The following is a 70,955-nucleotide window of genomic DNA, read 5'->3' as shown; positions in this document are numbered from 1 at the left end:
GACCTTGCTCTGGGCACATGGGATAAAAGAGTGAACAGAGCAGACAATCTCCATGCCCTTGTGGAGCTGTCATTGTACCAAGGGAGATAGACAAGCACCAATGAATACTTCATACAACGTGTGGTGGTAAGGGTGAGGAGGGAAGAATTAAGCATAGCTGGGAGAACCAGAAGGCCAGAGAGAGTGGTCTTCATGTTGGGCAAGAGTTGAAGGAAGATGTCTCTCAGGAAGTGATGCCAAGCAAAGATTCGAAGGCAGTAAGGGTGGGAGTGGGGGCATGTGAATATTTAGGGAAAGAGTTTCAGGTAAGGGGAATAGCAAGTGCAAAGGTCCTGAGGCAGGAATATGGTTGGCATAATCAAGGAACAGCAAAGAAACCAGTGTAGCTGGAGTAGAGTAGATGAGGTAGGATAAGGTCATTGAGGGGAGGGGGTGGGCTGATCAAGCAGACCACAATAAGGATTTGGCTTTTGTTCGACAGGTGGGAGCCCCTGAGGAGGGTCCGGAGCAGAGGGACAATGGAGGTGGTGAGACATGGTCAGATTCTAGATAGGTTTGGCGGGGGGATTGCCCTATCTTAGTTATGAACTGTGGTGAGGACTAGGGAGAAAGGTGCCAAAATAATCTCATATTGGAGTCAGGACCTCAATCCTCTAGGCAGATAGGCAGGACCCCCTTACCTCACCTCTACCCTGACAAGAGGCTCAATCTTTGGGCCAGCACCCCACCCACTGAGTGAATGAAGGCTTCCAAGTTCAGGCCTGAATCTGTGTCGGGTAGGGAACAACTTTTCACTAGCTAGCCTTTCCCCATGGAGGGCTTCTAGGTGGAGGGGAAGACTTCTCTTCTTCTCTTTCACAACCAGCAGGCTAGCCAGGGCCTTGGTCAGGCCTGGGAGGGGGCCACGCAGTGGGGAGCGGTGAAGCAGAAGCCAGCTGTGAGGGGGAGAAGCAGGCTGTGACCAGCCCAGCACCCACCCTTCACATAGACTTAGTGTCTCATCCCTCTGGCCATGGTCCCCCACCCCCAGCACGATTAGGCCCATGGGATCCTGTTCAGAGCCTCAGCCAGTGACTCAGCAGGAATCACCCCAGACAGGAGCCAGTGCCCCAGCGCCCAGACCAGAAACCACCCCTGACCTGTCCGGCTGGACAGGAACAGAGACCAAGTGGGTGGAAAAGCCCACGGACGAGGATAGCTGGAGGGAGGTGGCATAAGAAGGACCCTCCCCCCCCCAGTCCAGGTGCAGCCCTTAGACACCTGCTGATGGGGCCCACTGGGACCTGGGTCATAGTTTTAGGTGGGGGTTCTGCCAGGAGGGAACCTGGGGCTTCCACCAGGTTCCACTGAGGCCTTGAGGCTTGTCCCGGCTTCGCTGGGCCATGTTGGGTTGCCATGGCATATCATGTCCATTCCATGGATTTGTGCCTGTTCTATCGTGTGTTCTGGTCTGTTTTAGAGCTTTCCACTCCTTTCTATGCTCTTGTGTTTCTTTATGGATGCATTCAGCAGATATTTATTGAGAACCTACTATGTGCCAGGCAGTGTTCTAGGTGCTGAAGTTACAACATTGTCTAAAGCAAGACTCCTGCTTTCAGGAGTTCACAGGGAGACTAGCAACAAATAAAAGAAGAATGTCAGGAGGCCATGAGAGCTGTGGAGAGCAGTGGGCAGAAGACAGACCATAGACTAGAGCTTTGTGGGGTGGGGTGGGCTACTTTCAGCCATGGGGTAGGGTGGGGTCAGGAGTAGCCTCATGGAGAACGTGACATTTGAGCAGAGACAGGAAGCAGGAGTTATTCCCTCTGGGAAAGGAAATAACACCCAGTTCCAACACTAGCAATATACACTGACAGCCTGTCCCCTTTCCAGAGTCTTTTCAGGACTAGCTCGTTCCTCCTCAACACAACTGTTATGTTGCCCATGGCACAGATGGGGAAACGGAGCCAAGCAGTTATCTGAGGATCAGGAAGGGCATTCCAGGCAGAGGGAACAGCAAGTGCAAAGGCCCTGAGGCAGGACTGTGCCTGATGTGTTCAAAGGACAACCAGGAGGCCAGGGAGTGCTGGAGCAGATACTAAGGGGGACAGTAGAAGACATGGGGTGGGGAGCAAGTCTTCAGAGCACTGTAAGCAATTGAAGGATTTCCAAGAATGTCTTTGCCTTTGCACCGCGTAGAGCAGCAAACCTCACCACCTGAAATGAATCTGCAGGCATTTTGACCCAAGCCTTGCCCATTTAGGACCTGATCTTGCACAAGTCTTCCCTCTGCCCTCTGGACTGAGGCCAGCTGTAGCAAGGCCAAGGACCGGTTCATTCTTTCCTTCCTTCTTTCATTCATGGATTCATTCATTCCACCAGCATCTACTCAGCTGCAACAACGAGGAGGCAGACACGGTCGCTGTCCCCGGGGAGCTGGAAGTCCAACAGGGGAAGCCCAAATGGAGGATCCCAGAAACCTGGCCAGCAAACTGGAAACGCCAGCTGCCTCTGGGGAGGGAATTAACACCTGCTCCTAGAATGATGAGGACTGAGCTGTACTGGACCAGCTCACTCATTCTTACATCTGTGACTGCCTCCATTTCACAGATGGGAAAGCTGAGGCACAGGGAAGTAAGCGGCAGGATGGGCAGAGCCAGGCTTTATTCCTGGGTGGTTTGTTCAGGCCCCGCCCACTGGATGTACCTGGGGCCACTCACTGTGCGTGGAGCTAAGGGACTTAGGGACAGGTTTATGCTGTTGTTAGGTAGGAAACGATTTTTTTTTTTTATTGATAAATCGCAAGCCCAGCCTGAATAGCCACGGCTGGCGGAGCTGGGAGCAGGGAGGGATGTGAGTGATCTCAGGTGGGCAGGCTGGTCATCGTTCAAGTTCACGGTGTCGCGGCGCAAGCCAGCTGGAGCAGCTTCGACTGGCAGGTCCGCGTGGAACGTGTGTCTGTGTGTGGTGTTCGTGTCTCTCTGTGTCCATGTGTGTCCGTCTGTGCGTGTGTGCTATGTGTCTGATTTGGAGCTGGGTGTGCTTCCGTGTTTGTCAGTGCCTGTGGGTGTGTGCTGTGAGTATGTGTGTGCGTGTGTGTGTTGTGTGTCTGGGATTTCGCATGATTGCATATGTGTACGTCAATGTGTGTCCTAGGTCCGGTGTTTGTGTCAGGGGCCTGGAGACGTGCGCTGAGTGTTATTGTGTGTGTTGTGAGTGTTGTGTGTGTCTGCTGTGTGCTTGGGGGTGTGTATGCGCGTGTGAAAGTTGTAGGAGTGTCTGTGTTCCTCTGATTGTGATGTGGTCCCCTGGGTGGGAGGGCAGGGGAGGACTCTTCCTGCAGACACACCCAGACCGGTGGCGATGGCTTCCCATTGCAGAAGACAGATCTGGGGGGCAGAGGTGAGTGATGTGCACCCCTCACGCTTGATAGCAACGATGAAATGAGATGAGCGAGAATTGTACTAGGAGCCACATTCTCTGTGTGTTGGGGGAGTCAGCACATGGCCCCAGGAACCGGGAGCCCAGTGTTCAAATCTTCCTTCGGTGCTTCCTGGCCAGGGGCTCTGGGCCTTAGGCTCCACCTCTCTGGTCCTTGGTCTCCTTGCCCTTTGGGACGTGTCACGCACTTGGCTTTACATCAAAGAGTAAAGCCCTCTTCCTCCTCTCTGGCACCAGCCCTAGGTTCATTTGACAGATAAGAAAACGGGCCCCCCCCCCAAAAAAAAAAAAAAAAAAGAAGAAAACGGGGCCTAGAGAGGGTAGGCCCTTGCCCAGGACCACCCAGCCAGGAAATGAAAGAGCCAAGATTTGAAGCCACCAAGTTTTCTGTGCCCACAGACACACACCCCTCTCTAAAATGTGCAAACTGAGCTCACAAACCCACTTGGAAGAAGCCCCAGGCTCTGCACACACTCACACATGGGGGCCCTGGCTAGAGAAAGGCCCTGGGCTCAGCAGTGCCTGGAAAGATCAGAGGGCTGTTCTTTCCCAGCAGGGGTTGCAAATTCTGGTGCCTCCAGGGACTGCTTTGGGGAGCCCAAACCCTTCCTCCCCTGACCACTGCCTGAAATGTCATACTTGGTCTTCTTTCCCTCGTGGGGCGGATGGATGACTCCACTTGCCTACAGATGCCAGGCACGTACTTCAGTGAGCAGACACCGGGCTATAGGGTTTGGTGGGGACTGTGGTGGGCAGGGATTCACTGTCTTATAGGAAAGGGGGCCCATTGCCCTGGGAACACGGGAAGTCTGGATTTTGATGGAAAACTGTTGGCAAGGAATTCCAGTTGCTTTAAATGCTGTGGGGGCCAAAATGACTCCTCTGTCCTTCTCTGGGTGTGGCTGGGTCCAAAGGTCCCCAGTTTGTGGCCTCAGCCTGCTGGCTGCGGCCAGAAGCGGGATGCTTGCTCCATGCCCTAGAGAAGTCCCAGGACTCCTTGCATTCAATTTTCCTGTGACCTGGGCTGGGGGAGGACCCACACGGTAGAGACCTCGGACTCTGGGGAAGAGCCAGACCTGGACACAGAGAGAGAAGGCTCTGTCCTGCCTGCAAAAGTCATTTCTCACCCTACTTCCATTCCGCCCGTCTCCTGGCGTCTGCCGGGATCTTAATGGATAAAACATCCTGCCAGTGCCTAAGTTTCCGCCTCCATCCAGAGATGGGCGCCAGCTCAGGGGAGTGGCTCTGGGCGCCCGGATGGAGGGAGTCAGTGTCAGTCCAGTCAGCCTACAGAGGCCCAGAGTTCCCAAAGGGCAGGGTCATTACGGAAGGCTTCCTGGAGGAGAGGGTGGGGCTAGAAGCAGTTCTGTGGCTGCTGGCCTGGGAGGCAGGAGGTTTGGGCTCCACCCAGACCCCCCACAAGAGCAATGACTATATCATCTTGGTCTCTCTGTGTCCATAGCTCCCAGGTTAGAGTCTGGTACACAGCAGGCACTTGATAAGTTTTTGTACAATGAAAGAACAGAAAAGAATACCTTTAGAGAACAATTTCCCTATGCTAAGAACCCTGTGAGGTAGTGTCGTTTTTACCTCCCATTTTATACATGACGAAATAGGCACAGAGAGGTTAAGTGATTTGCCGGAGGTCACACAGCTAGCAAGTGACAACCCAGATTCAGACCTGTCTGCAAAGCTTGGTGCATATCACTTCTTGAATGTTTCTGTGTCTGTCTCTACCCAAGGCTATGAAGGTCATAAAAGCTGAGTGTGTCTGTTTTGATTCCTGCTCATCTGCTTCCGCCTGGCACATAGTAGGTGCTCAGTAAATCTTCACTGAGTAAATTACAAACGCCCTTACCCATCTCAGAGTCCTCAGACAAGTCACTTCTCTCTGAGCCTGTTTCCTCATCTGTGCAAGGGGCATACTCTGAGAAATGACCTCGTGAGTCGTTTTGACAATGAAGTGATCTGCTCAGTAAATCCCTACCTGCTAAATATGTGTTTTCAGTGAATTCGGGCCTGATTAAATGCCTGGCACACAGTAGGTTTTCGGCAAAGGTTATAGTGACATTGATGGCCCAAAGAGGGAAAAGTTGAAGGAATAGGAAACACACTCAGGTACTGGTTCTGCCTGCTGTGTGACCTAGGCAAGTGCCTTGCCCTCTCTGTCCCCAGGCCTCTATCACTTCAGCTACATTAGGGGATGGCCACAGCGACAGCCTCCAGGGTTGCTGGGAAGCCTAGTAAATTCTGTAAAAACCGGAACCAGTCCACCCCCAGCAGGTGCCCCCATGCTCCCCTCCCCCAGCCCCTGGGCTGGAGGTTCCCCAGCTGGCTGGGGTGAGTGGGAAGGCCACAGCCAATGGTGTCTATGAAGAAGGATGAAGACCCCGGCCTGCTGCTGCCCCCCCACCCCAAGCCCAAGCAGGTTGCACCTGCCCCAGGTCATAGAGCACAGGCAGGGAGCCGAGGGGGTGGGGAGTAGGCATCCTGGGGGTCTCTGAGGACAAACTGTCTATTGTGGCCTTGTGAGTGGTGGGGGCCCCTCAGGGCCTGAATGAGGGTGAGGAGGCAGGGGCAGGTGTGGGAGCAGGTGTCCACTGTCATCCCACAGCATTACCCAGCAGGAGGGAGGGGTAGGGCAGGGAGTACCCCCCAAACATGCCCTGGAACCGGCCTGGCTGGTCAGACACCTGTCCCCGGCTGCTGCTTGTCAGGACCCATCACAGGCCTGAGCCGGGCCCTGGGTGAGGGGGGTGGAGGGACCCTCCTGGGGTGGAATTCCAGTCCTACCCCTTCAGGCTGGGGACACTGGGCAAGTCACTTCATTTCTCTGAACCTGTTTCCTTATCAACAAATTGGGGCTGCAACTCCCTTCTGTGAATTTTCAAGGCACACTTGAGGCATGGGGCTTGGCGGGGGTTCTCTGAGAAATGTTTTGGGGGCTCAGCTACTAACAGATCCCCCCCGACAAAGATTGTGTCATTCTTCCATTTCATTGTTTCTCTCAAGAAACATTTACTGGGCACCTACTATGTGCCAGAATCATGCCAGGCCCTGGGGAGCAGCAAGGCTCCTGTTGCAGGAAGAAGGCAGACAACCCATGGGAAAGGGAGTGAGCCCGAAAATTCCAGACAGTGGTACAGGCGATGAAGAATTAAACAAAGGTGCTAGAGGGGAACAAGGGCAGGAGGTCAGGGAGACATCTTTGCGGAGGTGACACAGAGCAACCTGGAGGCGGGGCCGCAGCAGCCGGGAAGAGTTGGGGAGTGGGCTCCCAGCAGCTGCCACCGCCAGGCAGACCTTCCTCCTTCCCCTGGGGCCGAGCTGGCTCTGCATTTACAGAGGAGCTGCAAGGAGGCCCCTCCGTGAGGGCGTCTGGCCTGGGGGGACCCTCCTGCCCTGTTCCCAGGGGCTGAGGCCAGGGGGCAGGGCAAGGGCCAGGCTGGAGGAAATGGGGCCAAGCCCCTGGGGCAGCAGACTCTCCCGGGACGGCTAATATCGCGAGTGCCGGTGACGAGACCCAGTCCCGGGTGGCAGGGGCCGGGGGCCTGGGCCTCCATAAACAGCCACGGCTCGTAAAGCAGATCAAAGCTGCCTGTCCGAGCCCTGGCCACTTCCTGCAGGGCCCAGAGCCCCCAGCTCGTGGGAAGGGGCCTCTCGGACTCGCTCTGGTGGCAGCTCCCTGAGCCTGCCCAAGCCCCCTTTTCCCCACCTACCTCACAAGGGGGCTTAGTGGAACCTGTGGACAGGTCCTTTCGTCCTCCAGCTTTGACAAGAGTTTAGCTTCTGGAACCGCAGGTCTGGGAGTTCCAATCCCAGTGCCGCCACTGGGTGACCTCAAACAGTGACCCCCCACCCCATCCCACCAGACTGTCCTCGGCCCTCAAATGGGGCTCATGACGGTATCTGCTGTGGAGTTATATCACCTAATTTACAATTTGTCATTAGAGTTGATTGCTTATCTAATGATAATTCGGTATCCGCAGGCAGCAGGACTGACAGAGGTCCGGGAGCAGAAAGTCCCAGTCCAGGCACCTCAGCGGCTCTTCTGCACAGGTCTGGGCAAGGAGATGCCCTGGAGGTGAGGATTTCCAGGCCAGGTGGAGGTTGGTCCAGCCCAAAGCCTGAAGTCCAAGACCCTGGAGGGAAGCAGCCCTTCCCAGGCCTCAGGGCCCTGGGGTGGGGGGGCTCCAGGACCAGAGGGCCAACACGGCCTCCCTCTGCCCTGCGCAGCCCTCCCCATCACAGCCCTCCCCATCACACTCTCAGCAGGGGCCACACCGCATAAAACTGCTCTATACTCCCCGTCCCACGGACAGGACTAGGACTGCTTTTCTCGGGTCTTAACATGCGCTGTATAAAATGCAGACGGACCCTGTCTGTCTCCCCCACAATTATCAGCTTCCTAAGGGCCGGGCTGTTATTGTTTTTTTTTTGTTTTTTGTTTTTTTCTGTTTTGTTCCTAGCTGCACCCCACCCACCCCCGGGGGTTCCTAAAACAGTAGGTGCTTAATAAGTATTTGTGGAATGCTTGAATGAGTGTTCACCCAGCTCCGGGAAGTACGCTCTATTGTTATGTCAATATACGAAGGAGGAAAGTGAAATCCAGCAAGGCAGTAAATTGGTGAGTTGCCCAAGATCTCAGACAGCTGGGGAGTGGGAAAGTCAGGGCTGTGGTAACAGCAGTATTGGCAGCTAAGGCGCATTGAGCACCTACTATGTGCCAGGCACTGTAATGGGTGTTGGAATAGAAGTGGAAGAAAAAAGCCAGGCACATAGGAAGTGCTTTCTAGGGGCTACTCTCGGAATCCTCAGTGGGATTGTCCGTAGAGGAAGGGCCCGGTACACCCATTTCACAGATGAGGAAACTGAGGCTGAGAGGGATTAAATAACTAATCTATTCCAAACAACAAGCCTGGTTTGCTGGGCTGTGTTCTGGACCCTGGCTTTACATTCAGCATCTCTCAACTTTACCACGTCTTCGATTATACTTTCCAACGAAGAAACCGCACTCTGAGAAGCAGTTTAGTGTCTGTGGTAAGATGGCATGAGGGAGCTTGAGCTCATTTCCAGGCTCTGTTCCAGGACCTGTCTGCACTGGGAGGCAAGCAGGCCCAAACAGAGAGGCCCATTGCACACTTGATGCCTCAAAGCCAGAGCACCCTCCCTGGTACTTTAGTTCCCCCAAGTCTCTATAGGGTCAGGGGCTCCCCCGACCCCAGCATAGAATGGGCAGGTGGCTTCTTTCCCATTCATACTTGGGTCTCCCATGGTCTCCCGGCAGGGAAGTGGGGGGGAGGCTGAAAAAGTAGTGGCAACTGTGCTGTGTGACCTCAGGCAAGCTGCTGTTTCTCTCGGAACTACCAGTGTCTATTAAATCCATGGAGTCTCAGCTTGCTGAGAAGGCTCTGGGCTGGGGTCTGGAGCCAGGCTCTGAGGATTACTCATAGGCTTGGCACCTGAAAGCACCGGCTCTCTGCCTGGAAGGACCAGGGAGAGATGACACTCCCCTTCACCCCTGCCCTCGGCCTGTTTCTCCCTGTTCCCTGTTAGTGCTCTGCAAACCCTCAAGAGACGGGGCCCAGTCCTGTCCACTGGTCCCAGCTAACCTCTTCTGGCCTGCCCTTCATCACTAGGAAAGAAAAGTGAAGCACAAGGAGACCCCGAGTCTTTAGCCGTACCTGTCCTGAATCTTCTTTACTCCCCCTTCTTCCACAGCTGCTTACCCTGTGATCCTTTCTGTCATTCTATGCCTGCAATGTCCAGGTCCCAGTGTCCCAGCTCTTAGAGAGTGGGAAAGTGAGGTGCAGAGAGGTACCTGGACTGGTCCTGAGTCCAAGGAAGCCAGGACATCCTTCCCAGAGTGCCGCCTGGGGATCTCTCTGAAGGCCAGCCTTCCCCGTCATGCCCCTGCCTAGGGTAATAATGCTCCTGTTGAGGGAGCAGGCACAGTGTGCACTGTCCCCCCATTTTATAGGAGAGGGGGCTGGGCTTCAGAGGAGGACAGCTACATCCCTGAGGTCACATGGCCAGGAGATGGCAGAGCCTCTGACTACAGAGGGAGAGGGTCTTGTCCAAGGCCATGCAGGCCCCTGTAGGGCCTAGATTCCCACCGAGGCTGGTCTGGTGCTGAAGAGCCTTCCCATGGCCCCAGTGGGGTGGTGGGGGGGGCACCGCCTGGCAGTTCGTATTGGTTTGGGCAGAACTTGGGCAAGACCTGAGTGAGAAGCTGTGGGGAGACTTCCCATGGCCCCTCCTCGCTCTCAGGCAATAACCTGGACTGAGGGGCCAAGCCCTCACCTTCCGCCAGCATGCAGTTGGGGGGCAGAGGCTGGAGGTTAATGTCCTGGTTTCCAGGTCTTTCTCCCTCATTGTCTGTCCTTGCCCCTGTCCCCCCACCCTGCCCCAAAGTACCTGCATCCTTGGGAGTCTCCTTCTTCTTCTTCTTTTTTAAGATTTTATTTATTTGAGAGAGAGAGAGAGAGAGTGCACTTGTGGGAGGGAGGAGCGGAGGGAGAGGGAGAAGCAGACTCCTCACTGAGCAAGAAGCCTGATGTGGGACTTGATCCCAGCACCCTGGGATCATGACCTGAGCTGAAGGCAGACACTCAACCAACTGAGCCACCCAGACACCCCCAAGTGTCCCTTTCTTACCATCCAATGAGTAGACTCGGCCAAAGTCCGGGCTCACAGAGAGCACAAGGTCATGACCTTGGAGAATCACTTCCCCCTTCTGAGCCTCAGTTGCCTCTTCTGTCAAGTGGAGTCATTGCAAGGGTAGAATCGGGAATGCCCGCTCAGCGCTTTGGGAACGCCACTGCCCCGAGGGAGCGAGTCATCAAGGTCCTGACACTGACCTGATTCGGTTTCCCAGATGGGGAGCTGAGGCAGTAGAGGTCAGGAGACCCACACAAGGACACAGCCAGCGGAGGGCTCCCCCCTGCCATTTCCTAAGAAGTGGCTGTGCAATGTCCGGAAGGCATGTGATAGTGTCGGACACCCTGAGTTCAAATCCTGGCCCCGCCACTCACTGTGTGGCCTCAGGCAGGTTACCCTTCCTCTCTGAGGCTCAGTTTTCTCTTCTGCAAAATGGGAGAAAACTAACCTGGCCGCAGGACTTTTGAGCTAATTCAGCATGTAAACCCCTAATGACAGAGCCTGGCTCCCAGTAGACCTTCAGTTCGTGCTAGGTCTTCCCAGAGGAGAGGCTGTGCTGGGCCTTCTTGGCTCCATGGCTGGAGAGGGTCAGGAGTCCGGCTAGTGTGGCTGGTCACTGACCTTCTGCTCTATGTAAACAGAATCCAGCCCTTCTGCCTCTCCTCCTCCCTGGTGCTGGTGAGCTGACCGCAGCCACTGCCCTTTCTTACGCTTTCGGGTACTTGGCCCTGCTGGCCTTTCCTGCCACACCCAACTACGCTCGCTCACTAGCGCTGTTCTCCAACCTGGCCCCTTTTGCTCCTCTGTTCTCCCAGCTCACTCCAGCCTCAGGGCCTTTGCACCTACAGGTCTCTCTCCCTGAATTCTTTTTTCCCCACATTTCCCTTCTTTTTTTTTTTTTTTAAGATTTTTTATTTATTCATCTTACTGACAGAGATCACAAGTAGGCAGAGAGAGAGGAAGGGAAGCAGGCTCCCTGCTGAGCAGAGAGCCCGATGACATGGAGCTCTATCCCAGTACCCCAAGATCATGACCCGAGCCGAAGGAAGAGGCTTTAACCCACTGAGCCACCCAGGTGCCCCCATATTTCCCCTTCTTTTTTTTTTTTTTTTAAAGATTTTATTTATTCATTTGACACAGAGAGAGAGAGAGAGAGAGAGATCACAAGCAGGCGGAGAGAGAGGGAGAAACAGGCTCCCTGTCGAGCAGAGAGCCCAATGCAGGGCTCAATCCCAAGACCCTGAGACCATGACCTGAGCCAAAGGCAGAGGCCTAACTCTCTGAGCCACCCAGGCGCCCCTACATCCCCTTCTTTAACAGAGATTTTATTTTTAAGTTCTATCATTAGAATCTAAAATAGGACCTAAACTACTTTAGACATTTAATAGATATTTGTCCCATAAATAAATGAATGAATTTTAATTTCTGATCCAATGTACAGTCTATGTTTTCTAATAGAGCCATTCAACCCGTTTTTTATTTACGTGGATATGTTTGGTCTCCTTTCTTCCTCTATTCTGTTTCCTGTTGACTGGCTGACTGACAGACCGACAGACTGACAGACTGAATGAATGAAGCCGAATCCTGTGATTGCTGAGACAGGCTGGAGACGGGGACTTCTCCAAGCTGCCCTGGGCAATCTAAGGCAGGAAGAACATGGGACTGACCTGGGAGACCCTACCTTCTTTTTTTTTTTCTTCTTTTTTAAGATTTTATTTATTTATTTAAGTAATCTTTTTGCCCAACGTGGGGCTGGAACCTACAACTCCAGGGTCAAGAGTCGCGTGCTCTACCGACCGAGCCAGCCAGGCGCCCCAGGTACCCCTCATTCTCACAAGTATTTATTCCACAGCTCTCTGTCCCCCAGATAAGGGCTTATCTTTGTCTCAACTAGAGTCCCTCACCCCTTCCCTCCCACCGCCACCCCCACTTCCCTGCAGGAAGTGCCAAGCTTATGAGTCTGGATTCTGGAGCCAGACCTGCCTTCTCGTCCCAGGTGCCCTGTTCCCCGGTGGTGGGGTCCGACTTGCCCCCCACGTGTCAGGTGGCGGCGATGGTATTCACTTCCTGCCGTGACGGCGTTGAGAGGACCGAAGGGCACGATGTAGGACCGAAGGGCACGATGCAGGGCCGAGGGCTTCGCACGGCGCCTGGCTCAGAGTGCGTGCTGGGTAAGCGTCAGAGGTGACTGCACCATTGTGTTCTCGTACCTCAGTTTCCTTCCATTGTACAGGAGGCCGCTTGTCACTTCCTGGTGGGCACCTCAGGGTCCCGCCTCAAAGTCTGGAGCTAGAGGACTGTTTGGTCCTCCGTCCCCGTCCTTCTGCCCCAGCCCCAGAGAGGGTCGTTTTCCAGGACTCGGGGTTTTCCCCAGAGGCCTGTCCGACCAAGGGAAGGTGGGGTGAGGAATCAACACTAATGTGTGGAAAGCAGTTCGTTCCCAACCCATGGTCACACCAGTGTCATCCCCATCACACAGATGGAGAAACTGAGACCTGCCGGCTCCGTAAATCCCCAGACACTGCCTGTGCTCCTACTGTGCGCGGGCTGTGCTGGGCCCTTGCCCACAGGGCTCACGGCCCAGTGGGGAGGATGGAGGAAGGAAAAAGCAACCCACCCTGCAGGATTTAAATCAATGGTCTTGCCCTGCTCCTAAAAGTCTCCCAGAGAACCTTCCAGCATTCCTGAAGGGGTGGGGGGCACCAGTCCCTTTGCACAAAGGAGAAAGTGAGGCCAGAGAGAAGCCTTCCCAGGCAGAACCGCCAGCCAGCCAGCCTCCCCGGGGTGGGGCAGCCTTCCTGCCTTTGCACCAGCTGGTGGCCCGAGGGAATGTTCTTCCTGCTCAGGCGCCACTTCCTCAGGGACCCTTCCAGGCTGGGAGGTCGAGGTCAGGCCCTGACACTCTTGCTCAGGGGCCCAAGGCTTTCCTCTCCTATAACCCCTTCCCTGCCCACTCCCACTGCTCTCCCGGCTTTACCTGGCAACGAGTAGGTGCGCCATCCACACGTGAACCAGCCCCTGCCGGGCCCGCGTCAGGGAGACACTACCCCCCCCACGACCCTCCCCCGCCGCTGCAGGTGCACCTTGCCGGGAACCTGTCTCCTCCTCGTCCACAGCTGCACTTCTGCATTTCGTTTGAGCGATGACTGCATTGCTGACGAGCATCGTCTTCTCTAGAACACGAGCTTCCCAAGGATGGGGAACTCTGCCCGTGTCCCGCGCAGTGTGCACCTGCACCCAGCACAGGACCTGGCCACAGCAGGGGTTAATCACTCTCTGCGGAAAGAAGGAAGGGAGGGAGGAAAGAAGGAAGGGAGGGAGGAAAGAAGATAGGGAGGGGTTGCAGTTTCCTTATCCAGCTTTTCATTCGTTTATTCAGCAAATGCTTACCGGGCTCTGATTGCAGGCTGGTTTGGGGACAGAGCATGACCCAACACAGACACAATTCCTGCCCTGGGGACCCTGACTTTCTGGTGGCTGCAAACAATTGTGATGTTGGTGGTGGAAAGCGCTATGGGGAAAGGGAGAGCGGGAAGGGCCGCAGACAGGGTGTCTGGGCTCCCGGGAGGGGGCTTCTGGGAGGAGGCGGCAACTGGCGGAGGCAGGGGCAGGTCCCGGGTTCCCGGCCCCCAGCTGGCAGATGCGGGGCTGTCGTAACTGTGGGCAGCCCGGGTTGCCAAATGCCACCACAGCTGCGTCACTGAGAGCCGGGAGGGCTGGGGGGAGCGGGGGCGGGGACTAGGTGGGGAGGGAGGCGGGGGCGGGGACTAGGTGGGCGGGGCCCCCACACGGAGCCAGCTTCAGGCCCAAGTCACGCAGAGGCGGGGCAAAGCCCGCCGGATGTCCACTGTTAGTCACTCTGCGTAATGCGGCTGCATGGACCATTGTCAACATACCTGAGTGTCGCGTTCCCGCTCCGAGAAAGAAAACGTGGCAGAAACCACGGAAGACCCTGTGCGTGCCCTGCCCCCCTTCCAGAGCTGACTTCATCCCGAATTTGGCGTGCCTGACCTTGTGTGTGATTTCATCATGTTACTTTCCTGGGTTTGCTCGGCATGTCCCTGGGCAAGGCACTTACCCTCTCTGGGCCTGGAGTTGCCCCTCCCTGTGATGGGAGCAACCACACGCCGCCCTCAGAGGGCCCGTGAGAATCCAACCCGCTCCTCCGTGTCAAGTGATCAGATGAGAGCCTGGCACATCGGAACTCATTCTTGTGGCGGAACACCCAGGACGGGGGGATGCAGACAAGAATGTACCCTTTAAACAAGCTCTCTTGTGGGGGTGCCCGCTGCTGGCTGCGGTGGTGGTGTGGGGTGCCGAGGCTCTCATTCTGGTTCGTTCTGTTCCACTCCCTGTGGGGTCCGCCTCCCCCATCCGCCTGGAAAACCCAGGGTGCAAGCCTGCCTTGTTCTCTTCTGTCACCCCAGCTCCCAGCCCAAAGTCTGGAGACTCCCAGGATTGGTTTGTGGAGTGAATGAAGGGGAGTCAGGTTCCTCATCTGTAGAATGGGTCTTCTCATTGGCACAAGAAAGTGCCTGATGCACAGTAGGTGCTTTGTAAACTCTTTATTTCCTCCTTTCCCAACTGTACCCCCCCTGGGGCTAGTGCTGGAGCCCACTGCCCTTGGGGCAGCCATGATGCCAACTGATCCAGGCTTTCCCCTAACTTGGTCATTCATGCATTCATTTCGGCATGCAGGCATACAATTGTGTGTGTGTGTGTGTGTGTGTGTGTGTGTATGTGCACCTGTTGTGCTCCAGACCCTGCTTTAGGATCTGGGGATTCAGAAATGAATCAAACAGGTAAAAATCTTCATCTTCCTGGAGGTGACATTCTGTCAGGGGACATAGCCATTGGACAAGAGCGTGACCCAAGCTAAGATTCGCTGGGGCTGGGCAGGGAGAACCAGGGGGAGGCTCCTGCTTAACCCGGTCTGGAGGTCTGGGGAAGGTGGTGAGCTCAGACCAGAAGGGTGAGAAGTTAGCCAGATGAATGGTACAGAGGCTGTTCCCGATGGACGGACTGTGCAGAGGGTGAGGTGGGCCTGGCGATTTGGGGATCTGTCTGTGGCTTGGCCTGGATGGAGGGGAGGGGGGCGGGGGTGGGACCTTATCCTGACAGGTGGGTGGTGATCTGGGAGAGGGCTGGCTGGATGTAGGCTTCGCAAGTTTTGCTCTGGCTGCAGCATGGGGCCTGGCCTGGAGAGGGGAGGCTGGAGGTGGGAAGATGAGAAGGGAGGCCGGAGTTCTGTCCACCCATGAGAGGAGAGGAGGCAGGCAGGCTCAGATGTGCTGGCCTGGATCCGAGTTTCCCTGGAAACAGGCCTGGAAACAGGCTGCTGATGAGGCTTCCCCTGTCCTCCCAGGGGACCGGATCAGGCGTCAGCACACCTCTACCACGAGGACTGTTGGACAATGGCCCTTGGGCCTCCGAAGCTAACCCCCATGACTGGCCAGGCCTTTTGGGGAAAGGACACCAACCCCCAACCCCATAAGCATGACGTCCCACCAGCCCAAGATGGAAACAACCCAAGGATGCATCACCTAAGGCCTCATCAGATTCACCAGGATCCATCCTGACAGAATATTCTGGAGCCCTGGGAGAGGCAAAATGGTACAGAGGTTTGGAGCATAGACCGGGAGCCTGACAGCCTGGGCCTAAATCCTAGCTCTTCCAGTCACGGCTGTGGTACTAGGCAGGTGCCTTGCTGCTCTGTGCCTCCATTTCCCCACTCACAAAATAGGGACAATGAGAAGAACAGAGCCTCTTAATAAGATCATTTCAGCCTTATGGCTGATTAATTAATCCACGTGACGCATTTGGAATTGTGCCCGGGTCATAGGAGGTCAGAGGTACAGAAACCTTTGGTGCCATTATTATTAACATGATGATTAGCGGCAGTCATGTTAGAAATACGGATAAATCCGGGACGCCTGGGTGGCTCAGTTGGTTGGGCGGCTGCCTTCGGCTCAGGTCATGATCCCAGCGTCCTGGGATTGAGTCCTGCATCGGGCTCCTTGCTCTGCAGGGAGCCTGCTTCTCCCTCTGCCTCTGCCTGCCACTCTGTCTGCCTGTGCTTGCTCTCTCGCCCTCTCTCTCTGATACATAAATAAATAAAATCTAAAAAAAAAAAAAAGAAATACGGATAAATCCAAGGGAGAGAAAAGGAAGGGGCAGGACAGAACATAAAGTGGGCTGCTACTTGTACAAAAAGGCAAGAAGAGTAAGTAGATGGAGTGTGTGCAAACACTTGCACCATTGCAGGAGACCCAAGACACTGGCCACATTGAATTCTCTGGTTAGAGGGAGTAGAGACCTGGGAGGAGGGGGTTAGGGACCCGGACTTTTCACTCCACACCTTTCTACCCTCTGTGCGGGGTGTGTATGTGTGTGTGTGTGTGTGTGTGTGTGCGTGCGTGCGCGCACGCGCGTTTCCCCTGTGTGCTTGGATGTATATTCAAAACCAAACACCAGAAAGCAATTCTGCAAGAGGTTTCCTTCAGGAAGGCCCCAATCCCCCCACCCCCACCCTCCCCAGCCCGCCCCCGCATCCTGGCCTGTGTGTGGCCCAGTCTCGACGCTGCTGGTTTTCAGAGCTCTAGGCCTTGGAGCAGGTCCGAGCTGGAGTGCCCTGCAAGAAAAGGGGCTCCTTGGAGACCCCCAGAGCAGCCTCGGCTCCGGGTGGCGCGGGGTGTGGGGGCTGGGGGGGTCCCGACCGACTGATGAGAACTCCAAATGCTCCCCAGCCCGGGCTGCTAATCACTTCCAGATTGGCCGGGTCAGGGCCAGGGCCGCCGCCGCCTGGCTCCATAAACAGCCCGTTGCTCCAGATGGTGGCTGGCTCCAGCCTGGCGAGCAGGTTCACGGGGGACTGGGAGGGGGGGTGGCAGCAGGTGGAGGACCCCCACCCCGTCTCGGTGGGGCAGGGAGGCTCCAAGCAGCCGGCCTCGGCAGCCGCCATCCATGCTGCTCTGAGTCAGGGACGCAGGACGGGAAGGGGCTGCAGAGCTTCAACCCATTGCTCAGAGGAGAGAAACTGAAGTCCAGAAGGGTCAAGGGATGGTTCAAGGTTGGCGGTAGACAGAGGGAGGGGCTCCTGAGGTTGACGCTGGGTTTGCTTTGTCTCTGTGAAGCCGGCATACCGGCATACCACAGGGGCATGGTAAAGACCCAAGGGGGGAAGGGAGGGCGGGAGGGAGGGAAGGAGATGAGGAGGCATGTTGCTTCCTACGTTCAAATTCTGGCTCTGAATATTACTCCCTGAGCAAATAAACTATTTTTGTTCTCTGGGCCTTAGTTTCTTCATCTGTAGAATGGGGATGGCTGGATTTCAGACTTCAGCAGATTGTTGGAAGGGTCAGGGACGTGGCTCCTGCGAACCGCCAGGCTTTGTGCGGGCTGCAGATGTTGCTCAGTCCCCCTCCCCTTCTCCCTGATAGGCCTTTGATTCCTGCTTCTGAGAGCACAGTGGCCTCCTCCAGGAAGCTGCCCGGACTTCCCCTCAGACATCTCCCTTTGTGCCAAGCACTGTGCCCTTCCCACGGCCGCTGTCATGGAATCTCCCCGCAGGGAGCCCTGCTCTGACCCCTCCGCAGACGAGGGTTTGGAGGGTCAGGAGCTCCCTATGTCGTTGTCTCCACCTTCTCACCCTGTCAGTGAGGACACAGGGCATCACGGAGGCAGCGGGACACGGCAAGGGCCTCACTGGCGGGAAGAGAAGAGGTCGGTGTGCGCTAGAGCTGTTTCTCTGGGTCACAGGGCGCCCATCCCAAGTCAGGAGACCCGGCTGCTTCTCCCAGCCCCTGCCCACTGAACCGAGAGCCCACATCGTGGACAGGAGGTGAGGACCCAGGCTGGCTGTTGCCTTGGTTGGTTCTGGGTTGAGATCCCCCAGAGAAGAGGAGGAACCCTGGCCTGACCCCGTGTCCGCACACCAGCCTGGAGCCCTGGCTGGGCAGTAGCCTCGTCCCAGGGGAGCAGGCTGCAGGACAAGCTCGGGGGATGACCCCCTGGTGATCACGCCTCCCTGCTCCATGGAGCAAGGACTCAGATCCCAATCACTGAGCGCCTGTCTCTCACGCTCTTAACCTATGCTCGGCCCAGGACATTCTCTGTGTGGCTTGGTTGAGCGAGTGACCAAGCAGTCATACTTTACGGGCCCGGCACGCTTGGGAACAATGAACTTCCGGTAACTTTAGAACTCACATAAGCCACTGCAGGAGGGCCTCCTATTACGCCCATTTTACAGATGCGGAAATGAGGCTCAGAGAGGTAGAGAGCCTTGCTCAGGATCACACAGCTGAGCTGTCCTTCGAACCCAGGCCTTCCAGCTCCAGAGCACACTCTCTTAACCACAAGTCCCCACTCCCAGGGGAGAAGGGGGCCTGCTGCGAGCTGGGCCTCTGGCAGGTAGTAGGTGCTTTTCCTTGCCTCTCCTCCCCCTCCCGCCCCATCGCCTAGCGCCTGGATTCAGATTTCAGCCCAGCCTCGAGGTCAGCAGCCTGTTCTGCCCTGAACAGGGAGGAATGTTCGTGGTGGCCTCGGCCCGGGTCCGAGAAGAAAGGCAGCCTTGTGGGCGAAAGGTGAGCCGCTGGGTGGGCGCGGGCGTGTTTACCCAGGGCCGGGCGTGCGGCTCAGGGTGGCGTCACTGTCAGCCGCGCCGGCTGCCCCGGGCCTGTGCTGGCCTCCAGATGTGGGCTGGCTCCAGCCGGCCGGGCCCCCCCACCCCATGCACAGAGGGGCTTTATCAAAAGCGGCTGTGAGGAGGCCCGGGAGGCCGCCTGTCTCCAGCCTGCTGGCTCCGAGCCCCAGGCCTGCAGAAGTCAGGCCAGCCGCACGCAGGCTTTTGTGCCCGGGGTCTCTGTCCATGCCACTGCCCAGCCGATCTGCCATCCTTGGCCCCGGGGGGAGCCCAGGCCATGCAGCCCCCTTTCCCAGGAAACCAAAGCTCCGGGAAGAATCCAGAGGGATGGCGGTTCAAGAACACTTCTTTTCCATGCATTTTTCTGCATCCCTAAGGGGAAAGGTAACCCACACAGAGTAAAAAAGTGCAAAACTCAGGAAAACTTGAGGGGCGCTCAGGGAGCAGCCAAGGGGAAGGCACTCGTGGGAAGGCTAAACTACAGAGTGGGATGGTGGTTCCCTTAGCGGGGGGTGAGTCACGGGGATGGCTCTGTTCTCCCCCGTGGTATTTCCTTTCTCGGGGTGGGAGTGGGGCTGTCATTCTTCATGCTTTCTTTGGTGGCCGGAACTACTTTGCATTAACAAATAACAATAAATGGAGAACACATTGGACAAACAAAGACCCTTTACTTGTAGCTGTCTTCTGATACCTTCTAGAGCTTGCCCAAGAGCCCACAAACAGATCCACGCACATTCCCTTTCTGATTTCATTTTCGTTTTCCTAGTAGTTTTCCAATAGGCACTGCCAGGTGCCTGGTGCTTGCACTTAACAGTCTGTCCAAGGCTTCCCACAGCCTCGGGCCTTTTCCCAGCCGTGTAGTATTCCACTGGGGTTGGGCTTGCGGTCATTCCCAGGGACCACGCCGTGGTGAATCCCCCCCAACCTTGCACCTGTGTTTGGGGGCTAGGGAGTGTGTTCTGGAAGCTCAACTCTTAGGAGGAGAGCTAGAGGGTAAATGCATTCAGTGTTCTGAGAGCTATGGCTGACTGGTCCTCTATGGTCTCACCAGCAGTGCAGCCCCACACAAGGAAACTGAGGCACAGAGAGTCAGCTCTTCTTAAGGGCAGGCAGAAATAGCTTCCTGTGAGTCTCTCCCAAAAAACACACCAAAACACCCCTCTCTTGGTTTTGTTTCTTCCTGATTGCACAAGAGAAGCATGCCCTTTGCAGAAACTTCAGGAAGTACAGAAAAATCACAGCTAGAAAATAAGGCTCCGGCCCTCCCCGCCGCCCACCACCGTCCTCTCTGGTGGGACTATCACAGTCCCCTCCCCTCCCCGACCCCCTTCTCCCGCTTCCAGCCTGGTTCCCCCTCTCTCCCTTATGGGCTAATAGGGAGGTTTTGTATCCCTTCACCGGGGGACATATGGCAAGGTTGGGGACATTATGGGTTGTCACCCAGGCAGAGGGGCATGCTACTGGAATCTGGTGGGGGAGGCCACCACTAAACCCCGTCCAGTGCCCAGGCTGGCCCCGGGACAGACAAGCATCCAGCTCCAATGTCAACAGTGCCAGGCCAAGAATCCCGAGTCCCGTGCCGTCTGTCCCTTGCGCAGATCTTCCACGGCTCCCACCTCGTACAGAGGACAGCCGAGTCCTCCCAGCGGCCACGAGGCCCTGCAGCTCGTGCCCCATCGCATCCCCGCCCTCCATCTCTGGGCTCCGGGACAAGCTCCTCCTGCGGAACCTCCATGCCCCCCACCCCAGTCTCTGTCAAGTGTCACTTCCTCTGGGAGGCCTCCCTGACCTCCCTATTTAATATCTGCCCCTCCCTGATCCTTTCCGCCTTCTTGTTCCCTGGCACTAGGCTGTGATGTCTTATGGACTTGTCGGCCAGGCTCCCCACCCAGAAGACCAGCTCCAGGAGGGAAGGAGGGAGAGGGCTGGTCTGAAGCAGAGTGGCCCCCGGGCACCCCAGGGGACTCAGCAGAGGCTCATGGATAGGACAGCGGACCCTGCAAAGTCCTGATGTCTGGGCAGCAGCTGGGGACAGAGGATACGGATGCTGAAAGTTGGCCACTGGGGTGGAGGCCCAGAGGGACGTGGAGGCCCAGAGGGACGTGCAGTCCCCCAAGGCCAAGGCTAGTGTTTCTTCCACCTGGCAGCCCACCTGAGTCCCTTCCAGCAGCTGTGCCCTTGGTCCTCCAGGCCCACCTCACCCAGGTCCTGCCCTCATTACACCAAAGCTTCTCTCACCAGGGACAACAGGAAAGACAGAGGGGACTCCAACATTAATGGAGCACCAACTGTATGCCCCACTTGGACTAGGCAGCAAGGGGATTGTATCTCAGTGATTTCCTGGAGGCCGGGGGTGGTGACTTAACCATCTCCCTGTCCTCAGGGCCTAGCACTATGACATTTATGGAGCACCTACTGTGTACCAGCGACTATACCGAATGTACCTTCCTGCAGGAGAGAGAAATACTGGACCGCGGATTTAGGGAAGGAGAAAGCCAGTGCACTTTTCTATGGCTGCTTCTAGTTAAATTTTCTTTTTTAACAGAAAGCAATCTTTTTCTAAATAAATAAAGAAATCCCAAGTAAAAAAAAGACAACCCTACCACCTACTGATGCTGGGAGGAAATTCAGGAGGCCTTGGAGCCCAGAGGGGCTGCCTGGGGAGGCAGGGAGAGTCCTCCATGAGGAAATGAGTTGTAGCAGAGGCCCCAGGAGGTGTGGGCAGGAAGAAACCTGTGGGAGGCTGCTGCCCAGAACTCGGGGAGGCAGCCAGGCGGCTGGGGTGCTGGTGGTCCGGCCCCTTGCTGTGTGTCCCTGAGTCCAGTGTTTCTTGGTGGAGCTCACCGCAGCCTCGTTCCTGCGATTGGATTTCTGTCCCTCCGGGGCACTCCTGCACTGGGATTCTGTGAGGGCAGAGCCCACTCTGTCTCACCCACCTGTTTGTCCCTAGGGCCCAGAGCTCACAGCAGGCACAAAACACACGTCCTTCCAGAAGCTCAGAATGTGGTTTTTTTTGGAAATCAGTCTTTGCAGGTGTTGTAAGTTTAAGGACCTTGAGACAAGATCCTATTGGATCGGGGGGTGGGGGGCTACCTCAGTGACTGGGGTCCTAACGAGGACCGGGGAGGACACACAGACACACAGAAGGTCATGTAGAGATGAGGGCAGAGACCGGAGGGCTGTGTCTATGAGCCAAGGGATCGCGGGAGCCCCCAGGAGCTGGGACAGGCAAGGCTTCTGTCCTGGAGCCCCCGAGCACGCACGGCTCTGCTAACCTGGGTTTCTCTTGTTTTAAGGCACCAAGTTTGGGGGACCTGGTTACGGCTGCCTCCGGACACTCGCGAAGTTTGCTCACACAGACGAACAGGTGAGTGAAGGAACACTCCAAAAGCAGCTTGGGTGGTTGCTCCCGGCCAGCTGTGTGTGGTGAGGTGACTGTCCTCGTCCCCGGTGAGTTCCTGGGGTGCCCGCTCAGGCTGTGGGGCTAGGGAGCTGGAGGTGGCCCAGCGAGGGAGGGCGTGAGCATGGGGAGCTATGGAGGTGACAAGGAAATCAGGTCGTGTAGACATCACCTCTCCCCCCGTCCCCAGAAGCCCACGTACACACCCTGTGTGGACCCCCAACTTCTGAGGGCCTCACCCCTCCTGGTGCCTTTCAGATTTGCTACAGCAGGTGCTTATTCTCAAATGCGGACGCTCTTCAGAATGTGCACCCAAGTCACTCTCCTCAACTCCAGGTGGAGCCCAGAGCCAGGCTGTCAGGAGGGAATTTCTCCACCTGCCCACCCCTGGTCCTTCTGCTGTGCCTCTGAAGGTGAGGTGACTTGTGCAGAGACAAAGCTGGTCCTGGGCTGGCGGGGCACCCGGCCCGTAGGTGCTGACTAAGACAGTGGGTCCGGCGTCCTCCTCTCCCAGAACCCAGCCCTAAATCCTAAAGGGAGTTAGCCCTTCCCGGCTTCGGACCCCTTTAGAGCCCCAGTCCCTGGCCTGTGGCCTGTCCAGGGGCCCCACATAGCCACTCCACTCCCAAGGAGCTCAATATCTTTAGGAGGACCAAGGCTTGGATTTCATGCCCATAAAATGCCTGAAATCAAAGCAGGGCTGCAGACATGGAGGGTTTTGAAGTTGGTTCAGGGCAGGAGGGGCTGAGGAGCCCCTAGCGTTCTTGGCCCCTCTCTGGGAACTGGGGTAAAGAGGGACCCCTGGCAGGAAAATGGTGGCCAAGTATAAGGGGGCATCTGTCATTTTAGCAATCATCTGAATTCCAGCAAAGATTTATCGTACCAAGTTTTAGAGAAGACAATGGGGAAAACTCAACTGGAAATTGACCCTATTCTGGTGTTGGAGGCAGGGAGGGAGCCAGCGGTTGGGCTGGGAAGCAAGGATCTTCATCCCTCCCCTGCCACTTACTTGCTGTGTGACATCAGGCAATTTGCCTAATCTTTCTGTGCCTCAATTTCCTCACCTGCCAAGTGGGAGATCATCATGTCTCTCTCAAAAGGGTGTGGTGGTGGTGGTGGGGAACCTTACTGATTCTGTGTGACCTGCTGGCCCAGCCCTGGGTATGGTTGGTGCTTGGGCATGGACACGGTCACAGTCATTTGTCCTAATGACACAAACATCCGCTTCTCCTGAACCGAGGGCCTCCTACACGCTGGGCCTTTGGTAGGCATCGTCCAACCGAACCCTCCCAGGGTCGCAGGGGTGGGCGGAGGCATCGTATGCACCCCCTGGCCGCTGCTGGGGACCAGAGAGGAAGGACTCTTGCCCGGGGCACGCAGCAGGTGGGGCTCCGGGCTGCGACCTCGAGCCCTGTCCTCTGGCGGCACTGCAGGTCACTTCCCTTCAGGAAATCTGGGGAGCTAACGGAAGCAGAGAAAAGCCCCTCATGTTCCCACGGGCTGGGGCAGGGCCTCTCCACCTTGCACTCTGGACATTCCGAGCTGGGTCATCCCCTGTTGTGGGGCTGCCCACGAGGGGTCTTCAGCAGCGGCCCCTGGGTTCTGCCCACCGGAGGCCGGCAGCTCCCAGGAGTTGTGACTGCGGCCACAGGTCCCAGGGAGGGGGCAGCCCCTGGCTGGCAGCAGGCCAGGAGTAAGGGTGTTAAATGTCGGAGTGTTTCCTCCCTGTCTCCACGCACACACACACACGCACGCCCACAGACACACTCAAAGTAGATGAGCTTTCAGCCAAGTCCTACATTTTCCCATAAAAATACAGCTGGGTGACAATCATGCATGCGTTTGGCTTTGGCAAATCTATCTTCTTGTTGGGGGGGTTAAACATGGAGAGTGGGATGGTGCGTGAAGGTTGGGGTGACTCTGGCGCCCAGGAGCACGAGCAGGGTGGGGGGTGGTGCCCATCCACTGGCCTGGGTCGTGGGCCTCTTGCTGTTCAAAATCTCGGCTTTCAACCCACATGCTCTTATATCCCCTGCGAGGTGCGGCCAAGAGCCGAGTGGATTCTGGGGTGGAGGGATGGTGGGGGGCGGGGTTGTGGGGGGCTTTTGCAGCCTCTCACTGGGACCTCTCTCAGGGGCCACTGTGACCACACCTGGTGGGGGGATGCTCTTCTCCCTGACCCTACATCCCACTGTGGGGTTTTCAGGAACTTGGGCCAGCAGGTGCCACATGGAACCAAGTGCCCAGTCGGCAGAGCCCGCTCTGTGATTTATCTGAGCAGAGCTTTGGCAGGGGGTGCTGAGACCCCTTCCCCCCGACAGCCCACAAGATTTGTCCCCGGCTGGAGGCTGGGGTTGGACTCTCTCTTTTGTCAACCGGAGTGTCAGGGGCCTCAGCCCAGTGGATCTGGTCCCAGGCTGGGGATGACCAGGGGCTTGGCGTTTCTCTCCTAGGGCTGAACTCCCGGAGGTGACGGGGGCCACTCAGAGCTCCCAGTCACAGTCTGCGGCCAGGCTGGGGCACCAAGGCTCAGGGACGAGCAAACTGCTCAAGGTCACCCAGCATGCTGGCCTCTCTCAGCACCTCGGGGCCCCGGGGGGAGGCTGGGGTCCAAGGGGCACCAGGAGCGGCAGGAGCCAGCGGACTTCCTCTGACAATCATGAAGGTCTCGATTTCTCCTTCCATACAATGGGTTTGGTAAACAGTCCCTGCCTTAGGGCTGGGGGAAGAGAGTTTTATGATGTGCCCAGCACGCAGAAGATGCTTGTCAGGATCTGACTGTTATCCTTAGTCCCTGGGTCACCTGAGCACCGCCCTGGACTCTGTCCCCTCAGGCACCCAGAGGGAAAAGCTCTGGATGAAGCCAGTTTGGGTTCAGATCCCAGGTCTGGGGGGCCGCCCCATACTAGCAACTTCACTTCTCTGTCTCAAGGCCCTCGTCTGTAAAATGGGGACACCAACAGCATCATAGCACAGTGGAAAAGAAAAGGGATACTGAGGGTTGGGGGTGGGGTGTATTTAGTCCATGCTGAATAAACGGACCTGGCCAAGCGTCCTGGTGGGGTAGGGGGGGTAGGCAGTTAAGGCCATGGGTCAGGTTGGAGGCCAACCTGGTCAGAGTGACTCTCACTTTGTGGCTCAGAGCTGTGTGATGTTTTTAGTCACTCAGCCTCTCGGGGCCTTGGTTTCATCCTGTTAACATAGAAGACCCCAGGGCCATGCAGCAGAGGGCCGAGGGGGCCTGGTCTTGTCCCAGCTATGCCGCGCCTGGTGCTGGGCTGTACCCATAAGGAGAGGTGCGGGACGCCAGTGGCTCTGGGCACCCCCACCCCGGAAGGCTTATGCCTGCAGGAAGGGGACCTGTGCCTAGTTTAAAAGCACGAGCAACTTTCCATCCAAGCTGCTCCTGGGAAGCTCACACTTGGGCCTTAGACTCCATTTCTGTGCTGCCCACTGTGGCCTCTGTCCCCTGCCCCAGCTCCGTCTCTACCCCAGGTCTTCACTCAGCTTTGGACACACCAGCCTCCTTGATCTCCCTCTGTCTGGAGTCGCAGGCCGTGTAGCACACCCAGTGCTGAATGGCCTCCCCCTGCGTCCCCAGACTGACTCCTCTGAGTGCCGCCCCCCCCTGCCCTGCTCCCCCAGGACAGGAAAAGGCAACTCCGGCTTCCTGGGCTGGGCCCAGGACTGGGGGTCTCTGCTCCCCTCCCCTCCCCTCCGTACCCACACCGTGGGCTCACTGTCTGATCACTCTGCTTTCCTTGAGTCTAAAAGGCCATGGAAAAAGACTGGAGAGATGAACAATGTGAAAAGATGTGCGCCCTGGAGTCCGGGACGTGTGGCGTCCAGCATCCAAGCACTCCTGACCCAGTCCCCTGGGACTGCCTGTGGCAGCCCCATGCTCTCTGCCACCCTCCTCACCCCGGTCCATCTCCAACACCTCCCTGTCCCCCGCTTTCCAAGCTCACCTTCCACGGTCTGCCCTCCGCACACAGCTAGAGGGACTCCGTGAAAACCCGAGTCACATCCTGTTCCTCCTTTGCAGTTTCTGGCTCCTTCAGAGAAAAAGGCAAATCTTGACAAGGTCCTGCATGACGTGTCCCTTGTCACCAGACCTCATCCTCTCCCTGATCCCCCCACCTCCCTCTGCTCCAGCCACACCAGCCTCCTGGCTGTTTCTCTAACAAATCAGGCATGCTCCTGCCTCAGGGCCCTTGCACTGGCTGCCTCCTCTTCCCAGCATTTTCTTCCCCCAGGTGTCCACATGATGCGCTCTCTCATCTTCTTCAGGTCTTTGTCCAAACGCCACCTTCTCAAAGAGCAGGTCTTTCCTGCCCCTGCCAATCGCCCCCATCCACCTACCCTGCTTAATGTTCCTCCACAGCACTTATCACCAACCAGTATTCTCCATAATTGAATTTTTACTTGTTTCTTCCTACCCGGTTCCATGGTCCCCGCCCCCAGAATGTCAGTTTCACGAAGACAAGTGTTTCCAGCCTGTTTTGTTCTCTGCTACATTCCCTGGGCCGGGGCAGAGCCTGCCACACTGTAGGTTTTCATTAAATACTTGTTGAATGAATGAATTTGGAGGACACGTCCCTGGGTTATCTGGGAAGCTTTAGGGAGATCTGCAATTGGGAATCCCCCTGAAAACTGTGGAGGGCAATATTCCCCAGACACTACGGCTGGGTCAGCATGTTCTCAGCTGGGGTTTGTAGGAAGGGGGCAGCTCAGGGTCCTGGTGTTTAAAGTCAGATTCCCAGAGATGGGCCCCGATCAGGGGCCAAGGCAAGAAAGGGAGACAAGGGGACTCCTGGGTCTGGCTTTAGGCCTCTGACCACAGTGTCAAGTTTGTGGAGAGAAAGATCAGGAAGGCAGTGGGTTCAGCGTGGCAGGAAGTGGCCGGCCCAGTCTTCTGGCCTGAATTATCTGGGAAGAAAAATAATCACATTCCAAGGAACCCATGGCTTGGGCGCCGGAGCCACTTGTGGGGGTGGGGTGAGGAGGCGAGGGGTAGGGCTGGCCTGGGTAGGTGGTGGCCCTGCCTGAGGCTCAGAGAGGTCAAAGAGTCAGGTCAGGGTGACCCCAGATGGTTAGGATTTGGACTAGGCCAGGAGAGGTGCCCCCAGATTGTGAATGGCTGGGACATGGCAGCCAGGGGGAGGGGGTGACCAACTGCTGTAGGCTGGGGTGCAGCTGGGGGACCCTGCAGCAGGCTAAGCTGCCACTCCACTCCAGGCAGTGTCCACTCCCATCCCCCGGACCCTGGTGGGAGCCACCGGGCCCATAGAGGGGGCTACTGCCCTTACAAGCCACCAATAGGGCCTGAAAAACCTGATGGCCCTTCCTAGGATGGTCCCAAGGCCTGGACCCAGGGAGAATGCCTGAAGGTGGTAATAATAGTAATGATAAGAGCCTGTGTTGTCTCATTTTACCTTCTCATCACCTCATGAGCAGGTCACCCCGTTGCCATCGCAGGTCCCTAAGGACCTGTGGGGTCTGCCTCCATCTCATTCCTACCGCCCAGATCCTCACACACTCTCTTCCAGCCACTCTGGGCTCCTTGCTGTTCTGTCGTCCCATCAGACTCATGCCAGCCCCAGGATCTTTGCACCGGCTGCTCCCTCTGCCAGTTCTTTCTCTAATCAGCACTCAGCTCAGGTGTCACCTCCTTAGCGGTCTTCTCTGACCACACATCTAAAGCAGTTCCCTGTCCTGCCTCCTGTCACATGAGCTCACTGTACTATTTTTATTGCCCCAATTCAGTTGTTAGATTATCTTATATATTCATTATTTCCTTACTCTGTGTCTCCCATTTCCAGAATGACAGCAGTGTGAGGGCAAAGGACTTTTCTGGCCTCTTCTCCTCTTCTGCCCAGCCGGTGTCTGCTGGAGAAGCAGCCCTGCCGGTATGTGCGGAACGAACAAGTGGACAGACGTGGCTGCTCTCTGTGCGTCACTCATGACCGGGCGCGCCAATGAACCTACCTTTTTTTACGAAAAGCTCCATTTCACCCAGGCTAGATTCCAGTGAGGATGGGTGGGGAGTGCTTCTGTGGCCCCCAAATCACCGCCTTTCTCTGAGGACAGGGCTGATGTTCCTGGAGCCTCCTGCGCACTCTGGCCCAGGGAAGTCCGGTGTCAGCTCAGCTGCTTCTCCCTACCCCTTGACAAGTCCACGTGGACTCTGAGCCAGTCTGTGGAGCCTAGAAAAGGGGGCTCAGGCTATTGATGGGAGGATGTCTGGGGCTGTGGAGGGAGCCTGACAGCCAGAGGGAGAACTGGAATATCATTCCCAGCTGGGCCAGGGCATGTGTGGGAGAGGCCTGGGATGGAGCTGATGAAACCAGAGCAGGAGCCGCTGAACTGGCTCTGCTCATTCATTCCTTCATTCTTCATCGGGCATCGCCTCCCTATGCCCAGCACAGGGCCTGCCACGGCACATCCATGTCTACTTCTCCATCCGTTCAGGCACTGTGGACTTTTAAGGTGATGATGTGACATACATCTTCCTACCCCAGGGCCTTTGCTGTGGCTGTTTCTTTCACCTGGAACTGTCTGCCCTTCCAGGTTCTGGGCATGCCAGGCCCTTCACATTCTTGGGAGTCATTTCCTCAGAGAGGCCCTTTCTGCCCAGTGCTGCTGCCCTTCTGTCCCCTCCATTTACTTGGGTATGTACTTAATGCTTCAAAAATGACATTGTCTGTTTTCCGTCTCCCCCAGTCAAACATCAGCTCCACGAAGGCGGGGGATCTTTGTTTTGCTCCCTGCTGTGTCCCCAGCAGAGTGGTCAGCACAGACAAAGCACTTAGTAAATGCTTGTTGGATGAATGAATGAATGAAAGCTCTTCTGGAAAAGCTCAGGGATGGGGGTGGTTCCTAACCCAGAGGACTGGGGTGACCTGCAAACTGGAGCCTGGAGGGAGCCTGGGGGGCAGGTGTGGAAACAGAGGGACATGGTGTTATCTTAAAATGCCTTCTTCCAAGGCAGCATTAAAAGTTAGCTCAGAGGTGGCAACTGGTGATTAAAAGTACAAAGTGGGGGGGCACCTGGGTGGCTCAGTGGGTTAAAGCCTCTGCCTTTGGCCCAGGTCATGGTCCCAGGGTCCAGGGATCAAGCCCCACATCGGGCTCTCTGCTCCACAGGGAGCCTGCTTCCTCCTCTCTCTCTCTCTCCTTGCCTGTGTCTCTGCCTACTTGTGATCTCTGTCTGTCAAATAACTAAATAAAGAAAGAAATCTTTATTAAAAAAAAAAAAAAGTAAAAAGGGGGGGGAATAAAGCCTTTAATCCATTGCCATCACAGAAATTGAGATATTTTACTAAATCTGGATGTCTGGGTTCTCTCTTGAAAAATCAAAAGATGTGGCCATCCTGAGCCCACACTCCAGGGGCAAATAGGTCAGGTTTCCAGCTCACAGCAGCCCCTGACGGGCCCTTGAGGCTTTTGGGTTTGTGACGCCTACAGCCAGAGGCTACAGGAGTGTAGCTAGCGTGCACTAGGGGTAGAGTTCCTCCAGGTACAGGGGAGGAGGTTGCACACCCTCTCCCCGGGTTTCCCGCAGAGCCCCTTCTGCTAAATGCACAGAGCCCAGCTCAGAAGTGGTTCCTCCCTGCCACATCTGTCCCTGGGGCTGGGCGGGGACCAGAGGTGTGGCCCGCAGAGCTCGGGGCGGCGGCCCACGGCGCACGGGCGCTCTCTGCTGGCCACATCAGGAGTACAGGTCTGAGCCAGAATGGGGCACCAAGGGCCTGGAGACCTGGGAAATTTCTGTTCTGCTCAGTGTTCAGTAGCTAACTCACATTTCCTGGGGGCTTGCTGTGTGCTGAGGACAGTGAGAATCCCACTACACATAAAACTTCTGGTAAGCCTGTGGGGCGGATACAGAGAGGTTAAGGAGCCAGCCGAGGGCCACACAGCGGGCAGACAGATGAGCTGGGGCTGGCCCACCTGACTCCTGGCCCGGGCCCTGCACTGGGGTCCAGTGAAGTAGATAACATGAAGATCTCACTTCTACCCCCTCATTTCCACCTGTTCACCATTTACAAGCTTCATCTGAAGCTACCAAACTCAGCCGAGCCCTCCACCCACTCAGCCACCCGCCCTGCTGCCCAAATGTCACTTAGTGAGTTCATGGCAGAGGCGGCTGGAGGCGTCACAGGCCACGAGACACACAACGCCCCCTTCCCTGACCCATTGTCAGTGGCCTGGAGAGGAAGGCCCAGCTCTGGGGAGTCATTCATATGCTGACTTAATGTGCTCTAACTTCAGTGAGGGAAAGAGGAATAACCATCAAATCAGATGGTTAGAGATTAGTGACTGCCAAGAACAAAACACAGTCAGGTGATGTGGACGGAGAGGGATAGGGGCTGGGAAGGCCTCTCTGGAGAGGACACACAGGAGCTGCTGGCCCGGGCTGGGGAGCCAGCCACACGGAGAAGAGGGGAGGGCACTCTAGGCTGGGTTTCTGTGTGGAGACAGGGGCACAGCTGAGAGCCCAGGATGCTGGCAGTGGTTTGGGCTGGGAAGGTAGTGGTGCATGTGAGAACTGGCTTCTGGAAGGAAGTTTCTTAGTGCACCCACTCCCTGGCATGCGCTCTGTGCTTCTCCGAGCACCGCCAGGGGACAGAGCACATCAGAACCCACATAGCCCACCCACCCCCAGGCCCACGCAGCCAGCCCCGGGTGGGGTCAGGAAGCTGGGCCACTGGCCATGTGCCTGTCTTCATCCCTATTCACTTACAGGATGGGTGCACAGGCCTTGAGCAGGGACTGAAAAGGTCCCCAGCTGACCACAAGAGAAGGGTTTCCAATTTGACCTCCTCATACCACAGGGCCCTTGATGGCTGGTGAAGGGTCCACCCATCAGCCAACCTGCCAAGTCCGCCAGACCCGCTGGCTTGTGCTTCAGATGGCCGTGTTGGACAGTGAGGACTCCTTTATATGTAAGACACTCTCAGAAATCAGTCGGAAAAAGGAACAGAGAGGACACGGGGGCGGGGTAGGAAAAAACAGGACTTTCCAACTTGAGAAGACACAGCCTCACACATGCGAACATGCACATGAAACTACGGGACAGCAGCTTGGTTCCGAGACGGGAGGCAGGTGAGAACTGGCCCGTGCCAGGCAGCAGCCGGGGACCTCACGGTATGATCAGAGAGGCCGGGAGGGGGACACCTGTCCCACATTGTTGATGGAATGTTGATGCGGGGTGAGTTGATACGTCTTTGGGAGACAGCTTGAAAATGACAGAAAGTGCCCCTGTCCGTGGATGGAGAAGCCCACTTCCAGGACTGGGCTCCACAGATGAGCACCTGCACACGCACACGCACACACACACGTGCACACACACATGCGCGCGCACACACACACCCCCATGCGTGCGCTGAAAACATCAGAGACACCTTTGTGTCCACCAGGGCCATGTCACCTGGGTGAGGGCACGCCGTGGACTGGGTGTTCAGAACTACACGGCTGTTTCCCCCGCTGCCGCCCCATGGGGGTCTTGAGAGGCCCTGTTTGGAAGGAAACATCCAGGGGGAGAGCACAGTGGAGGCCATCTTCCCAGTTACGCGAAACGCAATGGTGGGGAGGAGCTACGGGGAGGACGAGGGAGCACGGGTCTGCACACGCGAACTGGACCTCGGAGGGACCCACAGCCCAGGTGCGGGCCTGGAGAGGATGGGGTCAGACACGGGAGAGAACCTCACTTCCTTTCTAGTCCCTGTTTGAAGTTCATTCTAGGCCCAGGTACTCTCTTTCGTTGAGATGGAAGTGGGAGTCTCCAGCTCAGGTGTGCGGAGTGTCCTTCACAGGGGATGCCATGTGCTGTCTGTCCTTTGCCACCAGCGCGGCCGCCTCCTCCGTCCTTATTACAACGGACACTACACGGCTTTGCACCAACCGAACGCTTTCACACCTTAACACTTCCGGATTGGGACATTCCTTAGAAGCAGTAGGGTCTTTAAAAAAAAATATTTAACTAATTATTTGACAGAGAGAGCGACAGAAAGAGCGTGCGTGCGCGTGCACAAGGGGATGAGCACAAGAGAGGAGGAAGCAGGCACCCCACTGAGCAGGGAGCCGGATGCGGGACTCGATCCCAGGACCCTGGGACCATGACCTGAGCCAGAGGCAGACACTTAACAACTGTGCCACCCAGGTACCCCAGTCAGTAGGGTCTTACACTTACACACTTACACTTACACAGCACTTTTTCTTGGTGGGACGTAAAATAATGGTACATCTCAGTGGACGGCATCGGACACAGTGAAACCTGGGTCTGTTTCCTGTGGGTCCTGCAGCAACTCTGATTTCTTAGAACCTTTCACCTGTACCACAGGTGGTGCTGCCCCTGCTCCAAGGACCCATGGTATGTCGGGGGGGGGGAGGGGCAAAGGCCACCAGGATCTTGGGAGGGCCAAGGCGGAGTTGGTGACAGAGCCGTAGGTACGCAGAGCTCCCCCATGGCCTGCCAGCTGTCTCAGGACTCTGTACTACACACGGAATAAAAAGGTCAGTCAACACACTAGTGTTGGGAGATTCCGCATCAAAGTCTGCATTCACAGTTTGTCTTGCCAATCAAGGAGCTGCCATTCACGGAGCCCACATCCCTGGCACGTGTACCTGTCCCCACCTGCCCACGAGCCATCAGGCACATACCTCAGCTCCACCGTGTGGCCTGTGCCTTCTTGTTCACAGGGAGACATCTGGTGGCCGCAGTGAGGTTGGCTCTAGCACTAAGACCTCCCTCCTCCAAGGTCACCTCCAGCCAATGTGAGGTGGCTTGGACTACAAGCATAAGCAGGTCACCTCATGTCATCCCAAGAAAGCCTACGTCCAGTGATCGTGTGCACAGCTCGGAACTGCGCAGTCTGCAGAGCCCCCGCCCGGCACAGGAGGACTCGCAGGCTGGAAAGAAGACCTGCTTTCACAAGCTCCCGTCCTTCGATTTCCTCCTCTGCTGAGTAAGGAAGGGGCAATCCCTAATGTCCTGCCCCAAGGGCTTCTGATGATGCAGTAACACAGAGCAGGCACAAGACGGGGAGGGGAATGTGGCTGAGTGTCCACTAGCTCCCTGGGGACCGGGAGGGAGCACAAAGGGCCAGAGGCCAAGCAGGAAGCCCGGATGGCCAGGGTGGACGGAGCAGCAGCACATGGAGTCTGTGCCATTTACTTGACACCATCACAACTAAAGGCACCAGGACCCCAGCGCTGCCCCCAACCAGAAGGCTCCAGGAACTTTCCCAGCCTGGCTGAGCGGAAGCTCAAGAGCCCTGCCCTCATCCTACGATGGATCGAAGTCCAAGGTCACAGGTAGTAGAGACCCACCACAGTCTGCTGCTGGTGTTATCAGGGGGGTGCTTCCTCTCAGATCACTCTGAAGACCTCCATGCACCCCCACACCCTGCAGGTCTACACGGTGAAGAACACAAGGGTCTTCCCTCAAGATCAAAGACCTGGCAGGCGCTGAGGCCTGGAGGCGTGTGAGCGGAGGCCACCCGGCGAAGCAGCCTGCTCAGCCCCCCCCCCCATAAGTGCTGCTTCTCTGCCCTAAATTCAGGCCCGAAGTGCAGACCACCTGTAAACCCACCAGCAACAGTGAGGGGCAAATCACATGTCTGGGGGGCGGGCATAACCACAGATCAGACTCCGTTATCACAAGACGGTTCTGGGCAAATTTCCACAAGCTCAGAGGTCAGTTCTCTGTCGCACACCAAGAAGCTGAGAAGTGCACACTCCAGCATTTCAGATGGCTCGTTCGTCTCTCTGGAGGTCACATGCATAAGAGGGCTGCCACCTTTAGATTCAGCCCTGAATTGGCCTTGGGGGTTTTCCAGCAGCATTTTGAAATAATTCTAGACCCTCCCCTGTCCTTTCCCTCCCTCAGGGAAGGTAGGACTGAGTGCGGAGAAGCCACAGCTGGAAGGCAGGAATTCACTCCCGAGGCCTCCTAGGGACCCACCTGGCAGAATTTCGGGCAGTGCCTTCTCTGAGTGGCTTGGTAGAAATAATCTGGCTGTACCCGGGCACCAGGTTCTGACATCTGAGCTGGCCCCAACAGCCACAAAAGAATGGCCTGGCTCCTGCCACAGGACACCAAGGTCAAGCCTGCTGGCGGTTGGGACCACAGCAGAAGTTCAAATCCTGGATTTGAACGGCCAGAAGTTCAAATCCTGGATAAAAACGGCCACAGACACATGTCCACTCCGTACACAGTAGGCAGTAGATAAACTGTCCACTGTCAGGCAAAAATTTTGTCTCAAACACCAAAAATCCATGTGAAAGTCCCTTCCCAACAGACTCATAAATCCGGTCTAAGTAGGTACTAGAGGGGACTTAGTAGCTGGAGTCTACAAAGCTACTTAAAGCAAAGACACCACCCCCTAGCCCGCCCCCCGCCACCCCTTGCGCCATCACCTTGCCGGGTGGGGGTTGGCAAACTGTGGTGCATGGGCCAAAGCTGGCCCACTGACTTATGCACAGCCCCTTGGTGAAGAACTATTTTTGCAGATGAACATTTACAGATTTGATAAACCAGGAATACTAACTTTGAATTCCAGTAAGCAAAATGTTATCCTCTAAAGAAAGAATTCCATTCTACTCATTGGTTGAACTATAACGTTAGAAACGAACTATACTCAGTTACTAGATTTTAAAATTCCATCAATAAACAATTTTGTGGAAATCCATTTTCTCACTATATAAATATTTACACAGTACCTTCAATTTTGCCTCTTGGCCCACAAAGCTCAAGAACTTACTGACTTAGGACCTTGGAGGAAGAAGGTCTGCTGACCCCTGGTTTAGGACATCCATTTGAACCCCAAAGCATCTAAGACATCAAATTCTGTTCCTAAATTATATGCCAAGAGGAAGAAGGGCACAGCTTCTTAAATATTAACGCACACTTTTTTTTTTATTATATTAAAATCAGGCAATGGTCTGACAATAAAAAGGCTGCTTATGGAATACTGTTATGTTCAACTTTGCTTACAGGATGTTAAATCCTTAGAACTAAGGTATCCCCCAGAAAAAGATTAATGGAAACATCGATTGCTTTTCAGACTTGATAGTTGCTGCTTCAAAAGGTGGTTTTATATAAACACTAAGTTAAAAAAAAAAAAAACCTTTAGAACACAATGAATCGCTTTTATTTCGGTATGCATCCACATCTCAGCATTTAGTGGTCCTGAACAGAAAAGTGGAAAAATGCAGCAATTTGCCAGGAAGTCAAGCCCGCCAATTTCGGGGATCTGCTGTGCACACCGGGTTCTTTCTTAATCCCTGCTGAGGACCGTGAGAAGCAGCAGCACCAAAACCAAAGTATGCACCGAATTCAAGGTTCTTTTTTGTTCCAGTTGTCAGATTCCAAACTAGACCCCAGTGGATTGTAAGATGACCACGTGAGAACCCTGTTTAAAACTTCTTCAATTTTTAAAAAGCAAAAGCAATTACAGGAAAAGAAAACAATTCATTCAGAGGGATCGTGTGTGCTTACAAGTGTCTTCTGTGGCCTTTCTCCAAGTTTAACCAAGCACTTTGAGAGCTGGCAGGTCTGAGTACCCCTGGTGACTGTTCTTTTCACTTTATCAAAACCTGAGCTAAAAAACCACATCAGCTGACGACGGCGGCAGCAGAGGGTGGCAGGGCTGAGGACCCAGTATTCATTCCCAGGCTGGTGGAGAGTGAGTACATATGGTTCCAAAACTAAACGAGGGAAGTCAGAGACTCTTTTCCAACCTTACCTGATGGCTTCTGGCCAAAGCAAGGAAGTGTGTCAAGTGTTGGATGGTGGTGCAAAAAGGGTCTGGAGGAGGAGGAAGGGAAAAAGCAGCACCCCTCGATTAAGGTGGGGGGGAAGATATGGGGAAAGCCCTGAATTCCTCACCAAAGGCCAATTTCAGAGGGGAGCAGAGGGGAGCAGAGGGGGTTACAATCTATGCTTCGGCCAAGGGTGGTCACGGGAAGCGGAGAAAGGATGATGGCTTGGGGGGGGGGAGGGCATCATTTAAGACTTAAAAAAAGAAACCAGGGGTGCAGCCGGAGCACCCCCGCACACCTAGCAGTAGTCCCACAGGCTGCGACCGGAAACCTTCACGCCTACTCTAGCAAGCCACCCCAGGCTGGAGGGGCTGTTGCAGGGACGGAGGGAGGGAGGCGGGGGGAGGAGAAGGGGAGAAGGCAGAGACCCCAGGCCATGAAATCAGCAGCAAGGTGATTGTGTGATGTGTCTTTTCACAGTTGAGTTAGATGTGCCCCACCGGTTCGGATGGGAATCAATTTAAATATACTTTCTTGATCCCAGAAGTTCAACTATGTGGACAGTGGTTACACTTGACAGGATGATTTGTTATAGCACAACTTATATATTTCAAATGGACAAAAAAATTAGTATCGTTTACAGTATCTTAAGATAAATTGCCTTTGAATGGGAGCTTCCTTTCCAGTACTTTGAGGTCTACAAGACGTATCTAGAAAATGTACTACTGTGGAAAATGACTGCTTAAATCGAATGGGGGAGGGGGGAGGGCCTGTGGTTTCTCTTTTTGATTAATTGCTGTAACACTGTCCTTCAGGCGGCTGAGGGAGTTTCATGTTTTCTTTAGACATCATTAGGCGCCGGAGCTCTTGCAGGACAACTTTGATGCTATATGAATTCTGCCATTTTGCTAGCACTGATATGGCTCTTGGGTCCACCTACAAAAAGGCAAACAGAAAACTGTCAGGCTCTCAAACAAACGAATCACTACAGGCTGGAGTAAGGCGGCAGATAGGATTCAAGGTATTTTTCAAGTTGAACGCGTCCATCACATAATGGTATCTGACGGGCAGAAGGACCTGCGCGATGCCCTCCCCCCAGGTCAGTTTGTGTCCCAAACCCTCACTGTTTGGGAGAAGGAAACCATGGGTAAGTAAAGCCTCCCTCAGGGCCCTGACACTCGGCAAGAGTCCGACTGGTTCTCAACAGTGACCTGCTGGGCTGCTGCCACTGCTCAGGGCTGGCCCCTTCTCGACTCCACACCCAGGTGGCGGATACTACCGCTGCACGGGGCAGTAAGGAGCAAAAGCACGCGGTGGCCCAGATCCACACTCTCGTGACAAGGATCTGTCTCCGAGTCACACTCTCTCAAGTTAGTGCAGCAATTCCCAAAAGAAGTCTCCCAAAGCATGGGTCGAGTTCTGGGTTCAGGACTTTCGGTGGAACTCAGATGCAAGAAACAGTGAACACACGGCAACAAGGCCCATCCCTTTTTTTCTTTCAAGTCTTCTCAATATCTCACAACAAAGGCTTAGCTCACGTGATGCTAATGAGTAAAACCTTTCAACGCTTGCTGATCCCCCCCTTTAAATAAGAGAGCAGGTCTCAAAGGCTCAAAGCAAGAAACCTGGGAGGAAGAATTTACTAACATCACTCTCATTTTGTAGTATTTACTGCTGCCATTACTGCCTTCTTCGGACAACTGAGACCGCTTTTCCATTTATGGTAGTCAAAATAAATTTAAAAAGCAAGGCCAGTAAAGGGGAAAAACCAGCCTGTACCATAAATAAGGCTCAGGAAGTCCAAGTATGATCCTGGGCAGGATTCCACACCTCTGTCCCTCAGGCCCCTCCTCCCCACCTCAGGAGGCCCATCATGAAGACAGAATGAGCTCCTCTCTCACGCGAGCAGCAGCGGGTTGGCCAGGAGTGAGTGTGGCATAAAATGATGATTTAAATATAGTTGGGGGACAGGCCCTCACCCAGAGTCTGCCCCTGTTCATACTGCAGTACCTTTCAGCATCAAACAACCATGAAATATATGGACTCAGGGCCACAGCGCCCCTGATGTTTAAGCACAAAGCATTTCTCAACCAAAAGGAACAAGCGTGGGCAGGAAAAACAACTTACCACTCCATTAGAACTATTAACTCCATTCATATTAATTTTTGTTACAAATCTTACAAAGGGGGGTGCTTCTGGGTATTTAGGTCCACATTCTATTTTAAGGCTGTATATTCGGTTTTCATAAATTGTCTGGAAAAAAAAGGTACAGAGACATCAGGCAATTACAAACCATGAATTCAAAAAGGCAGATCTTTTGAAACCCCATTTCTCCCTGCCTGCAGAACTGGTGCATCTGCTTCCTTTATACAGAGTCTACCTGTTACCTGTGAGGTTAGCAGAACCAGTTCCCACACTAGTGTCTATGAATTCTTGGGGGATACAAAGACGATTTAAAACTGTATCACTGAAGTTTCAAGTTTAAGTCCAATCAGGTGGACTTGTTTTTGCATTAACTTCTCTACTTTGCAGGCCTGTCCTGTGCTCTGGGTAATGGTGTGTAAGGGGCCCTCCCTACTCTGGGAAGCCACACCAAATGCTTATTCATGCGAGGGTCCACCAATGCATTAACTAGCGCCAAGAGCAAAGCACAGGCCAGGCGGCTCTTTAGAAGAACTTCACTGTGAAACACAAGCAGCGGGTGCGGGTGCAGGTGCACATGCGGGAGCCGCGTTCCCACCTCCTCATCACTCTGGGGCCGTGTGCCGCACCATCTCCCCCCACAGGCTTTACATCCACCTGCGAGGCTATAGGCATGTCGTGGGTGAGGTGGGGAGCCACGGATGCCAGGCCCGCAGAGGAAAAGACTGTCCTTCACATGCCAACCGTGGCTCTGTCGAAAAACACTGGGAAGTCCAATCCCACTCAGCAATGAACTTTCTCCCTGTAACTTCCACCTGATGAGCAGCAAAATGCGCTGTCACTAGCAGGTGGTTCCGTCTGCCTAGAGCACCCTGCCCCCACCTGAACTACCACACATCCTTAAGACCCAGTTCAAACATCACGTGCTCACACGTGCTCAGCCATCATACGGGACAGGAGAGTCCACCGCTTTCTGTCCTATATGAAGCGGCGATGTTATCAGTTACATGTCTAAAGACCACCCTGAAAGGTGAGGTGTCTGATTAGTTTGGCCCCCTCGAAGGCTGAGGCCACCCACCCTCCCATAGGTCCCGTTCTCGGGCACCCGTACTCCTGGCTTCCTCAGAGCCTCCTGCACAAGTAACGGCTCCCACGCAAACAGCGCCATCTAGCTGTCGTTGGGGGAATAAATTACAGAAGACGTGACCGAAATCCTTGAAAACATTACGTCTAAAGGGTGGTCTACGCCTAAGAAAAAGACAGGAACATATTTTAAGATTCAGAAGGCATTCATCCTTCACATCCACAAACCTTTCACATCCACTTAACAGGGACTCCAAACTGTGACAAATCCAAACTCAGTTTTGGATTTCCACCCACCCTCAACCTGCTCGTCCTCTCTTCTTCCTTTAAAAATGGCACCACCACCGAGCAGTTAGTTAAAGCAAAACACAGGAGCCAGCCACAACCCCCTTTTCTCTTACCCCCTCCTTCTAATCAAAAGAGGGTCTCAGCTTCTACCTCCAAGAGCGATCCCGCACCCACCCACGTCCCTCCACCAGCCCCTCCCCTCAGTCACCCCAGGTCGCTGCTCTCGCTGCCCCCCTACATCTGTTCTCCACTACAGCAGCCTGACCGATCTCTCCATACCAAGAACTTAACCCCTCCGATGGTGGCTAGGGACCCGAGAAGGAAGCCCACGTCCTTGGATCAGACCCTGCGCAGCCCTGCCTTCCTCTCTTTTCATTCTTCCTCCTCTCCATCTAGCCCCCAACTTCTCTCTACCGTGGGGCCCCGACACCAGCTGCCGTTCTGTGTCCACCCCGCAGCTCTCTGGCTCCAGGACACCTTCCTCTCAGATGTCCTCCTGATCACCCACCTGAGGTCTCCTGTCAGACCTCCCCCAACAAACTGAGAACAAGGAGGGCAGAGGCCTCAACAGAATTGATTCTCAAATGCTCCTTGACTCACATACGGCTCTTCACAAGTTTATAAAATGAACAGTCTGTTGCAACTAAGGTGCTCCCTCAGAAGATCAAAATTCACTCAGTTAATACAAGAAGGAAGCGACAGGGATTTATGGAAAATAGGATAAAAGGTCTATCCTCAGCACCTAGCACAGTCTCCATCAGCAACTCTGCACTTGGCTGTATCTGCTGACTGCATGGATCCCAAGTTCATCCCTGGACATCTGCCTTACATTCATGCTCAATGGTTTTGTCACATAATTCAGACAGAACTTCTTATATAAAATAGTCCCTGGGGGTATGCGCTTGTGGTAAATATCAAAATCAGTAAGTCTTTTTAAAAATATTCAATATCACATTTTGGAGGTTCTGATGCACCAATGAATTCACCTGCCGGGATGTTCTGTGGCTTATCAGTCTCGAAAAAATTTCACTCATCATTCTAAGTTACAAAAGCATCAAAATGGTTAAGCACTAAGGTAAGCTGCTCGGTGACAGGATTCTGATTATTACATATATTAGACTTATTACTTTTGACACTATGAAGTCTAATTTTAAAATGTGCCTCTATGACGAAGTTCTTAGAAAGCAGAAAGGAAATACTAAATTTCTGACCACTGATGTTCAACTGACAAATTCACAGGAACATAGTAAAAAATGCCTCAAGTCAAGCAAACATAAAGATACCTTAAGGATCATTAAAAAGGACAAAGCAAGACTTTTGTAGAAAATGGGAAAATGGTTCTGGTTTTTTGTTTGGTTTGGTTTACTAGTGCTCCAGAGACCTGCTAAAAAGGTTTCACTGAAGAAAGGAATTGTGCCTGGAGAAGAACGGCTAGAACATTCTGTGGATGAGGAACACTGCTCAAGATTTGTTATTTGATCATGAAACACTGTCTACTTTGTTGACACTGCTAGAGCTTCATGGGGCAGTTTGGCAGTGCCTATCTAAATGTGAAATAGGCATGCTTAAATCAGAAATTCGAGGAACTTCCTACAGCAGACCTGTACTTCTGCATAAAAATATGAAGCAAAAAAAAAAAAAAGCATTGTTTGCAATAGCAAAAATAACTATGAACAATTTAAATGTCCACCTGCAAGGGACTGACTGAGCAAACACATTCATAAAACTGGATACTTCGTAGCCTTTTCAAAGGCTGAGGCCCAGATACACACATGGAAAGACCGACAAGACATGGGTCTTGGTACAACCAGCCAGTTGCAGAATATGTACAACCTATAAGAGCAGAGAGACACACACACACACACACACACACACACACACACAAAAAAAGAGCAGAGAGACACCCCCCTCTATCTGAGGCTATGTGAATGTGCACAAGCGATGTTTCATTCACTGCACACTACAGGCCCGGAGCCTAACGATGGCAAACACTTCCTGGGCCTAAAATATATACATGAGAGAATCCCAGCTGAATCATGATGAAAAACGTCAGATAAATTCCAATATAGACACTCTACAAAATACCTGACCAGCGTGCTTCAAACTGTCAAAGGCAAGAAAAACCTGAAATTGTCACAGCCACAAAGAGCCCAGGATATGACAACAAAATATAATGTAGTATCCTGGATAGGATTCTGGAACAGAAAATAGACACTGAGTAAAACTGAGAACATCTAAATCAGATATGGACTTTAGTTAATAGTAAGGCACTAGTATGGGGCCACTGGTGACAAAGGTACTATCCCAATAGAAGATGCTAACAACATGGGAAACTGGGGGAGAGGTACACACGGAACTTTACAGACTTTTCCATCTTTTCTAGAAATCTAGAAGTACTGTGAAATAAATGTAGTTTTAAAACGCAGGATATGAGCAAAGGGAAAAAGGTACTGGTTGCAAAAATGAGAAAATCACAAACTCTCAGTATATATAAAAAGGTGACTCAGGTCAACCAGATGACCGCTCCTCAAGCAACAGCTTCCACAGGTGTGCGTTAACTTAGGTGTGCTGTCCAAGGTCGGCACGTGCTGTGTGAGGAGGAGGGTGGGCCCTTCAAAAAGGGAGAAAGTCTAGATAGCTCTGGATGAAGACGGAAGAAAATGCACGGGAAGAGCCGTCCAGGAGGTGGACCCAACGCGGCTCACAGTCCACCTCGAGAGCAGGCATATGGCTGGCAGGGATAAGCCAGGACACGAGACACAGCACTAGGCATTTTAACAGTGAATTTAACATAGGGAATTGGTTAAACAGGTGTCACTGGGCTGAAAACACCCGCTGCTGATGCCAGGGTGAAGGACCATTGCCAGAGTGGTGGAGAAAGAACAGGCAAACAAGCAGAAGCAAGTCCCTTCTCCCTGCCGCTCGGGCACTCTGCTGTGTCCCTGACTGCAGGAACCTAATAGGGCACCAGCTGGCAAAGGAAAAATGTAGTTCACAGAGTCCCAGCCCTAGCATCCAACAGGAGAGCTGAGGAAGTTGGGTGTGGTGCTTAAGTGGGCTTCTGCAAACCCCTCCAGTGACAAGACACAAAAATCTTCCTCTGCACCGAGCCTCTCCCTCTTGCCACAGTCAGGGTATCCTGCTGTGGCAAGAGGGTCCCCAACATTGTCACTGCCTCCTGGGACAGCTCCTCCCGGTGCTTGGCTCTGATGGCTGTGCCCCCCAGGTCCTCGCAGAGCCAGGGCTGTTATTATTTCCTGCAGTGTTATCTCTGTGGTCCCACAGTGTGCCCGCCTGCTTTTTCAGTCCAACACTAATTTGATTAACTTCCTATATTAAATTCTCTCTGTTGAAATACCTAGCATCGTTTCTCTTTTCCTGACTAACACAAAGAGTTAAGGGGAACAAAGGGAACTTCTTACTTTACATACTCTGTATTGTTTGAGACTTTTTATGAGGATATATTCATGTACCAGACCTGCCACATAAAGCTGTTTAAAAAGACAGATCAAGATGCACGGACATGGAAAGACATCCACCATCTGTGAAGTGAAAAAAATGAAGGTGCAAAACATTGTGTACAGCAAGGTCTCATTTTTATTGCAAAGGCTATGTGCTTATGTTTATGTCCCCAAAGCAAAAGCCAGTAGAAACACACTCATTCTGTGGGGAGTATAATGAAATGGGGGAAGGATCACTCTCCCTTTACCTCACACAGTCCTGCAATTATGTTTTGTTCTTAAGCATGCGTACAGTATTTTTAGATAAGTATGTGTAAAAACACACCCAGGCTCTAACTCACACCTAAAAACATTATCTTGGACAACCCAGAGACACAAACAGTGTTTCTCAACCAAGGCAATTTCTGACTTGGTTTCTCCCTTGAGGGGTGTGGGAATTAGGAAACATCTGGAGACATTAATGACTGTCACAGCTCGGGGAGGGAGGTGCTACTGGCGTCTGGTGAGCAGGGACCAGGGGTCTCGCTAATCCAACAATGCACAGGATGGCCCCACAACAAAGAATGATCCAGCTCAAGAGGTCAGTGGTGCCGAAGCCGAGAAACTGCTCTGTAGCCTGGCTCTTCTTAGCACCTCTGTGGCCAGAGCAGAAATAATCCAGCTTAAATGCTGCAGACAGCTGGATTTGCCTGCATTTTGCAAAGGGCACTTGGATGAGAAACTTACTTTCAGGTTTGGAGAACTTGCCTTCTTAAAAAAAAAAAAAAATTCAAAAACTAACACATATATGGTAAAAAATGAGTTTCCTTTCCACCCTCGTCCCAGCCAGCTAGATCCCTTCTGAAGAAGGCAACCGTCGTCCCCAACTTCTTTCCTGTTCCCCCAAAAGTACTGTAAACACAAAGAAGCACGAGGGTATGTATAGCCCTCTTCTCCCTGCCCCGCCCCCCCAAACTCCGGGGGCAGCATTTCCTATACTGCTTTGTACCTTTTTTCACTTAAATATCATGGAAATCATTCCATTTCAGCACACATTAAGCTGTCTCTTTTCAGCAGCTCAACAGTACACACGATGGTCTTGTGAAAGACACTGACGTGGCTTCCGGTATTCCGAATGCACAAACAGGCATTTGGGCAACACATTAAAAAAAGCTGAGTAAATTCTGAGAATTGCTGGATCACTTTTGATGGAGGATTTTCTTTTGAGTTATACAGTTATACAAAAATCCAGTAGGCAGATGAGTTACTAAGTGTTCTATTTAGATATTTTAATAATTATGTTGCTATTCCAGGGACGCCTGGGTGGCTCAGTTGGTTAAGCAGCTGCCTTCGGCTCAGGTCATGATCCCAGCGTCCTGGGATCGAGTCCCGCATCGGGCTCCTTGCTCGGCGGGGAGCCTGCTTCTCCCTCTGCCTCTGCCTGCCTCTCTGTCTGCCTGTGCTCACTCTCTCTCCCTCTCTCTCTGACAAATAAATAAATAAAATCTTTAAAAAAAAAAAAAATTATGTTGCTATTCCAGAGGCCTAGCATATGCCTTGTAGGCTAGTCGTTAAGCGGACTGGTCACAGGAAGCACCTAGAAGCAGACAGTTCTTTTTACGACCTTGTTTTTAACCTTGGGGAATCAGATCAAGTGTAACTACAAGGGTGAAAAACCAGTCAGTGGCAAGCACTGGTGAGGGTGTGGAGAAGCAGACACCCTCATGGGCTGCTGGTGGAAATGTAAATGGTACAGGCGCTTGGGAAAACAGCCTGGCAATTATTTAAAATGTTAAGCATAAAGTTACAATAAGATCCAGACGGTGCCAATCCTAGGTATACACCCAAGAGAAATGAAACCTTTTATGTCCACACAAAATCCTGTATACACATATTCATAATAGGCAAAACAAAACAAAACAAAAAACAAACCCAAGTATCTATCAGCTAGCTCATGGATGAAGAAAATACAGTCCATCTACTTAATGGAATACTATTCAGCCGTAGAAAGGAATGAACAACTGGTAAGTGCTAGGACATGTATGAACCCTGAAAACAGTAAAAACTACCACAAAAGACCACATGTTGTGTGATTCCATTTATATGAAATATCTAGAACATACAGAGTCATAGGGACAGAGTAAATGAGAGGTTGTCAAAGGTGAGGGAGTGGGGTGGGGGCAGATTGGGAGTGACTGCCAATGGGGAAGGAGGTTTCTCTCTGAGGGAGTGAAAATGTTCTGAAATTAGTGACAGGTGCACAGCTCTGAATATAACAAAATCCACTGAACAGTGACTTCGTCAGTACATTCTACAGTAAGTAAATTCTACGATATGTGAATTCCACCTCGGTGAAGCTACTATACACACACACATATAAAATACATTACATACATGTATGTGTGTGTATACATGCACATACATGTAAATATACAGAATGTATGGAGAGCCCCTTGCATACTGTGGCCACTCACTAAAAGGGAGAGCCCTGCGGAAAGAGTTAAAATCAAACTCAGGGTAATCCAAGGTGTTGTAGGTAGAACAGAATATTTTCAATGGAGTTTGGTGGTTCATTTGTTTAAGCGTATGGTTCAGTGGTATTTAGTATTCGCAATGTTGTACACTGCTTCGTTCTTAATTTGTTAAAGCCTGAACATCGATCTGCTAATGAACAGATCTCCTGAACAACTAACCCATGCTGTGTCATTTCCAGGTGCGAGGGAGAGTCAAGGGAAGGGGGTTCTCATCCTCAAGCCACCTAACCCGTTCTTAGGCAGAGAAGAAAGGCAGTGAAGGAAGCCATCAGCAACAGCGGGCTTTCAGAGATGGCAAGAAACGATCTCCATGAAGAAACACGCTTTCTAGATCGAGTTTTCCCCAGTATTTAATAGATCCGAAATCCTGGTTTTCAGAGACTTTTTTTTAAGATAAAAAAATAAATAAAAATAGTAAATTGGATTTTTTTTTTAAACCCAGAAAATAAAACCACAGGGTCAAAGACGATTCAAGAAGTGACATTAAACAGTAAAGCCAGTCCTTCACCGTGAATGTTTGTGATGGTCCACGATGAACAGGAGATCTTCCTAACAGTTAATGAGCATGACCTTCCTCCTTGTTTCAGACGGCGCCACATCCCACTTGTCTCCTGCCCCCGGAGCTGGTGCAGGGCCTGTGCGCGCAGTGGAGAGTGCATGGCCGCCGGCCGCCATCCACTTTAAGCACAAGCACACACAGGAAAGGTCCTGCTACATTCAGGCAGAATCTCCCATAGTCTGAAACAAGTGTCACATTATGGGAATCCATTTCCTAACTCCTACCTCATATTACTACTTAACATTCTAGGTAATTCTATAATGGGAACAAATGAAAACTCAAAATCTAAACAGAAAAGAGATAATGTAGCGTAAGGTTAAGAGCACAGGGTATGGAGTCTGAACCCCTTTGGGAATTATCAGGTATGTGACTTTGGGCAAGTGACTTGACTTCTCTGAGTCTGTTTCCTCACCTGTAAAATGGGATGTGACAACACAATAGTAATACTAACGCTACTAACAATAGGTTCTCGAACAATAGGTTCTTGTGACAATTCAATGACTTTTCTTGGGGGTTTTACTACGTACACTAAAACGTTAGCTAGCACTTATGAAGTCTGGAACCCTCACAGATCACGAAGCTCTGAAAGAGAGGTCAATTTTCTCCTCCCCGTTGTCTCTGTCTTCCACGCAAAGGCCTCTGGATCTCACAGTGCCTGCAGGAGACCAGGGCCAACCAGGCAGGCAAAAAGCCTTTGCTGAACAGCCTGAGAATTAGGAGATGGGCGCGCGGCAGACCGGGAAACTGTGAATGAAAACCATAGCCGTGAAGGCTTTCCGAAGTTCGTTTGGACACGGTCTTCGGAACGCTGGCTGTATCTGAAACCTGTTATTTGATAAGCCCACGAATTTCTTCTGAAGTGCACGTGAGGGTACAATGACCTCACAGCTCCCTGCCTCCACTGCCATGGAAATTCACTCTAGGAGTCTAAACAGGTTTTTGCTTACCATGTAGAGGGATTAAACAGCATCAGAGGAGGTTCAAATATATAAACTGAAACTGGTCAAAACAGAATAGCCACATTTCAGAAAATATACCATTGGTGAGTTTTTTCCGTGATTAAGGCTAATATTTCTTAAAAGGAGGCACAGTGAATTTAAGACATTGACATTTATAGCCGTAGCTCGACGCTTACTCTTGGAGGCCCAATTATCATCCCTGTCCATCTTGTAAGTGTCATGTCTTCGTCATCTTCTAGACCCCAGCTAACTGTGCCATCTCCTACTCCTTTCTGGCCTTCTTCCAGTTCTTCCAACAGTCGAAAATTGCGAGGGACTTTTACTCCTAAAATAAATGGAAAGAAATTCAAGATACTAGCAACTCCAGGGGAACCTGTAAGCCTAGATCTAGCTGCTCGTTATTACTATGTGGATATAGAGATGCTGACATGCAAAAAAAACCTGGCTGAGAGTTGTCGTCCCTTAAACTTGCTTACAGAGCTTCTGGGACCGAGCAGCGTGCCCACGAGGAAGGGTCGTGGTTTTGTTTAAGGTGAAGTGACCACTAAACCAAGCCTAGAAAGACCATGCCCCCTCCCCGCCAGGTCCCGCAGCTTCGATAACTTCATCAAGAGTTTGTGTCAATATGTTGATCAGTTTGGGTCCAGAACAGATGAAAACCACCAACACTGGTTATCATGAGCAGCAACTGCCTCAGAAGAGAAAAGGCTCCTGCTTCTGTTTCGTTCTTATTACACGTTTTTGAGGCTAAGGGTATGTGCATTTGTTGGAAAGACGCTCAAACTACCTCAGGAGGAACAACCAGCCGCGACAGCCACATGAAATAAAAACAGTATTCTCTTGATCAGCTAAGAGCCAACTGAAGGCGCCGGGGGTGAAATTTTCAGTTATTCAAGCCGTGGTTTCTCTCTTATGAAAAAGCCCAAAGAGCTGGTTCTCTGATTTACTTGTTTCCAAAAATTCCAAAGCCTGGCAAGTAGCTCGTGGAAGAAATCACACAAACACTCTCACAGGTTCAAGCTACTATACCTGAGTTCAGATTAAGGCTTGAGCCACTTCTGGGTGCTTTCCAGAACAGAACCGAGGCACTGGGGACAGACAGGGGACGAGGCTGTGGAAGGGCAGGGGGAGCAACTCTCTTCCTGTGCTTGGGCTCCAAGCAACCCTCCCAGGAAATGTTCTGCCAGCCGGTCCTGCCTGCCTCTCTCTCCCCTCTTCCACCTGCCTCCCCGGCATTTGAACTATAATCTCTGGGGGAAAAAACCTCAAATTCAGACAAATTCTACGCTCTCTTTTGCCTCGAATGCTGAACCTCCGACTGGCCAGACTTCCGGAGGTGAGCAGCACTTACCACGGAGCCGTGGAGGAAAACTCACTGGAGGGACTGCGGACTAGGAGGTGGTTCCCAGGATCTCTCAGGGTTTCCCAAGGTGGGGCGCCTCTATTATTCGTTCAACTGGAGTAAATGCCAGAGCACCTGCTCTGTGTCGGGCACTTTTCTAGGCAACGGGGACTAAGCAGTGAAAAAACAAAAATGCCTGTCCCCAATGGAGCGTACATGCTAGTGGGGACATATAATCACCGAACAGAAATACAGATCAGAGACGACCACAGCCGGTGGAGTTCTGGAGCAGGGAGCGGTAGGGGGAGGAGCTCCAGCTTTAAACGGGGAGATCAAGGAAAGCCTTACTGCGACCAGGTGTCCGGAGGTCCTGTCCCTAACCTGCGTGAAGGGGCATGACCTACGCAGAGCTGAGCAGAGAGGCTTCCAATGAAGAAAGAGCAAGCGCTCAGACCCGCAGGTAAGACCTTGACTGGAATGTCACAGAACAGCAAGAGCCCAATTCAGCTAGCAGCGGGACAGTGAGAGGGAGGAGCAGGGGATGGGTAAGGACTCCAATTACTGATCTGCGAAGACAGCAGAGTTCCGAGGAGTGGTGGGATCTGACTTGCTTTTTAAAAATAGGATCTCTCCGACTGCTGTGCACAGAGTGAGGCGAAGGGAGCTTCGGCCTCCTGTAAAAATCCTGGCAAAAGAACATTCTGGCTTGGGCTGGTGAAGGTGGTGAGAAGTAGTGCAATTCCAGATATTCGGGAGGTGCACAGTGCTAAGACTCGCGGCCAGACTGCCCGAGTGCCCGAAAGCCGAGCAGTCTACTACTCTGGCTTCCCGGCTTTTGTCTGAGCAAGTGGAAGGGCGGAGTTGCCAATGGTAGTTACAGGAGAGGATTTAGGTGGCGATAACTGAACACTTCACTTGACAGTTCTGTATTCATTTTTTTTTTTTTAAAGATTTTAATTATTTGACAAAGAGAGACAAGTGACAAAGGGAACACACAGGCAGGGGGAGTGGGAGACAGAGAAGTAGGTTTCCTGCTGAGCAGGGCGCCCAAAGAGGGGCTCGATCCCAGGACCCCAGGATCATGAACTGAGATGAAGGCAGAGCCTTTTTTTTTTTTTTTTTTTTTTAAAGATTTTATTTATTTATTTGACAGACACAGACAAGTAGGCAGAGAGGCAGGAGCAGAGAGAAAGGAAGGGAACCTCTCTGCTGAGCAGAGAGCCCCATGCGGGGGCTTGATCCCAGGACCCTGGGATCATGACCTGAGCTGAAGGCAGAGGCTTTAACCCACTGAGCCACCCACGTGCCCCTCTGTATTCATTTTTAAGAATAATTTAAGGTATCTACAGCCATTCCACACTGAACGCGCCTGATCTCATCTGATCTCGGAAGCTAAGCAGGGTTGGGCTTGGTTAGTACTTGGATGGGAAAATAATTTAAGGCCAAGTAATATTATACTAACTTCCCATGTACAATGATGGTATGGTAAAAAATTTCCTTTTGGCATAAATGTAAGCAAACGAGTCGGCTGACTGGAGGTAAGAGTAAATGACACGGACAGTACTTTAAAGGAAACAGAATAAACTGGAAAGCATACTTGAACGGCTCATTTGTAAAGCACTGGCATTTTTAATCTAAATAGTCAACTGGATTATTCGGCTATACTGGCTTGCATTCCTCAGCAAACACGAAGCTAAAGGATGTTTATGACGTTATAAGCAAAACACCAGACAATACAATGTCTTTCGTCCAGAGAGTTAACTCTGAATCTTTACTAATCCTAAGTAATTTGCCTGGGCAGCGGAGCAGGGAGGGGCATCACTGTGTAGAGCTATGGCTATTACCACTGTTTAATGTATAAGCCTGCACTAATGGAAATGAGTACCAAAGGAACACGATCATATGGAGAGGAAGACTGATAAATGTCAGATGGTGTAACAGGTGAACTGTGTCCCTGCCCATTCATATGCTGAAGCCCTAACTGCTATCACCTCAGAATGTGACAGTATTTGGAAATAAGGCCTTTAAAGATGTGATTAAGTTAAAATGAGACCATTGGGGGCACCTGGTTGGCTCAGAAGGTAGAGCATGTGACTCTTGATCTTGGGGTTGTGATTTTGAGCTCCATGTAGGAGGCGCAGTTTACTTAAACACACACACACACACACATATGTATTTTTAAAATCTCTTAAAAATATACAAACAAAAGGGGCTCCCGAGTGGCTCAGTTGGTTGACTGTCTGACTCTTAATTTTGGCTTGGGTCATGATCTTGGGGTCCTGGGATCGAGCGCTATGTCGGGCTCCTCGCTGGGTAGGGAGCTTGTTTGGGATTCCCTCTCCCTCTGACCACCCTCTCAACCCCAACCCCGTGCGTATCCTTTCTAAAACAAAACAAAACAATATACACACATAAATGAAAAATAAAATGAGTCCATTAGGATGAGCCCTAATCCAATCTGACTGGTGTCCTTATAAGAGGAATTCAGACAAAGAAACAATGGAAGCAAGAGTGCACGGAGACAGAGTGTGTGAGGACACAGGAGGGCAGCCCTCTGCAAGCGAAGGGAAGAGGCCTCAGAAGAAATAAACCTGTTGACACCTTGAGCTTGGACTTCTAGCCTCCAGAGCCATGAGCACATAAATTCCTGTTGTGTAAGCCACCCAGTGTGTGGTACTGTTACGGCAGCCCTAGGAAACTAAGGCAGATGCTAGGTGACATTTTAAGCAGCTTAACAAAGCTGAAAAGGTTAGAGACCGAGAAGGTAACAATGGTTATCTCTAGGTGCAAGGATAATGGGTGATTCCAACCCCCTTCCTGTATTTTCTTTTTAAAATCATTTTATTTTTTTATTTTTTAAAGATTTTATTTATTTATTCGACAGAGAGAGAGATCACAAGTAGGCAGAGAGAGAGAGAGAGAGAGGAGGAAGCAGGCTCCCTGCTGAGAAGAGAGCCCAATGCGGGACTCTATCCCAGGACTCCGAGATCATGACCCGAGCCGAAGGCAGCGGCTTAACCCACTGAGCCACCCAGGCACCCTGCTAAAATCATTTTATTTTTTTCATCATGATAAGTGTACTCTTTAATCCCCGTCCCCTACCTTTTCTGTATTTTCTGATTTCTTTTACCATGATCTCATTATGTGCAAAACAAAACACTTAGGAAATATGCCAACTATACTCTAGACAAGGTCCTATGTCTGGGCTTTCACAATGACTGTTCCCTCTGCCTGGAAAACGCTTCCCCCAGATACCTATCAAGCTCCCTTACCTTCTCAGGCCCTCATTCATATGAATAGCAATCTGACTTAATGGTTTTTTAAGTGACTAGTTTTAAGTAAGTAGTCCGTATTTTTTAATATTATTAAAACCTGTTCAAGACAAACGCATAAATGGCAAAGCACAACAGTTACCATAGCTGAGCCCTCAGAACAGAAGCTGTGTGTGTGACTTCTATTTCAAGCTCTCTTTATGGAAAGATGAAAAATGTTGCCTTCTTGTGTCAGTTATTTAAATCAGGCTGGATTAACTATTCCTGATAAGACTACCTCTCTTGTAAACTTAAGTAAAATGTTGAGGCTGGAAATATTACCTCTTCATTAACAAGCAGATCTGATAAGGGACTCCTAATCCAAAGATCACAAGCTCATTGTATTAGTTTCAAATAGTAAATTCAATGTTTGATTTCTACTTGTGAAATAGGGAAAAAATATTCTATTATTTAATTCTGTACTTCCAACAGTCATTTCTACCGGATCAGACATTCAGTTAAAGCCCATGTACACAACTGAACCAAAGAAATAAAGGGTTCTACTTATCTTAGGTTCGCATTTGGAATAATTGCAGAGCACCACACAGGACAAAGAAATGCACAGTTCTCGCAGTACTGACATTATAGGATCATTAAATTTGATTCAAGTTATAAAAGAGGATTCAGAAAAAGTTTAAGGGGTGCGTGGGTGGTTCAGCTGGTTAAGCATCCAACTTGATCTCAGCTCAGGTCTGATCTCAGGGTCATGAGTTCAAGCCCCGTGTTGGGCCCCATGCGGGGCATGGAGCCTACTTAAAGAAAAAAAAAAAAAGTTAAAAAAATAAAAAACCTCTGGAATGGCTAATTATCTATTAGGTTGTCAAAAAACATTCCAAGTGGGAGTTGGAACATACATATAAATATTGGAATAATTGAACAATATACTGATTAATTACAATAAGCATTCATTCCATTTGAACAGCAGTTCTCAATTTTTGGGTGGCTCAGTGGGTTAAGCCTCTGCCTTCAGCTCAGGTCATGGTCTCAGGGTTCTGGGACTGAGCCCTGCATTGGGCTCTCTGCTCAGCAGGGAGCCCGTTTCCTTCTCTCTCTGTCTGCCTCTCTGCTTACTTAGGATCTTTCTCTCTGTGTCAAATAAATAAATAAAATCTTAAAAAAAATAAAAAGAAATAAATATTAAAAAAAATAAAACTAACTACAACAAATCATCATGTGTTCAGATAAATAACCTATCTTATGAGATAACTAGTTTCCAAAGAACAAAAGAAAATTAGTGAGAAGAGTAGGATAGCATTACAAATTTTCTTTAATGTCTGGCTTTAAATAGGGAGTGTTAAGAACCGAGGTAGGCTGGAGAATATATGTCCTATTCAAAGGGGACAGTCAGGGGTGCCTGGGTGGCTCAGTGGGCTAAGCCTCTGCCTTAGGCTCAGGTCATGATCTCGGGGTCCTGGGATCGAGCCCCGCATCAGGCTCTCTGTTTGGTGGGGAGCCTGCTTCCCCCACCCCTCTGCCTGCTTGTGATCTCTCTCTGTCAAATAAATAAACAAAATCTTAATAAATAAATAAATAAATAAAGGCGACAGTCACTCCTTTGGTCTGACCAAGTATTTGTGGGTCAAGTTCTGCTTATGAACCATCACTGTGTGGGGACACCAAATTGTTCTCAAGAATCTCTTTGATCCCTAACATCCTAGATTTAGCTCAGAGAGTTCTTAAAAACTTTTTTGTCAGAAGGGTAAGATTGATAAACACCATGCTAATCTGGCATGGGGTGGTTAAGTACTCTGTTCACCTTTATTTAGCTAAATAATGAAGAATTTAAGTCCACAAACTCAACAGCTTTAAAAGGGAACTGTCACTCTGAATTCATTTTTACTAAAACACAAACTTTTATTTTCACTCAAAAACTGACTAAAAACAGAGTTTGGAGAATAAGAACAGCTAGCAGAAATCAGGAATTATAAAATGATGGAGCGGTTCATTCAGTTTTTTTCTGATATTTACACAGGAGTGGCTAATGAATACCTAGTTAAGTGGTTTACTGAACTCTATTTAGTAAGGCACCATTCTGGGGTTAACCATGTTTAATGTCTGTAAAACTGAGCTCACTCCACACTTCTAAGCAAAAAAATCCACACGTTTCAGGCCTGCAAATAAAGTTTGCTAGGAGAAGTGACCGCCTGGGCAGCTAGTCAGTTAAGCGTCTGCCTTTGGCTCAGGTTGTCATCCCAGGATCCTGGGACTGAGCCCTAATTCAGGCTCCCTGCTCAGTGAGGAGATGACTTCTCCCTCTCCCCTCCGCTTGTTCTATCTCTCTCAAATAAATACATAAAATCTTTAAAAGAAAAAAAAGTTTGCTAGGCTTTTTACCTGCTTGTCAAAAATTTCCTGTAAATTTGTTGGTAACATAATCGTTTACAACTTCTTTCTGTGCAAGAATACCCAACACTTATCCAATACCATGCTAGACCTTCAAGGGGCTATGAAAGAAATAAAAACAGAGGTCTCACAGCTCGATAAAGTATAAAGTCTCACTATGAAAACAAAATACACATGCCAAAAAGGTATACACATACAAAGCTCAATAAAACAGAACAGTATCAGAACTGGATGACAGAAATACAGCCTATCACAAGGCAATGAGAGGGTCCAAGACCCCTCTGAATTTGATGAAAGCTGGAGGTGGGGCCTTGCTACCAAGAGGGACCAGACTTTATCGCCAGGGTCACTATGCTCCAAGTAGGCCAAGAGATAAGGTGAATATTCTGCGTAATGCCCAGGGTGGGCAGGGAAGGAGGAGAGGCCAGGTTAGGAGTATGCAACCAGCGACATCTCAGGATGCACAGCCAGAAGCATCTGCTTAGAGCAAGTATTATGGCAGAACATCTTATCAAGGCGCCAGGCGGTGGGAAACTGAAGGAACGTTAAGAGGGGCGCCTGGCTTAGTTGGTTAAGTGTCTGCCTTTGGCTCAGGTCATGATCCCAGGATCCTGGGATTGAGCCCCACGTCAGGGTCCCTGCTCTGTGGGGAACCTGCTTCTCCCCCTCCCTCTGCCTGAGGTTCCCTCTGCTAGTACACATTCCTGCTCTCTGTGTCGTGTCCCACCCCCCCCCTGCAAAAAAAAGGAATGTTAAGAGACTTAAGGCAGCACATACCAATTTGCATGACTGTGGCAGTGGTTCCCATTCTTACAATGTGAGAAAAAAAACTGCTGGCCTGTACACAGCAGGCTTAACGTGAGTATTTGTTGAAAAATCCCAAATTGGAGGTAGGGGGAGAGGATAAAAAGGTATGCAAACTCCATTTTATAAAAAAATAAGCACAGAGGTGCCTGAGTGGCTCCATCAGTTAAGTGTCTGACTCTCGTGGAGCCTGCTTAAGATTCCCTCTCTCTCTCTCTCTCTCATTCTCTCTCTCTCACTCTGCCCTTCCCCCCTCCCCCCCAAAAAACAGCACAAGGTCACCCATGCTTCCTTGTATGGAATAATGATCTTTACATGTCACAAACACACAATCATGAGGATACCCTCCTGGTCTACCATTCTATTATTTATTTTGAAAGATTCTATTTTTAAATAATCTCTATACCCAATGTTAAGGCTTGAATTGCAAACCCAAGATCAAGAGTTGCACGCTATACTGGCTGAGCCAGCCAGGTGCCCCCGTTATCATTCCAATTTTCAAACGCTCGTCAGAGCAATGGCTAAGTTATCTCCCACACAAAACAATCAGAGTGCATGCTAGAGAAAATTCTATAATCTCTCCAGAGAGGATTAAGTGCAAGACCTGGGAATCAAGTTTCCGCTCCACAGTCTCCTGGCCATCTAGCTGTGGGACTCTACCAGCTACCTCGAGGCTCAGGGAAACAGGGGTGCCATCACTCCCTGACGCTATGGGTGGCAAGAAGAATGGACGAGATAAAACCCGTCAAGCGCTGTGTGTAATTCCTGGCAGAGTAACTTCTATCGCATCCCTTTCATTAGCACATTGTATCATCCATCATAAAATAAAACCCCCAACCCCTCGCCTGATCCCAAACTCTCCCCAGCTACCATCTCATTTCTTTGTTCCTTCTTAGCAAAAAACCTCAAAGGGTTTTTTCTTGTCTGCCGTTCTGCACCTTACCTGCACCTGTCCTAATCATCCTTTATGTCTAGTCACTCACCAAAACTGCTCTGGTCAGGGGCACAAGGAGACCCTCTAGCAAAACCCTGGGGCAGATTTTCAGTCCCAATTCCCACTTCCTAGCGCTCCAGTGGCAATTTCAGGGGCTTCCCTGAGCCTCAGATTCTCTTTCTATCTCACTGACTCCTTCATCTCCCCTCTCTAACCTCCACATACTGACTGCCTGGCCTCAGGGCATAGCCTCCACACCTTCCCCTTTCTTTCTCTTCCATTCCCCCATCCCCAGGCTATTTCACCCAAAGGAAGGAGGCCCCTAGTGGCTTTACAAATTACATTTCCAATTAACTGCCTCCCTGACCTCTCAGTTTAGATGCCTACAACCTAAAACACTTCCAAACAGAACTTTGTATTCCTAAAAAAAAAAAAAAAAATCTCCCCAAACCACCCACTCCTCTATCTCAGTATATATGGCACAAACATTTACCGGATTGCTCTGGTCAAGTACCTTGGGGTCAAGATGAGAAATCTTTCCCTTACCCCCCATACTCAGTCCATTTCCAAATATATTCCAAATATGGTCATTTTTGCCATGTCCACTGTGATCCCTGTCGTCCATGCCCCCTCAGTGTCCTAACTGGTTGCCCAGCCCACTGGCCTATACCTACAGTGTCGTCTCCGCGGTGAGCTTTTTTTTTTTTTTTTTTAAAGATTTTATTTTATTTATTTGAGAGAGAGAGACAGTGAGAGAGAGCATGAGCGAGGAGAAGGTCAGAGAGCGAAGCAGACTCCCCATGGAGCTGGGAGCCTGATGTGGGACTCGATCCCGGGACTCCAGGATCATGCCCTGAGCCGGAGGCAGTCGTCCAACCAACTGCGCCACCCAGGCATCCCCGCGGTGAGCTTTTTAAAGTAAGTTTGCTCCTGTCACTCACCCAGCCCTCCACTGGCCCACCCAGCACACGCCGGAGCACCACCCGCGTCTCTAGCCTTTCCTGCCACCCGCTCCCTTGCTCCTTGTCCTCCCTCGGCCATACCCACCTTCTTTCAGTTCCCACACGAACTGACAACCTCACTTTCTGCCTCCCCTGGGATTCTCTGGATGGCCGGTGAGGTGGTTCTCTTACTCCTCACTAAGGCTGGACTTCCCAATTCCCTTATCTTGCTTTGCTTTTCTTCATCGCACTGGCTACCACTTGACATTTTTAATACGTTCATTTCTAATTATTAGTTGTCTACTGTCTCTCTCATCTGAACATAAATAAGCTCCATGAGAGTGAAACTCCGTCCATTCTGTTCACTGCCAAACCTTCAACCCCGCAAGGAGCGCTCCGCCAGCCTCTGTGCTCAAGTGCTTGCCAACTGAATGAATGGGTGGCTGGGGGTCAGCGAGGGGTCTTATTTCGGAATGAATAACGCTCCATGTCACAGAATTCTAACTCTGCTTTATTTCTGAAAATACAGCATGGAAACATTCATAGCACTATTAAAAGAAAGCCATAATGTTAGAAAGATTATGGAAGTATGGATTAAATAGCTGAAGGAAAGTTATACACTGAATTCTGAATGATCTTGGGAAGAAGCAGAAATCTTAATTTAGAAGCCAGGCAAAGGTCTTCTTGGAGCGCTCCTCCCCCACATCCCTTTACCCTCACGCAATGTCTGTGCTGGACCTTTTCTTATTTCTTTACATTTTATTTTCTTTCGTTTTTATTGTCTGACTCACTCTCAGAGCTTCCTGAGCTAGAGCTGTGACTCATTCAGTCCTGCCTCTCCAGAATCTGGTGTGTTACCTGGCATACAATGGTGCTCAATAAATGTTTCCTGTCAGGAGACACAGCACTAGCTCTTCCTTTCCTACTGTAAACTCTAACAAGGTCTACTGTGGCCAAAACACTGAACACTGATACCATGTAACTGAGAAACCTAATGTCTTTTATTTTGAAATAATTAAAAATTGATAACAAAGTTTATTTTTTAGTCAAGTATGATAGAGACTTTTAGGGAAATCTGCATTTTTTAAAATGACGGAAAACTGTTTTTGTTTTTTTTTTTACCCAAATCACACAAGCCAAAGGATTCTTCACTACAAGATGACCTTTGTTTCATAAAATATATATGAAAGCATGTTAATGATATTCTACACTGTTTAGAAACTGTATACAAAGTTAATACATCAGTATTTTCTACAAAGCAAGTGCATTTAACTCTACATGGTCTGACAACCTTAGTGCTAGAACTTCAGGGGCTATCTAGGGACACAAATCCAAATACTGGTGGAGCTCCGGGGTGCCTGGGGCTGGCTCAGTAGGAGGACTGTGTGACTCTTAACCTTGGGGTTACAAATGAGAGCCTCACACCGGGTGCAGTGATTACTTAAAAACAAAATCTTTAAAAAAATATGTATTACTGGGGTTCAGAGATCCTATAGACCTCGTATCAGTTACAAGTTAGGACTTCATCCCATCCTGAATGGAGAGTATAAGCCTAAAATGATGATACATTAATTTTAACAAAATATCTCCATGAATATACTTAAAAATTAAATCCACACATGCCAAAGAACAGAAGCGTAGTAGGTCAGAAAAACTTAAGGATACTCCTTGTATGTTTAGTTCCTATGGCACTTTAATCCACTGAATCAACCTCAATATTTGTGTGTGAATCTTAAACCAAAGGCAGCTGGAGAAGCAGCTTCAAGGGACAATACAGAGGACGCAGAAATGAACTCCTGTTAATCTTGGTAAACTATTAAAAATTTAACGATGGAAATGTTAAGATAACTTCACCAAGGTGCTAAGATATCACAGTAGTCCAAGATTTTTTTTTAAAGAAAATATTCGTCCTGTGTAACTTCAGAATTCTTTCCAGATTTTTCCTGGATCTATGTCAGCATCAAGAGTCAGCCAGTTATTCTCCTGGCTAAGTATAAGCTGAAAAGTCAGCAGCTGCAGGATATTACAAAGAAAATGTGACAACCAGGTTGAAAAAGCATGAATATTTGATAGGGTTTTACACCATGTCATAGTAAAACATTTAACGCAGTCATTGGAGACACAGTAAAGTATTTGTGGTACAAAATGGACGTGAAGCCCTTTACAACACCTTTTGGGAAAGTCACAGCCACAAAGCAGCAGCTCCTACAGCACCCCATCCTGGAAAACCCTGGCCTGGCTGAGCCTCACAGGTTTTCTCCTGAAAAGAAAGTTGCCAGTTAAAACTGGTCTGGTTGCCCATTTAAGGAAGACTGTGAACTAGGAGTCTGGTGCTACTCCTGTTTTGGAAAATAAGGAGGCCTGGACGGTGATCCACCAGCTTCAATGTTTCTGAAAAGCAGCCATAAAGTCAGGGGCAGGTAACTTTTATTCCTGAGCAACTGCCAAGGGCAGTCTGGCTGCATAGTTAGTGCCTGCCCAGAGAAGCAGAATTGTTCTCTCCTCTACAGCAATCATCCTCCAAGTATGGTCCCCACACTTGCAGCCTACACATCCCCTGAGAACTTACTAGAAATGTAAATTCACATGCCCCATCCCAGAACACCACAACACACTACAGAACTACAGACCCTGGAACCCTAAGGGTGAAACCCAGCGACTGAGCAAGCAATCCTAGAGATTCAGACACTAGCTTAGGAGCTGCTGATCTAGGGGAAGAGTGGCAATCTGTCTCTACAGCCCAGACGATGGGACAACAAAGAGCTGGTGACAAAATGTGAGATGCTGGGTTTCCCGGATACTAGGGTGACCAAGGACAAGGACCAGATTTTCTCTGACAGGGGCAGAGGCAAAGAATAAGATGTGGGAACTGGTATAGGACAGTTAGGGAAGAAGGGGACAGAGTTAAGTGTAGCTAAAGTCCCTCTAGAAATAGCAACTAGTCAGGACAAGAGCTTTCCTTATTGAAAGGCTGAAGAGTCACTCTTGCTTCTGCCTTATCAGATACATTGTTTCTCTAAATATGTCAAATTTATATATTTGGCTACATCAAGGTGAGACCTTGGATTAATTCATTGCAAAAGTCAACAGATATTTACAGAGCAGGTCAGGGACTGTGCTGGGTGCTACGACACAGTAGTGGAGAACAGGAGAAAATCCCGCCCTTGTGGAAAAGCACAGAAAATACGCAAGAGAGCAAATAAGAAAGCTTCCGATAAGGCGAGTGCTTTAGAAGAGAACAGAAAAGAGATGTGATAATGACTGAGAAGACTATATTGAATGGTGTGGTCAGGGATGTCCCTTCTGCAGAGCAGAGACCTGAAGAACGGGAGGCAGATCATTCCCAAAGGGGTTAGAGCAGGAGCAGAGGTGTGCGAGATACCACGTGAGGGCCCCAAGAGAAGAGAACGATCTGATTCAAAGTGCAAGGAGATTTGATTCTGAGGGCTTTCTGCAGTGGAGGGGCAGTTTCTGTTTTCAGTCTGCAAAACATCATTGTGCTTCCTCTAGAGAACGAACTGGAAAAGGGTAAGACTGGAAGCTGGCTTCTGCGGTCTTTCAGAGATGGTTTTGGTCCGGCAGGAATGAAACTAGTGGAGATGCAAAGGAGGATTTAGCATGTTTTGTTGGGTTTTACCTACGGGACTTGTGATGGATGGATGTGAGGATGAGGAAATGACCCTATCTAAGCGCCTCGACTATCCACCTGTGAAAGAACTAATTGGCCAAGTCGGAAATGGAAATGTCGACGGACCTGCCAGAGGCTGAAGGAAGGTGAGATGCCTGGCTGGAGAGAAGGCAGAGGGGGCTGGAAGAATGATAATGTGGCCAAGAGCACATGCCCTGGGGCAGAACTGTGCTGCACCCTAGCTCCACAAGTCACTGGGTCTGTGCCTCAGTTTCTCACCTTCATGGCAGGTACCGGTCTCCAAGCACTGAGTGAGGGGCAGGATCGCTGAATTGAGTTGAATACACTGACTAGCGCATAGCAGGCCCTAGAAGTACACTTTAAAAACAAGTCTGGGGGTGCATGGTGGCTCAGTCAGGTGGGTTTCCAACTCCTGATTTCAGCTCAGATAGTGATCTCCGCGATGTGAGATCAGGCCCACATCAGGCTCGGTGCTGGGCGTGGAGGCTGCTTAGGATTCTTTCTCTCCCTCTGCCCTTCTCCACCCTCTTAAAAAAAAAAAAAGTCTGACTGAAGATAAGGCCCTACTCCGTCAATGACAGGAGGCGCCCCAAGCCTAGCGAGTACTGACTTCCTTAAAAATGGACTTCACTATCACTGGACAGCAGGTTACCCAGAATGAGACAAACAGTGGCCAGGGCTGCTATAAAAAGGGTCCCTGTGACATCTGGCAGACCCCTCTCATTAAAGCCCTTTCTCTCAATAAGATTAAACACTGCAATACCTACAAAGAACCGATCCCCAAAATCCATGCCTTTCCAGTTCTTTCCTAAGGCGCTGGAGCAGGCTGGAGGGAGCTGGAGCCAGACCCCCTGGGCTCTTGTCCACGTGCCGCCACTCAGCCACCCATCTCCCTCAGTAATACTGTGGGGACAAAACTGACTCTGGTTAGCTCTGGGTTGTGGGGAGTTGGATGAGATGACGTAACAGGTCAGTCAAATTACCGGGAAACTTCACAGTGTTTACTTCACCAAATATACTGCTCTGTACTTCACTGGGGCCTTTCAGAATCAAACAGAGGATTCCTGGCTTTACATTTTGTATTCCACTTTTATCAAAGTACTGTGGCTACAATTCAGGTGAGAGAGAAGGGGTGGGAGAAAGAGAATGCGGTGGAGTGAAAAGCATGGTTTGAAAGCTACCACGAAGGGGAAAGTCAAAATCATCAAAATGAACCTCAGGAACCCCTGAAGAGGGCAACAGGTGGTACGGTCCGACCTCCGTCCCCGGAGCTGGCGGCTCTAGCTGAGCACTGAACAGAGGCAGCTCCCCGGCACGGAGCGCCCGCGTTGTACAAAAGGCAGCTGGCTACAATCAGCACAAGACACTCATATGGTGAGACACACAGGAACAAGACCAACTTCCCAGACTATAGGTTCTCATCACCGGTCTCCAGCTCTCTGGAACACTCCTGAATGGAATGGAAAACGGTTGAACCTCCACTGTGGCAGGTTCAATTTGCACGTGCCGAATGTGGACACAAGGCCACTCCATAGAATGCAAATTTAAAGTCAGGCCCAGTTAGGGCTTCTTCTTCTTCTGGCACTCAGGTCTCTGGTAACTGTCAGGGAAGCCTGTGGGGTGCTGGGAGAGGGGAAGGGCCTGGCAACCAAGGGCTTGAGGTCCTGCAATCCTGGCCAAGGCGGGAGGAAGTTACCCATCACAGCACCAGCATCCTGATGGATTCTCGCGGGCTTCTCACAGTCCACCCTCTAGGGATCTATGCAGAGTTCATGCACTGCAGAACCAAGGGAGGTGGCAAGGTGTTGTACCCAAGTGTTGAAAGTAGTGACCATTTAAAAACAACAACAACAACAACAACAACAACAACAACAAAAAACCCCAACAACAACAAAGGCCAACCCTTTACAGGAATTCAGACTTCAGAGCTGTTTCCTGGCAACTAGGGGCACAGATTAAGAAAGTGGTTTGTTCTAAACCTGACTAAGAAAGGCTTCAGGGTCCCTGACCAACCTGAAAGACTTCTCAGGGTTAGAAAGCAGAGGCTTGAACATTCATTTCGATTTAACCCAATTAAGGCCCTTCTGCTTCCACTCTAGGCACTCTGCACTCCTTTACTACACAGGGGCACAGGTCAGATCCTCTCACTCCCCTCTTTTTCTCTTTCTTTTTTTTTAAAGTAGGCTTCATGCCCAACACAGGGCTCACACTCACAATCCTGAGTTTGAGTGTGGCAAGCTCTACCAACTGAGCCAGGCACCTTGTCATTTCCCTGTCATTTTTCAGACTCATTCATTCAATAAATATTTAGAATGCCTACTTCATACCAGCGAACCTGATGGCTTCCCTTCACACTTAATAAAATCCAAAGCCGTATCTCCCCACCTCATCTCCTTAACAAGCCTCTCGTGCACAGTAAGGACTTGAATCTGTTCTTTCAACACACTGAGCTTGGTCCTGCCACAAGGCCTTTGCACTCACTGTCCCTACCTCCCCTGCCTATGATACACACTGCAAGTTTGGCACCTTCCATCATTTACACCAGTTCAAATGCCGTCTTCTCAGAGAAGCCTTCCTTCCCTGATCACCACTCCACACACTCTTTATCACATCACACAAATTTCTCCATAGCACTAGTTTCTATCTGAAATTGGCTTAATGATTTAGTCCTTTAATGGCTTTCTTACTGACTTGAATGTAAGCTCCTCAAGGACAGGGGCTATGTCCATCTTGTCCACTATTTACCATGGGACAAAACAGGCCCTCAATAAATATCTGTTGAATAAACAAAGGACTTTCTGGAAGCCCACTATTTAGAGAGCACCTTAAAGCCGGTTCTATGTTATCTAAACCACGTCAAGTGCTCTTGACACAAGACAGCAGCTGATGGTGTTTTATCTGACCACATTAGCATTTATGAAGCACTCATCCATTGGCAGGGCTTCAAGAAGTTAGAATTAAGTAGCTGTTACAACAGATTGTAGGCAGCCAATCTCAAGTGACTGCAAACAGGGCTGAGTTGCAATATGACCATAATGCTGGCTGCCACAGGCACACTGTACCCCCACTTCATAGCAACCTGGCAGGGGTGCTATTATGGTGAGAAGTATCCCACAGCAGTCTGGCCTGACTCAGCCTCTCTCCTCTGGGTCAGTAGCTTAAAACATGAATTGACTCAGCACTATTCTGGCTAAAACCAAAATCTAGGAAAAGGATATGTGGTCTCCTCTATCCCTCATGGGGGACCCCACTGCTTGTGACAGGTCACTTTAGTCTGATCCCCTATAGCCAATTCTACTGCCACTCTAACAGGGCTGGCTCCTTGGGATAAGGCAGGAGCAACATCCTGGAAAGATGGGACTCCCTTCACTCTGTTCCCTTTAGGTCACCAAGCCTCTCCTAACAGTGCTGATGCTGTGGCCTTGACCAGCCAGAGGATTTCAGCACCTAGGCTGGTGGCCCTGTTTGCTTCCTTCATCAGCGTTCACCCATTGTCACCCTATCTGTGAGGACCTCCTTGGCCAACATCACTGCAAGGTACCTCAGGGTTCAGCCTCCTCCCCATAAGGAGGACACTCAGTCTTCCCCCAAAACTTGCATTTCCAGAATGTCTCTTGCCTTATTGGCCCCTCCGAGGGACCTCCCCCAGCCCATCTTTACCCAGCCCCCTCAAGAAGGCCATCTAAGTTCATCCCCTGATGCCCATTTGTGGAGTATTAACTCTTGAAACAGACCCTTCAGGATTTGATCCTCTGGCCCATCTTAGGAGTGCAGTAAGGGAATCAAGTTTCAAACAAAAATGCTGCTTCCCTTAACCTACAAGGGACTGGAAGAACTTCCCTCTCCCAAAGTATAGCTCCCTTATTCCCTCTTCCGCATCCTGGAGATGGGGGTTTGCTCAGCTTTCCTGCCCCAAAGTCATCCAGAGTTCTCATTTCATTTGTTCCTCTCCCCATGCCCATCCACTCGAGGTGGATCTTCTGAGCTGAACCCACATATCTTTTACCAACATCCAAAGGAATGCTAGGGAGTGACCATCTCCTTAAAACAGACACTTTAGGCTATGCTTCCTTCATCCAACAGAGGAGATTTTTCTCCTCTAAAAGAAAAATCTCTGAAACAGGACTTTTTCCCACTCTCACTCACTTCCTGGGAGCTTCTATCAGTTGACCCTCCCGCTCCAGACAGACACCTTCAGGGCTCCTAGCTCACCTGTTCTTCACCTAATATCGAAAGCTTCCACTACTACTCCACTCAGAGCTTGCCTCCTAAACCCCAACATGTTTATTCAAATAAAAGCCTGAGAATGACGAGGTCATTTCCTCTTGGAATCTAAGAGATCGTTTTTTCCCTGCTCACTTATCCTGCAGAGATGCCCTTAATCCCTCTTCCCCAAAAACAGCCACCAAAGTCGCCCCCTTTCCAATCAGCATAGAGATTTCTTCAGCTAACCCCATCCCCCAAACTAACGCTGAAGCCGTCCCCTTAACCAATGGAGGATCCTCGGTCACCCCTTGAGATCCTGTTTTCTTCTCCCATCCATTCTAAGGGGTTCTCTGAAGTCCCCGCCAAACGGACATCCTGAGGCTCCCCCCTGACTCGGACCTCTAACATCCAGTAAAGGACTCTCATCCGTTTTGGGGACCCTTCTCATCCCCCAAAGAGATCACTTGAACTCCCCCGAGCCGCCAGCCTCGGTATCCCCAGGAGTGCCTCTAGACTCGCCTCTCGATAGCTCCGGTCCCTCAGTAGTGCCTTGGGGCCCAGTCCTTCCTCTCAACCGGGCCCTCACGCCGCCCGGGGGAGCCTGTGGGCCCCGCCGCGCCGCCCACAGGACCCTCCGGCCCCCGCCCGTGCTTCCGGCCACCGCCTGCTCCTCCTCCTCACTCAGGCCGCCCGGGTCGCCAAGCGGAGCCAAGCGGACAGAGGCAGCGCAGAAGCCCTGGTCCCGCTGCAAGGACCTTTGCAGGTCCTTGGTCCCTGGCCCAGGCCCGCGCCCCCTTGGCCAGCCGGGCCCGGCTCCCCAGCTCACCCGAGCCCGTGGTGGCTGCCATCTTGCGTCGCTGTCGCTCGAAGGCCGGCCCCTTCTTCACCCCCCCACCCGTCCCCTGGCCCTTATACGCAGGCGCGCACGCGTGCGCACTTGCCGCCGCTGACGCCCGCTCCGCGGACCCCGCGACCCGTTGCCGGGAAGGTTTTTTTTTTCCTGCTTTTTCAGAGGAAGGAAACATGATTTGCGTGCGGAAAGGACCAGCAATCTTCACGTCCCTCCAGGCTGGGACGCGAAGGAGATACTGAGGTGCTTGATGAGAAAGGCAGGGGTGATCAGACTTGGGAGGACGCGGTTGTGAAAGACACAGAAGAAAAGAAACATTAAAAAAATATCTCCTGTTTCGCTTCGGCCATTTTCCTATCTAGTTGGATCCTCACAGTATCTCTACCAGGTAGGGATTAATGTGAAAAATGAAACTGAGATTGGGGGGGGCGAGGTTCAGCGATTTATCTAAACTTAGCTGTTAAATGGCTGAGTCAGAATTTGAACCCACTCCAGATGCTTCCGAGCCAGAAAAGGTTTGTTCTGGGGCATTAAGATGCCAGGGAAAGCATTCACTCATTCATTCATTAACTCATCAATCCATTTATTCATCCAAAGAAATACTAAGACCTGCTGTATGCCACATGCTGTGCTAGGTCCTGGGAATGGATATATATACATCAACGAAGTCTGCTCTTACGGGCTTACATTATAGTTGGAGATAGAGAGCTAGTTAACAAAGAAGTAGGAAAGAATATGACTGTGATAGGATAGAGAGTAAACAGGGAAGGGGCAATGGGGTGGTCAGGGATGGCCTCCTAAAGTGGTCCCATTTCAAGAGAGACTGCGTGATTAGGAGGTAGTGGGACCAGCATGTGCAAAGGTCTTACAGACACATATTTGCAAATATATGTTAAATCCAAGAAGGGACTGCTCCTTTATCATAAATGGTCTAAGAAGCCCTGATACGGCTGATACGGATAGAAACAAGCTGAGAGAGGTGAAGGGACTACCTCCAGGTCACACAGCGGGACACTGGCAGATGAAGGATGGGGACTTTGAGTACAGAGGAAAAAGGAAATGGGAAGCCCTCATCGAGCACACCCAGTGCATCACCTTGTTCTGACAGTAGCGCCTCCTAAGCATTTCTCAGCTCGATCTATTTCTCCCACTTAGGGTAGGCTGCTCTTGTCTCCTACTTGGGTGATCCCAGCAGCCTTTATTCTTGCCCCCATGGTCCATTCTCTCTATGGCAGCCAAAATTTGCTCAAAACAGCCTTCAGTCAAATCTTTCAGTGGCTCCCCATTTCCTTTCGATAAAATACAGACTCTCCAAGTTGCATGGCCATAGAATTAACATCCAACAAAGACAATGATCAGATTGAAAGGAGACCTAGTATAATCTTGCCAGAACAAGGGGACTCTTCAGGGCAAACCACCTTAGGGTGGATAGCCACCCTAACCAAAGGCTATGGACCTAGGGCCATGACCAGTGAGGGCGCTGAGATAGCTAGGGCTTTCACTTAAGCCTCATTTAAGGAAACTTATTCTTAGGTCTCAGTTCTGCGCCTCAGTTCTGCAAGTGAATACTTTCTAAAATTTGCACCCTGAGTGCCTCTTTCCCCTGTCCTTGGCATAGCCTGTACCTCTCCTTTGCTGACCCTTTTCAAATCCTCTGCAGTATGCCCTCTCCCTCCTCAGGGCTTTTGCCTGCTATTCCTACTCTTCAGTTCTCAGATCCAGCATCAACCCCTCTGGGAAGCTTTCCCTGATTTCTCCAGATCCAATTTAGTTATAATTGACTCTCCAAGTGCCACATGTGTCTCCTTCCCAGCACTGGCACCAGGGAATCATTGGTAATCTGTGAATCACACAATTCAAGTTTATCTTTGAAAAACACAGAAACAAACCCTGGAATTTGGGTCGTTGTAAAGCATAGGGTGACAACTGGGAAGCATTTGGACTCCTAAAGTAAGACTCACCTCTGGAGTGAAATTTTCTGGATTCCAGGGCTCTTTCACCCTTCCCTTTGCTGTGTGACTTCAGGCAAGAGATTTGAATCTCTCTTGGCATCTGTACCCCCTCCTGAAAAGACGAGTGATAGTAGCCACCTCAAAGGGTTGCTGGAGAGATAAAACGCTTTGGTAAAACCCTTTAGCATAGAGGGAGGAGGGACACTAGAAACAGCTGATATTTACCAAACCCTCATATCCAGTTTTTAATCCTCACAACTGGATGCAGCAAATACTAGGGATATCCCCATTGTAGAGATGAGTAAACAGACTCGGAGCTAACAGGAGGAGTAAGGATGAAAACGCAAGCCACTTATCCACGATGCTCGTAAACGTTTACTTGGATAGATTCCTTGGTTCTCGTAGGGAATTTCTGGCAAGCAAAATTGACAGTAGAGAAAATTCCGCGCGGAGGACCTCGCAGGAGGAACTCTGTAAGCCCGACGGCCGGGGGCATGCTGGGTATTGTAGTTCGGCTGCGTCGCGGAGCCTACCGGGAGTTGTGGTCCTCCGCGCCAACGCTCCCTCGGAGAGGCTCCACCCCTCTCTCGGAAGTCACAGCCTGTCCCCAGAGCCAGATTCCTCCGGTGTCTGAGCCCCATCTCCGCCTTGCGCTGGAGCCGGTAGCTTCATCTGGTGCGGCCAAGAGTCTGATTTATTGGATTGTTGGGAAGATTGAAATGGTTAATGGAACTAAAGAATTTGCAAAAGGCCTTGACACAGAATGAGCGCTGAGTATTAGCTACTATTTTTCTTCTTATTATTTATTTCTTATGATTTAATCCTCGGTGACCCCTGTAAAGTTAGCTTTTGTCATCTCTATTTGTCAGATGAGGAAACTGAGGCTCGGAAATGTGAGAATGCTTTTCCAGGCTTACATAACAAGGAAGGAGTAAAAGGTTTGGAATTCAGTTCTCTTAACCCCGGGGCACCTGCCCTTTCCTCTGTGGAGCCTGGGAGGATTTGAGCAAAGCGTGGGTGGGTTTGCTTTTTTTTTTTTTTTAATATTTATTTATTTATTTATTTGACAGAGAGAGATCACAAGTAGGCAGAGAGGCAGGCAGAGAGAGAGGAAGGGAAGCAGGCTCCCTGCTGAGCAGAGAGCCCGATGCGGGACTCAATCCCAGGACCCTGAGATCATGACCTGAGCAGAAGGCAGCGGCTTAATACACTGAGCCACCCAGGCGCCACTGGGTTTGCATTTTTACAAAGTGCAGCCCGGCTGCCTGGAGAAGAGTGATTGGGCAGCAGCAAGACTGGAGGCGGGGAGTCCGGAGAGGGGGTGAGTTGCACGCTGTTGGCCGCGTGCGCATGGCAGCTGGTTTTGTCCAGGAGGCCCAAGGGCCATTTCTAGGTATGAATCCGAGCCAGTCCCTGGCACGGCCATTTCTTTTTGCCAGGGATTGGTCCAGGGGTGTGCCTGTCATCTAGCTCTTTATAGTCAATGAGTTGAAGAGGGGCCGTGTTTGGAAAGTTTCCCTCCCCTGAGAATATCTGAGAAGAAAGCTTTTTTGGTCCCCATTCTTCTTTCCTAAGGAGGCTGTGACGTTTGGGGCTGTGGCAGTCCTGAGCCAGAAAACCTGTACTTAGACTATAGGTGTCCACAGAAAGATGTTAGGAGGTAGGACCACCCATGATGTGGTTGAGCTGCTGAAGGAATCCTGCGGCTGTTTCCCTACAGTTTCTTCCTTCCTTCCTTTCTTTTCTTTTTTCTCTTCCCTTCCCTTTTCCTCTTACCTTCTCTTTCTCCCTTCCCTTCCCTTCCCACCCCTCCCCTTCCCTTCCCCCCAACATGAGGCTCAGACTCAAAACCAGGAGACCAAAAGAGTCAATTGCTCTTCTATTGACCCAGCTAGGCACCCCAACTTACAGGTTTCTTAAGACATAAGTCTTTTTTGCTTCAGCTGCTCTTAGAGGTGGGTTTTTGTTACCTACAGTCAAAAGCGTACCTAATAGCTGGCACAGTGCCCAGTGAAGAGTCACAGACACGGACTGTCCACAGTGTTCATTCAAAGACTCTTCTCAACAAGGTGGGAAAACATCTGGGCAGTTTGGGAATCTCTGTGATGTGAAACACATAAGTAGTACATTCAAAATGTGTAAAAAAAAAAAAAAGCAATAAGGTTTTTTATAAAACCAACAGTATTATTTTTTTTAGAGCAATAGTCCTCAAACTCGACTGTGCACACAGATCACTAGTAATCTTGTTAAAATGCAGATTCTGATTGTGTGTTTGGGGGTGAGGTTTGTGCTGAGATTTCTGACATGTACCTAGGGAATGCACAGATCACACTTTGAGTAGCAAGCTTGTCAGTAACATTGTATACATTTTATGTTCATATTTCCAATTTATAGGTAAGAAAAACCCCCAACCTCCTGCTGTAGCATTTATAATACAAACTACAGAAAGTAAAGGGGACAAATTGTTGACAGAGGAAGAAAGGTCATGGGCATCCGGAAGATGGAGAGTCAAATGCCTGGGGAGGGTGTCTGTGGTTGATGGGATGTGGGAGACACATTTGCTAATGGCATTTCATGGCGCATATATGAAATTATGTCCCTCTGGACTGTGTCTGAAGTATAGCATTAAGGTGTTTTATCTAACATTTGATGGAGTTGCTGAAGTCTACAGCCCAAAAGGGATGGGAGTGGGTAGGGTAGGGGGTCATGGTGCAACCCATTTATTCCTCTCTTGATGGACATCTGAATTGTTTCTATTGACTTTCTTCCTATACACTTTATTTCGTACTGTCTGAATTTTATATCTGTTACTTTTGTGATCAGGGAAAAATAAATAAGAACCAGAGGTCTGGGATGGCAGGGTGGGTGGAACCAAAGGCTGAGTTTCCCTAAATTATCAAGAGCCCTTGCAACTCATGGTGAAAAAAACATAAACACTCCAAAAGAAAGATGTTAATTGGGGTGCCAGGATGGCTCATTGGGTTAAGCCTCTGCCTTCGGCTCAGGTCATGGTCTCAGAGTCCTGGGATCAATTCCTGCATTGGGCTCTCTGCTTGGCAGGGAGCCTGCTTCCCCCTCTCTCTGTGCCTGCCTCTCTGCCTACTTGTGATCTCTCTCTCTGTCAAATAAATAAATAAATAAATAAAATTAAAAAAAAAAAAAGATGTTAATCATAGCAAACACATACTATGTTCCAGGAACATAGGGTTTTGCATATATTAATTAGTTTAATCTTCACAACTACCCTATGCATTCAGTACCATCATTACTCCTTATAGATGAGGAAACAGAGACACAGGGAGGTTTAGTAACTTGGCCAAGGTCACAATCTTGTAAGCGGCAGAGCCGGGGTTTGAACCCCAAGCTCTTAACCACTACTACCCTGCTTCCCAAGCAAAATAGGAAAAGGACATGTACAGAGTAAGGACATGAGGTAAGATACTTGATCTTACTTAACCCATTGCATTTCAGTGATTCTAAGATGCACATTTTTGCATTCAAACATCTCTGGAATCAGGATGCATCTTACAATCAATGATATCTTAGATTCAGTGAAATAGAGTAAGAGAAATGCAAATTAAAACCACCTATCAGATTGGCAAAGGACAAAACACTTGATAACACACTGTACTGGCAAGGGTGTGGGGAACCTGGCACTCTCCAAAGTTGTGAGTTTCGATGGACAACTGGAAGGCAGTTTGGCCTATGAGCTATCCAAATGGAACACAGACAT

At 51.0% G+C, this 70,955-nt stretch overlaps 1 protein-coding gene across 1 annotated transcript; it reads right to left on the bottom strand.

The window, feature by feature from the left end:
* Positions 1 to 35,014: 35,014 nt before the first annotated feature.
* On the bottom strand, positions 35,015 to 65,312 carry UBE2V1 (ubiquitin conjugating enzyme E2 V1). The gene is made up of 4 exons (XM_044262847.1): positions 65,247 to 65,312; positions 47,067 to 47,215; positions 38,013 to 38,138; positions 35,015 to 36,821 (listed from the first exon to the last, which is right to left on the bottom strand). Exons 1-4 carry the CDS (start codon positions 65,266 to 65,268, stop codon positions 36,675 to 36,677), a joined length of 444 nt encoding a protein of 147 aa, XP_044118782.1. The 5' UTR covers positions 65,269 to 65,312; the 3' UTR covers positions 35,015 to 36,674.
* Positions 65,313 to 70,955: the final 5,643 nt, after the last annotated feature.

The sequence above is a fragment of the Neovison vison genome, chromosome 8 (genome assembly GCF_020171115.1).
Source record: "Neovison vison isolate M4711 chromosome 8, ASM_NN_V1, whole genome shotgun sequence".
In the NCBI taxonomy this organism is placed as follows: domain Eukaryota; kingdom Metazoa; phylum Chordata; class Mammalia; order Carnivora; family Mustelidae; genus Neogale; species Neogale vison.
This window is presented reverse-complemented; position numbering and strand designations above follow the sequence as displayed.

Excerpts from the sequence above, each read along its gene's own strand:
- UBE2V1 (XM_044262847.1), bottom strand. The coding sequence starts at position 65,268 with ATGGCAGCCACCACGGGCTCGG. Across the intron at positions 47,216-65,246 it reads GGCAGCCACCACGGGCTCGG|GAGTAAAAGTCCCTCGCAAT; the intron begins GTGAGCTGGGGA and ends CATTTATTTTAG. Across the intron at positions 36,822-38,012 it reads TTAATAGTTCTAATGGAGTG|GTGGACCCAAGAGCCATATC; the intron begins GTAAGTTGTTTT and ends GCCTTTTTGTAG.